A 72089-nucleotide genomic window follows, 5' to 3' on the forward strand; every position below is an offset into this window, starting at 1 on the left:
GGACAAATGCTCGAATCTGGCGATTGTCAGCCTCAGTGCCTGAAGTACAACATTGAGAAGCCTTGATCTCTTGCAATGGAAGTTTTTTGCAATAGCTTAAGTATGCATAGAAGGGGCTAGAGAGGATGGGGACATAGTCCCGTTAGGGAATAGGGTCATTGCATTAATATCATGAAGATGTTACGCCGTAGCATAAAGCATTACATGGGGGAAGACGAGGGATGATACCAAAGTAACTAGACAAGGCTCAACGCACCTTGGTAGTCTCGCTCTTGCACCTTCAGCACATGTACGCCCGCCTGCCTTGCCGTTACATGTGTGCCCCTTGGTCGGGTGCCACACGCCAGTGGGCTTGGAGATCACACACGTCACCCAGCCTTGGGGATTACACACGCCATCGGCACCCGCGCTGATACCTATCACGAGGTTTGCTTGGACGCCGTCATGATTGGCACCTCAAGCTGGGTGCTACGCACCCAGTGCTCCCTGTAGGGGGCCACGCGCCCGCATTGTCTCAGCGCTCTCTGTGCACCAATGCCTCAATCTCGTGGTGGGATTTCTCCTGCCCCATAGCCTGCACACGAGATGCGCGCGCGCCGCCACGCGGCTTCCCACACAACTCCGCGCGCAGCGCCGCGGCACTACATCACAGCCTGCATGTCCCGCACATGCGCGTGGCGCTTGGCGCCCGCACGCGCCCTCTCGCCGACCCATGCACCCAACACGCACAGGCCTCCCCCTGATCTGCCGTGCCTAAGTGCCGACGGGAACGTGCACCACAAGGGTGATGGCCTAAAAGATCAGGGTTGTGCATCACCACCCATAGTGCATTGCAGAATCACACAAAATAGAACTCAGTCATTAAATATTGTGAGTTCACATGCAAACATGCCCCCCCAATAAGCACGCAGGCCTCTGCGAAGGAATGATGCCTAGTTAGAGGCCTAACAATAAATGATAGGAAGTTATTTACTGAACAATTAGTGAGCTATATGAGAATAGGAGGTGACTGATATTAAGGTTTAAGTGAAATTGGGAATAAGAGTATATAGAAATAAGGGATAACTAGTTAGTTTATAGAGGTATTTAGTTTAGTAAGAGGTAGGAGGAAAAATAAAAAGAGAGAATAATTATTATAAAGATAAAAGGAAGTATTAGAAGTTGAATGATAGCTTTGAATGGATGACAAAATCTGTCAATATATGTATACGCTTGACTTTTAAGAATAGAGAAGATAGGTGGAAGTCTGGAGATTACTTACTTAGTAAGTGAACTAATTAGATAGTTCAGAAGAATATGCAAGATAGTATAGCTAATTAGATAGCTGGAGGAATTATTTTTTGGTTTAGTTTAGAAAATCTTAAGTGAAAATGATAGTAATAAGAAAATAGAGGGGAAATAAGACAAAGTAAAAATGCTAACAACAATATTACGGATAAATATTATAATTACTAAGTTAATTATAATATTAGGACATGACTTATCTAGGTTTAGTACTTACTATATAGATATATATATATATGTATATATATATTTTACATATTTTTATACCGCATAAAATTGAAGCTAGGGGTTAGTTTTGTCGAACACCTTGGAGGTGTTCAATAGAATGCCTCTATGAACCTGCAAGGCCACAATAGATTCAATATGTATGCATATTTTGTAGCTTTTTATAAGAAAAAATTGAACTGAATTATATAACTTGATGAGATATATTGGATGCGCACATGGCGCTCGATGAAAGGCTTAATAGAGATTATGGTATTGACTTTGATAAAAGCTGATTTGAGGAATGATTGAAATAACTGGAATCAAGTCGAGGATTTATTTTAATCAAATGAGACATAAATCAAACTAGAAGCTTACTAGATCCGCCCTGAATTGATGAGTAAGGGTGGCAGCGCCTGTCGCGATGCCTAACCTCTATGTGCATCTTTCCCCTCTCCTCTCTCCCTTGTTGATGCAGAGTCTTGACTTCCTCGGCCTTCCTTGACTCATCCCTCAGTTTTCTGCACTCGCCGAAGCTATCATGACATCATAGCTTGCTTCCAACCTCGAAAAGGGATCTCTACCAGCCTTGTTTCTTCTTGCGATGAGAGATGAACATTTGTGCTCCAAAATCACCCTTTAATGGATTGAGAGAGGTCCTCTCGACCCCTTAAGGGAGCAGGCTTGATCCAATGGCCCTCTAGGGCTGTTGGATCGGCCTGTCGTCCTCTCATGCATGGCCTCCGCTGGCTGGCCGACACAGACGACGGCTGGCGGGGCAAAGAAGACAATATTGCCCCCTAGCCGTTTGATTTCCCTTTCACATGGGTTGACGACTACAATTAAATCAGAGCCATGGACCTATTTTTAATCGGTGTACCCTTTTTACCACATCAATTGCCTTGTCACGATACCGCGTTAGCCATGGCATCAACTGCCCATTCCCTAAATCGTCTATTCGATTGCCTTGTCAAGATACCCCGTCAGCCATGGCATCAACTGCCCATTCTCTAAATCGTCTACTCAATGGTCCATTCATCCTCATCACTCACGTTAGCCTTTTAGAAGGCCTGAAAAAGAAATAAGAAAATTACTAAATATTGTGAATAGATCCAACCATTTAATGTTCCTTAAGAAAAGCAGTTGGTTCAGATCACGTCCGTCCTCTTAAAAATTGCCTAAAATTACAGAGGCTTCGGGCTGGGTCAACTTGAGGCCCAATTACAATTTCTTCTTTAATTTCTTAAGCTTTCAGCCCTTTGAGCCTCAATCACTTTTAGTATATATGGTCCTTTCCCTACACAAATCTGAATTCTACAAAACATCTATTATCCCATATCGGGGAAATACAAAATATCAAATAGCATATAAATTGAATTTTCCTCTTATTCTTGAATTTACTTGAACTCTCTCACGTGCGTTCACAGACTTCTTCTTTGTCTCTTTGGGCTTACTATTGGGCCTTTTGGAGTTTATCTTGGTGCGGGATAAGTGAGCCAGCGATTGTGCCGTCTGTGGCGGTGCTCGCCAGCTATGTTGGGTTTGGTGCCTTGGTTCGTCCATGGAAAACATGTTTCCATGGATGTGGAAGCGTGTCGATTGATTCACAATCGATCTTCAAAATAAAGAATTGAATGTACCTTTTGGGGAACTTGTTCCACCCTTAACCTTGCTGCTCTGAGATTTTTCTGAAGCTGTTCATGTGTCTGGCCTCTAGAAGTATCCACACGATCACTCGGCACTTGGATCTCCACGTCTTCTTCTTCAACTCTTATTGAAAATCTAGAAGATCTTCTGACCATGAAGGTGCTCTCCTTACATGAGTGGAGAAGAGAGTGGAGAATGGGAGGGGCTCTCAAATAAGGCTTGCATGGGTACTTAAAATCACACCCCTTTCCCTCTTTCTATTTCACTTAAGTTTTTTTCTCAAAAACCCTACAAAGTAAAATATATCCACCAATGCCCTTATGACCATGTGTGTGTGACCCTCTAGGCTCATGTATCATTCTAGTAAATAACTTTAGTGGCCAAATAACATTTATTGACCGACCTTATTAATTAATTGTATCCACATGACCTTATTATTAATTAATTAAGGATCGATTTAATCCAATCGATAGGTTAACTTTCCAGTCCATGTGGTTACCGTATATGTGTAATCCATCATCCATACAAGACTCTCGAATGACTTAGGGTATGGTTTATCGTCAAACCGTAATCCATCATTCGATTAGTACTGATGTGTAACATGGATCATTGGAGAACACCTTCTCCGATATCCTCACTACCCTGGCCAGGGATTTTCTGCATCTTCTTCCTTGAGTCAACCTCCTCTTATACCGAGGTTGGATGATCGCGTCTTGACCACTCAATCATCTGCGTAAGCTTCTATCTACATCCGACCTATAATTTATTAGAATTCCATGATTAGAGGCTCATAAGTCATACTCAAAATGTAGTCGTCTACTCACGAGTTGTCCTAGAAAGTCTCAGGTCAGCAGATCATTTATACAACCGTGACTTGAATCAACCCGATTGACATTTAGGTACAGATCAATTCGGTGAACTCTTTATCCAAAGAGCACCCACTATCTGTCATTAGTGTCACCACACTAATAGCCATAAGATCAGCTATACTTATCGTATAAGTAGGATAAGCTAGTGCTCTTCTATTCGGACAATTCAATGTCCATCTCCACTATCCATCAAATAGGAATATTTAGAATGCATGATTAAAGACTAGTGATCAGTGTATTATGAACTCATCATAATTCACTAAGTTATTACACGTATTCATGGACTTCATTATCAACCTCACATGGAATAATAGTGTATGCAAAACTTTTATTCAGTGAACTTAAATAAACATGGTAGTGTGATTGGCTTGATGACCACATAATATCCATTAGGCTGTTGGCTGGCTTGAGTGCTGAGCGCTTGTTGGCTAGCGGCTGGCTTAAATGCCGTTGGCCTCATCCCTTAGCTGGACACTGATAAAAAACCTTTTTATTCATTTATTTATTATTTATTTATTTTTTAATTGAATCCACTTAAAGTTTAAGGCCATAGTAATTTCAACATTAGATAGAATTTTAATGAGGATAAATGGTCATATTGAAGATTTTCAAGAGTTAATGCATGAAAGGAAAATTTATATTAAAATAAGTATAAAATTTGTAATATCATGCACATGCTATTTCTAAAATGTGTATATTTCCACTACTAAACATCCCTTTATCACACCCCTAACTTGAACATTACTAGCCCTTTAGTAATGATGTATAACCAAGCCAAGGTATTCCTCATGTTGCATATTGCTTTGAAATCTAGTTCTTCTTCATGTGGGTTAGGTTCTTTTGGAGACGAGGGATACGCTGGAAGACGTTCTTACCACATGTCAATCTCTCTACTCTCTTGGGCTACTCACATGTGGATTATACACCACATGTTGGTTTCTCTACGAGCTTCTTGTGCACTAATAAGAATTCCATTCCCTCTCTTTCTTTTGGTACTATCCAGAACCCATTGATCTCACCATCTAGCTGAACATGCATAGTCTTGGCTACCCTATTCAAGACAGTATGGATGTATAACTTGATGCCTCTGAGATTTTTCACTGCTTTAGAAATATCAATAAAATCAATTAAATTTTCTTTAAGAAAATTACAGATCAACTTTTTTGCGGAATTGCTCACAAGAAATATTTTATATCCAAATTTAAAAAATTTGTGTTGTAAAATTGTGTACAAAGATCTAAAATGTATAAAATATCTATAATCTCCCATAGAATTGCAACTAACAATATCTAAAATTTGATTACTTACCAGAATGCTCTTTCGTTTTAGGTCGTAGATGGCTCTAGATCCTTTCCGGGCGAGAATTCTTTCAGGTAAGTCTTTGTCTTCTCTCCTCAATTCTTAGCTTCTTGACTTCTCCTTTCAGATTGAAAAGCTGTCACCTTCCTCAACCAAAAGTTCCAAGAAGAATCCGAACAATTTGAGGAAACATTTACTCTCTTATTTGTTCCAAAACTCAATGTTAACAACGGTGCATCCCTTACTATTTCCGGCAAGCTATAGTATGTTTGATAGGTGAGGATTGGTCCAAGAACCCTCCTAATAAATATGGGACCGCTCCCCCTCCTTTTTGGCGGTGATTTGATGGAGATTCACCTTTTCGTCCCCAGATTGAAGCCTCCGACGATGGAGACACTGGTGAGAGGTTGAAGAAGGTCACATTCCTCCTCCACCATCCGGTTCATGCTTTAGAGGGATCAATGGCTACAACTATATCGTAGTCGTGGATCCTCTTAACTCCCGGTGGACCATGCACAGTTAAGCCACCACGTCAGCTCCGATCTCCAATTGTTCTTGTTTCATTGGTCCATGTCGGCGCTTGTCACTGATCTGTCACCTATAAGGGAAAGAAAGTTATTAAAAGAAATAGACATTGATCTTGACCATTCAATCTTCTTCAAGAAGATCAATGGTCAAGATCATAACATCAGCTTTAAGAAAAGACCATGCTGACACTGGCTTGGGCCTGAGTTTTGTGAAGCAGGAAATAAGGTTATTTTTCTATATGATTTTTTTCATGCGCCATCTTGCATGCCCAGTAAAGACTTGTCAAGTCTTACCTAGCCCGACCCATATTTTTCTCTGAAAATTCCAGTTCTTGTGATTCCAATACATCCCATATTTGAAGATTTAAAATCTATCATCGGTATATAAATGTGAAAAAGTATAACTTTTGAAATAAAAGAAACAGAGAAAGAACTTACCATGCATGCACACATGGGCCATGACGATACACATACCTGAGGTGCTGCTGTGGGAGGCTATGGATGCGGCTTCCCTTGCAGTTGTGGTCCTCTTGGCCTTCGGTGCTAGGGCTGCGGCTAAGGATATAGCCCCATTGGCAACTCGTTAGGGCCAAAATCTTTTTATTTTTATATATTTTTTATTTTTTTATTTTTTACTTTCTCAAATATTTGATTATTATGTCATATTCATGCTAATTCATTAAAATTAGGAAAAGTACATATATGAACAAATGTATGAAATGGAATTCACTTATCATATCTCATGAATTATGTATGTTAATTCTATTTTATAGACATCAGATACTCTTAAAAAAAGTTAAATTGCAAGCCTGAATTTAGATACATCAAATAGTACTATCTTCATGTAATTAATTTCATTAAATCATCAATAAATTCAGCCTTACATACCCAATGGTAGTAATTAGGAATTCGAAGATGCTATTAAACTCATCAAATGAAGTCAAAATCAGATAAATATTTGAACAATGTTAGAGAATATGTTTAGCTTCATGTCATATAAAATGTGAGTCCTAAATACATGACTTGACATATTCACCATAAGTTCGAACTAAGTAGTCTTTTATTATAACTAAGGATGCTATTTATCTTCACCCACAATCACTCAACTAGTTGACTAAGCACCTATTGTGCTTTTATCACAACCCCTATTGAGGCACACATTAATTTAAACATTCATAACAAATATATCTTAAAATATTTTGCTGAAATGCCTTAAAGCTTAATCTTGAAAAGTAATTTGGAACAATCACACTTGTATATGTAGTGGCCTACACACCAAAGCCTACTTATTTTGGTTGTAGGATCGTAGGCTCTCCCAGAAGAGTCAAGTGGTACCGCTGGTGGCGCACACGGCAACACACCATCAACGAACGTGGCACCACTACCGTAGGAGCTTTCCCGTGTCATGTCACATCGCAAGCACCAACTTCAGACTCGGGATCCGAGCGTCAATTAAAATTAGGTTTGATTTTTTTACAGTTAATGTACATTTCTATTTCGTCCAAGGCCTATAAATAGGCTAATGCTGTAGTGAACTCCTTGGTGATTTTCTTTTGGAATTGAAGTTTTTTCTTCTAAGAGAAATTTGCCCAAGTCTCCTCTCAGCCGCAGCTGCCGCTTGCTGCTGCTGCCACCATCGAGAGGAGATCTTCTGTCTGTAGTTATCACAAGTGCATCTGCTGCACGTCGTTGCCGCCACCGTGCGCAGCGCCCTTCCACGTGCAGCACATACTCCTGCGGCCACCGCGCGCATATCGCTTATCGGCGCGACCATTGTGCACACGACCGCCCATGCCCGCCGTGCGTAATGTTGCCCATGCTCACCTCATGCAGCGTTGCCTGTGCCCATTGTATGCAACACTGCCCGCATCCATCATGCACAGCGCTGCCCCCGTCCATTGTGCTCAGCGCTTCCCCCATCCATTGCGCACAGTGCTGCCCGCGCCCATAGTGTGCACGGCCTCCTGCGGCCACCGCACGCAACCACCGGCACCGTGGCCCGCCCGCTTGGCTGTCACCTGTAGTCGCTTGCCCCCACGGCCATTGTGCACAGCCGCCCAACCCCACGGTCGCCTGCGCAACCACCATTCATTGTGCCTATCGTTTAGGTTCACATCAGGCCTGTTGAAGCCCACGTCATCTGCCCTCACCACCATATGCATGTAAAACTTCATACATCGCCCTATTGAGCTACGCTAGGGCTAAAGGTCCACTCTTCCCTCTTTGGTGATTCGCATTATTTTATCCAGTATTTTCTCACATGTTTTTCCACCGCCGTCGGACTTAGTAGAATAGGTTAGTTGAATATGTTTGAATCTTCTCCTGATTGACTGTTTGAGATATTGGATTTGGAGATTTCTTTTCACTACGGTGGTCATAAGACAGTCCTCCTACCCTCGATCGAGGAAAGGGTGATGACTCTCAAATATGTCATCAAATAATCAAGTTCTCAAGCTTAAATTCATCACAATTATCTTGTGAATTCATGCTAAGTTCATGCATATATATATTGTTTTATGAAATTACTAACCCCACTTGATTCTTTGAATCAAGTGGAATATATTTAACATTTTATGGCTAGTGAACATTCAGAAACAGGTTAAGAAGATCAAGGAAGAGAGGAGGATCAAGAGAAGTGGGCAAAAATTCGAAGTGGCAAAAATTACGAAAATGCCCCTGGGCATGACTTAAGAGAAACCCTATAAATACTCTCTTGAGAGAGGAGGCCAGGTTGTTCAGAATTTTCTCTAAGGAAACTAGGGCTTGGAGAAGAGGATTTCTGCACCCTCCAGGAGCTGATGAGCTTTTGGAGTTGGAGAGGAAGAACAGACTGAAGATAGCTTGGATTGAAGAACCACGCCTCGCCGCAAGGACGTGACACCCGACGTGGGGAAATCTCAAGCTTCAGCCCTGTAATCCCTCTCTTCTCAGACAATTTTGGTTGGGTTGGAAGAGTCACAAGATCTTCCAATGTTTTCCAACTGAGGATTGTTTCGTTTCAGATTTGATTTCAGTTTAAACTTTGTTCCTTTTTTGTTCAAATCGTCTTCCCCAAATCTTCCAAAAGAACAGAACTCCTTCGGTTTTTTTTGCACAAGCAGCGTGCAGCAGCAGCAGCCGCACGCAGCGGACCGCCGTGTGCAGCAAAGCCGCCGCGCTCAGCAGTGCACAGCCGCACGCAGCACGCAGCCGCGTGCAACCGCGTGCAACTGTACGCAGCACAGAGCCGCGTGCAGCCGCGCACAGCCGCGCGCAGTCGCGTGCAGCCACGCGCAGCACGCAGTAGCGCACAGCTGCGCACAGCCGCACGCCGCGTGCAGCACGCAGCCGCGCGCAGCACGCAGTAGCGCATTGCTGCGCACAGCCGCACGCAGCACGCAACCGCGCGTAGCACGCAACCGCGCGCAGCACGCGGCGCGGCGCGCACGCGCGGTTGCGTGCAGGCATCTCGTGCATAGGCAGCCGCGCGCTGCATAGTCAGCGCGCAGGAGGCCGCCAAGCCGCGCAACACCTTGCGCGCAGGTTATCCCTGCACGCAAGGTGTTCGATCCCTTGCCCCAAAGGGCAAAGGATCTGTCTACAGAGAAATTCTCTGTAGACGGCTTGATTAAGTTGCACTTTAACGTAATTAAGATAAGATAAGAGAGATTTTCTTTGCTGAATTAAAAATTAAAGAACGGTTCTGTGAGTTTCCCTGAAGATTATTTAGCAGGATTAAATACTTCTGTAAAGTGGAAAAGTAACATATCTATTGACTGAAAAGGAATTTCCTGCTGTTTTCTTTTGCTCCCTGTGGATCGACCCTCACTCGCCCTAACTTGTGAGGTTTATAAATTCGTTGAATAAGCTTAATCCTCACACATGTTACTGATAAATAACCGGTAAAAAAACACAGTAAAATTGAGCTTATCAAAGGGGCTTCACCATCAACATTTTCACTAGATTTAAATGTTCGAAGTCGATCATGTTGATTTGTGGTGTGTTTTATCCATCCCTAGTTGATTCAACCTATCCTACCCACGTCACTCCTAGTCATCCTACATCAACCACAGTTTAGAGACCAATAATTAGGGACCAGGTGATAGTAGCTGAGAGATTAGAAATTTCAGGCTTTGTCTATGGCGATAGTTGATCTTCGCATTGAGGCAAGTCAATAATGGCAAGAAAATTGCAGTGATAACCAGAAAGGTTGGTGCTTGGGATACATGAAGAAGATGTTAATGGGAAGAATCATTAGCAAGAAAATATGCCATCACCCACTTATTTGAAAGAACACCTTGTAGGATACTGTTCTTTCACATAAGTAGGTGATGGCAGATGTTGAGATTAGTGGGATGCATTCTACGATACAAGTAGAATACTGTTGCAAGATTTAATGGCAGAAACCTGTAAAGCTCCATCAAATCATGATATCAGTGGTAGTAGAAGTACTCCAATGATAGTATCTGTAGTTCTTCCCCTTGTTGATCCTTGGAGAGCTGTGATACCATTTGAAGTTTCCTCCTTTGATGGCTATAATGGAGTAGAGGAAGAAGAACTAGGACAGAACAAAAGGAGCCACACATCTTTCCTTCATGGTTCAAAGTGATACACAGTGCTTAGTGGGATAATGGAACTGTGACATAATATAATAATACAAGGGTTACAATAACAGTCAGTCCCTGCATCAAAAAGGGATGGTCATGCGGTCCAGTCTGATTTTTTTGGCCACTGTGCAAATTTTTTGATTGCATGTAAGGGTAATTTGATGACCGATACAAAATTAAGCAAAAAAATACAAAAGATTGAGATTAGAGATGGAGGGGAGAGAGTGAGCTAGCAAGAGAGAGAGAAAAATGACAAAGAAAGAGAGATGAGAGAGAAATGAGAGCAAGAAAGAGAAAGAGCGGAATTGAACAATAGAGAGAGAAAGAGAGTATCCTAGAGAGGGAAGAATGAGCCTTAGAGAAAATAGCAAGAAAGATAATGGGTGGGAGGAAGCACTAGAGAGAGAAAGATAGTATCCTATATAGGGAACAACGGGCTGGAGAGAGAATAGCGAGAAAGAGAGAGAAGAGAGGGAAACAGAGAGAGAGAAGAGTGAGAGAGACAAGAGTAAGAGAGATTAGCGACAGAGAGCGAAAAAGGGAGAAGAGCATGAGCGAGATATAGAAGAGCGATAAAAAGAGAGACACAAGAGCGAGGAAAGACAGAGAGAGACGAGTGCGAGAGAGAAAGGGAACAAAAGAGCAAGGAACGAGAGAGAGAGAGAGAGAGAGAGAGAGAGAGAGGGAGAAGACAGCGAGAGAGAAAGAGGGAGAGAGAGGAACGACAGAGAGAGACTAGCGCGAGAGAAAAAGAGAGAACAAGAGAGGAAGAGGGAGAGAGAGAGTTGACCATCACATTTGAAAGCCTTAAAAAATCACATGTAATCGCACATTCGTACCGCACACGCCCATGGTCGATGTGCGGTGTGAATGACTGGTCCACAAGTAGTGCGATGTGCCAGGTTGTAAGCCCATTAACACCTAATATGGTCATTCACCATGTTTTCCTCTTCATCTTTATTGACTATGTAATCCACATTTACTTTCCTTTTGCTCTCTTATGTTTGTAATTCTACTAGCACCTTAAGCATTTTAAAATGTTTCATCTACCCTAATATCATGCTTTATCAAATATAACCGGAGAGATGTTTGAGAATAACCCACCTATGGCCTTTTTCTTTGCCACATTAATTATGGAGGAACAATGGAAACAACAATTTATTTATTCTTAGGGATGAACAACACCAGATGTTCCTTACCTTTTCAAAAAGCGCTCTTCATTGAATATCTCTAGTTATTTTCATAGGATGTAATTCGCTAAAAGAATAAAACAAACTTTTGTGGACTACTTGCAGTTATTAAGCTTTGCACAGTCTAAGTACATATGAAGTGGACTCTTGATATACCGAGTTGCCCCCATCAAAATATGCTTAACTATGGAGTTACGTTCTCAAAGTATCTAGTTTTGCAAGTGAATCAGAATAATTTGTTAATGTTAATAAAATGAATTAATGTTTCCATTATTCTTCATAGCTGAATAAAGTTTGGACGCTTATGGTTATATTCTGTTATATTCAAGAAAATTAGAAATTCATATTCTGTTATATTGGGTTCTAGAGGCCTTGATAAAGATGAATAAATCAAAATATTCTGCAGTGGAAGGCTTGAACAGAATCATAACGACATCGATAAAACCATGAAATGAAGTACCTTCCCATGAATCACATCCGTGATTTCTTGGATCTTGAAGTGAGACGAGTGGAGCTGCTTAGGTGTGCAGTCTCTAGAGGTATCCACGGGATCCTCTACACGTTGAATCTCTTCCTTCTCATTAACGAGCCCAGTTCTTTCTCCAGCGTCGTCGTTACGTCGTCCCAATAGCATCGGGAGTGGAAGGCGGGTGTGGGGAGAAGGGAGAAGAAGGGGAAAGGCCCTTGAACAATTTTTAGCCTGGGTAAATTCACTTATTTATACTAAATGGGTATTTTTTATAAAAACCCCCAAAACTTAAGTCTATCTTTCGACGTCCAAAAGACCATTTGCGTGTGACCCTCTAGGCCCATGTATCAGTCTAGTTAACGACTTCAGCGGCCCAATAACCTTTATTGGCCTTATAAATTAATTAACTATATCACCATATAGATTAATTAATGTTGGATTGATTTAACCCAATCGATTGGTCGAGTCTCCAACACATGGGGTGCCAAGCTACACCTTGTGTTTTAAAAGATACAAAGGAATGTGTTTCAAATCACTTCATGGAACCTGTTCAGCATCAGTTATCGTGTATGTATAGTCCCTCATCCACTTGACACTCCTTGGACGACTTAGGGTATGGTCAACTGTCAAACCCTAATCGGTCATCCGGGTTAGTATTAGTGTTAGCCCGTCCCGGATACTGATACCGGATGCCAGTATCGGGACGGATGCTGTATCGGATACCGGAAATGAATTTTTCGGTATCCATTGTTTTTAATATCTGGATATCGGAGATCGGTATCGGATATCGGATATCGGTTGCTACAGTGCCGATATCCGATACTGATATCCGTCCCGATGTCGGCATCCATCTCCGTCTCAAGGGGACATATGACGGTACCGGATATCAGATGTGGATATCGAAAACAGATATCCACATCGGATTTAACCTAAATTTTAATAGGTCCATCGTGTATTTCCGATTCAAACTTTTGAATCAAAAATATATGGTCAGACCTCAGAGGCTCAGACAAAGCAGGGGACGGTGGCGGATGGCTGCGGCGGAGGGCACACGATGGATGGCATCGACTACAACGGTATGTCTTCTCCATAACTTTGTTATTCTTCAATCTCCCTCTCAAATTTTCAAAATCATACTCTCTCTTCTCATCTCTTAATTCAATCTCTTTTTCTCTCTAACTCTCTTCTCCAATTCTGAATTTATCTTCTCCCAATCTCTTAAATTCTCCATATCTCAGTCTCTTAAACTATCAATCTCCTAAATTCTCCACATTTCACTCTCTCCTCTCCCATTCTCCCAAAATCTATAATTCTCACTCTCTCAGTCTCTCTTCTCCCATTTTTTTTTAATTCTCGACATTTCATTCTCTCCTCTCACATTGTTCTCCAAATCTGTTAAATTCTCCATCTCTGACTCTCTTACGTTATCGATCTCTTAAACTCTGTCACTCTCTTAATTCCTAATCTCTTAAATTCTCCATCTCTCACTCTCTTAAATTCTCCAATTCTCTATAATTCTCCACAATTCATTATCTCCTCTCCCATTCGCCCAAAATCTATAATTCTCACTAACTCTCTTCTCATCTCTGAATTCAATCTCCTTTTCTCTCTAACTCTCTTCTCCAATTCTGACTCTCTCATCACCCAATCTCTGAGTCTCTTAAATTCTCCATCTTTTAAAACTCCATATTTCATTCTCTCCTCTCACATCCTCCCAAAATCTCTAATTTTCACTAACTCTTTTCTCATCTCTTAATTCAATCTCATTTTCTCTCTAACTCTCTTCTCCAATTCTCACTCTCTCCTCTCCCATTCTCCAAAATTCTCCAACTCTCCCTATCTCTTCTTCTCTCGTCTCTCTACATCTTTTATGTCATTATCATGAATTGCTCGGTTGGTTTGTCACGTTATCTTTATTATGACCATTACTTTATTTCGACTTCTATGCGTAGATCATTATCATGCATTGACGTTATCTTCATTGTGTCCATTACTTTATCATGCTTAGATCATTATCATTACTTTATTTAGACTTCATTGTGTCCATTACTTAACAAATTATGAACCATCCCAAGACATGCGTAGATCATTATCATGTGTTGACGTTATCTTCATTGTGTCCATAACTTTATCATGTGTAGAACCATGAACCCTCCCGGAGGCAGTGCCCCATCCAAAGATAGACCTGGACCAAGAGGTATCGGTCCAGAACGTACGGAGATGGGAACTTCCTGTGCTGTACAAAGTCACCCTCGTTCAAACCGATCAGTCATAATTGACTACTTCGAACATATTGGTGACGGATATTATGCATGCTTATTATGCTGGGACATTAACCCGCACAATAAGAGAAAAGTGATAAAGCGGCAGGCGGACAAAAGCACTAACATCTTCTGGAGACATTTCAAAGCGTGCCATCCTTCACGTCACGCGGAGCTTAAGGGCGAGGTGTTGGAGGACCTTGCTCAGCCTCGTATCTCCGAGAAATTGCAAAGCAAAGAACAAGGAGAGCCAAGCCAACGAGGGCCGATGAGAGGGCATATGCCAGAGGAGACAAAGAATGTCATTGCACGGTTTATATGCATGACTGATTCACCATGGAGCATAGTCCAGCATGTCACCTTCAAGGAGATGTGGCGCTACACAACACTTCTCGACTTAGATCCGCCCAGTGCAAAGGTCATTGAGCAATGGACCATCCAAATGCATGGCTGCATGAAACAAGAAATGAAGAAGCTATGGGAGAATGTGGACCAAGTGTCCCTCACCGTAGACGCCTGGACTTTTGAGAACGGTACTGGACTATTAGGCATCACCGTCCATTGGGTGGACTATCAATGGGTTTACCGAGAGGGGGTACTCCCCATTCGAGAAATCATCGCAAGCACGATGGGGATAAAATGGTGTCCATCATTCTCCAGGCTCTAGAAGAATTCTGTCTGCGGCCGAAAGTCAGCATTCAGCATCAAGCTTCTCATATTAGTTAACCATGTGACTTTACACGTGGCCAGTTTTTATGCAGGTGTACGCCGTGACTACTGACAATGCATCGGCGAATAAAAGGGTGTTGGCTTTGATGGCGACGAAGATGAAAAGCATGAACCCAACATTTAGCGCCTGAAGGCACGTCCCATGCGTTCTCCACATCCTGAACATTGTCGTACAAGCGACAATGAAAATCTTCGGCATTCCTTCGGCCCAAGCTGTGGAGCCCGAAGAAGGCGACGTGACAAGAACAACAGACCAGTACGACAGTGACGAGGAGAACGAACTTAGGGATGTATTCTCAGTGTTCGATGAGAATGACGAAGCACGCCGAGCGTTATGTTTGGGGGATGCAGTTGCGAAGGTGCGGACACTAGTTTGCAGTATTCGAAGCTCTACGCAGCGGAGAGAACATTACGCAAAGGTGTGTGAAGATGACCTCGAAGTCGAGGTCTTTAACATGGTCATCTTAGACTGTCCGACGCGATGGAGCAGCACTTACAATATGTTGGCCGACACAGTGAAGAAGCATGATGTTATTGATGAAGTGTCGAAGGCTTTTGACCGAAAGGGGAAGGTGACAAAGATGTCCAAGGACGAGTGGGAGTTGGTAAAATAAAGAGTTAGACTCTTGGCTGCAGAACATTATGCGGAAAGTCCAACCCGCACGGTGTGGGACAAGTTCAACCAGTACCTTGCCGTGGTCGTGCCTAATGAGGGAGTGTTCACTCGACTATCTTGATGGGCCAACACAGGGGCAAAGCGTTTCCCCTTACTTGCAGCCATTACAAGGGAGTTGTCTGTATGCGCGACAAGCGCTCCTACCGAGCGCATGTTCTTGGTGGGCAACGCTATTGTCACGTACAGGAGATCACGTCTTTCATCGATAAGCATCGAAACACTCATCATTGTAAAGTGTTGGCTCCGTGCGGACAACAAACGATGGTACGCCGATGTTGAGCTGGAATTGGACGGTGAGGATGGACAAGATGGGGTACTCTCATGTGCTCGAGGTACAGATCATTTACATTGAGTATATTTTTTGCAATTTTACCCAAACATGGATATTTATTCCTTATCTATCACTATGCAGGTGATGACCAAGTAAGCACAAACCTCTGACTTGCTCGAGGTACACATCACAAGAGACGAAGGATCACAATTTCTGCCCTCTTTCATCTCCTCCGCTCCCCTCTCAAAGAGATGTAATATTTGGCTCCTTCAGGACTACACTAAACGTACTCTATATATTTGGAAAAAAATTACTGATAGGTAAATCCAAACCAGAAAACTATTTAATAATAATTAATAAAACTGTTTAAGAACCAAAAAATTAGGGTCAATTATTTAACAATTTTGAAATGTTTAATCAAGATATAAATATTAGTTATATAACGTTATTGAAACCAAATAGATGGGCATAAATCATTTAAATATTTATCAACATTGTGCTGTGGAAAATGCTGCATTTTCCATAACTCATAATGCACACTTAACCAAACAAGTGATTCATTAACTTCAAATTTTCACCGTATTTAATGGTATAAATTTTTCAGAAATAAACTAGTAGAAGCACAAAAAAGTGGTAGATAAATTATTTAAAACTTTCACAACTTTCCCTTCTAAATATTTCAAAAACCCTTGCTTTATTAAGTCAAAATGTACCAAACCAGTGTACTACTATAGTCCTATTTGCACTTCTTTAATTCATATAAATATTAATTCATATTTATATGTTGAAGCACCTTACGGTGGAGTAAAATTAATTTCCAAAACGTGCAACAATCTACTAATAAAAAAGTTAATTGGCCAAAAAAAAAACTTAAACTTAACCAGCCAAGTATATTACTTTTTCAAAATTTTAACTTCATTCATAAACTAATTTATTGCTAAAAAAAATCGGTTCAAGCACCTAGAAGTGGGGGAGAATTTATTTACTTTATTTTCAACCTGAAGAATTAAATTTGTTCACTCTTGACAATATTTATTGTTCACTCTCTGAAAATAGGTGAATTAGGCAAAAAAACAAGCTTAGACTAAACCAGACAACTAAATTACCTTTTTATATCTTTTACTTTATCTAAAAAATTATTTATTGGTTAAATAAACTGGTTAAAGCTCCTAGAAGTGGGGGAGAATTTATATAATTTATTTTCAAACAAAATAAGAAAATTTGTTCACTCTCTGAAAAAAAGTGAATTATGCAAAAAAACAAACTTAGACTAAACCAGACAAGTACATTACTTTTTTATATTTTTTAATTTATTTAAACAATTATTTATTGGTTAAATAAACTAGTTAAAGCATCTAGAAGTGGGGGAGAATTTATTTATTTTATTCTCAACCAGAATAAAAAAATTTGTTCGCTGTCTCAAAAAAAGTGAATTAGGCAAAAAAACAAACTTAGACTAAACCAGACAAGTAAATAACTTTTTTATATTTTTTACTTTATTTAAAAAATTATTTATTGATTAAATAAACTGGTTAAAGCAACTACAACTGGGGGAGAATTTTTATAATTTATTTTCAACCAAAATAAGAAAATTTGTTCACTCTCTGAAAAAAGGTGAATTAGGCAAGAAAACAAACTTAGACTAAACCAGACAAGTAAATTACTTTTTTATATTTTTTACTTTATTTAAAAAATTATTTATTGCTTAAGTAAAATGGTTAAAGTACCTAGAACTGGGGGAGAATTTTTATAATTTATTTTCAACCAAAATAAGAAAAATTTTTCACTCTCTGAAAAAAGGTGAATTAGGCAAAAAAACAAACTTAGACTAAACCAGACAAGTAAATTAATTTTTTATATTTTTTACTGTATTTAAAAAATTATGTATTGGTTAAATAAACTTGTTCAAGCACCTAGAAGTGGGGGAGCATTTATTTATTTTATTTTCAACCAAAATAAAAATTTTTTTTTACTTTATGAAATATTTATTTTCGTTCATATGAACATATACCGGCCTGTGACCTATCACAGATAATTTCGTATCAATTTTTCCCTTATAAATCCTTCAAACATGTTTCAACTTTACAAGAGAGAGACATTGTGGACGCGTGACTTAAGTTTTATATATATATTGCGGCAGCCAAGTTTATACCCTACAAGGTTTTAGAAATCTCCGTTATGGGATTGTGTTAGAATCAAAAAATAAATCTGGATATTGGTTTTCGATATCCGGATATCGAAAACCATTATCCTGATATCGAAAACTGATATCCAGCATCTGGTATCCGTCTCGTCCCTACACATTCGGTATCCGATACTGATATCCGTCTAACTGCTTATCGACGGATATCGACGGATATCCGATATCCGATATCCGACACCATCCCATTTTTTCCCAGATATCGGATATCGGTTGTCCGATACCGGATGATGGATGGATATCGGTTGGGCGAGTACTAAGTTAGTACTGATGCATTCGGAAATAATCAGATAACTCTTCTCTAATATTTCATCGCCTTGGCCAAGGACTCCATCACATCATCTTCCTTGAGCTGTCACCTGTTATAATGAGGGTGGACAATCCCATCTTGACCAATCAATCGTCTTCGTGAACTTCTTGATGTACCCAAACTAAGACCGTTTAAAATCTCATGATTAGAGACTCGTTGGCCATGCCCAAAGTACAACCGTCTGTCCACAAGACGTCTTTGGTGTCCCAGGTCTAAGAACCACTTACACAATCTTGAGGTGAATCAACCTGATTGACAATTTGATATAATACCATTCAAGGATTCGTACGGATCAATTCAGTGAACTCTTTCCACTAAAGAGCACTCATAACACCCTAAATTTGGTCTTTATTTCAAGAAATTAGCTCATTTTTATGTATTTAAAGATTTTAAATAGGGTTTTTATCATATACTACATGTTAATTAATTTTTCCAAGTGAATTCTACTTTTTCCCTAATTTTATGTAATTTTATGGATTTTATGAAAAAATTGTTTAAGCATGGAATAATTTTATTTTACCAAGATGGCAGGGTTAAAAATTAATTTTAATGTTAATTAATGGTAGGACAAATTAATGATTTTTCTAGATTTTTCCAGGATTTTATTGGATTTTTGGGAATTTATTCGAAGAAGAAATGTAATTTTAAATGAGAAAAAAATATATTTATAAGGAAGACGTGAGTTTTTAAGTAATTTCTAAAGTCAATGGGGTTTTTCTTAATTTTTTTCTGCAATTATGCGCTTAAAACAGCTCTCGGTTGTGGAAAATAGTTACGGGGTTTTATTGCAATTAATCAGCATTTTTTTTTAATGTTTTCAGTAAAAAATGCACGAGAGAGAGCAAAATGGATACATACATAAATATTTTTTGGGCGTCCTCGGTTTGCATGTGATGGACTCTTTTGTAAAATTCTAGGCCACTCTCTCTTAGTGACGTAAGTTCACCTCCTGTGATGTGCATACAAAGTGCGCGCACAGAAGGTGATGTGGCAATCTCTGGTTAGGTTAAACTATGAAGGCGCACAGTTAAGTGCAAATTGCTTTATATTATTGCTATTTTTTGTTATTTTTTCTTTATTTTTGATTTCACGACGCGGGTACGTGGCACTACGAGAATGAACCTGATTTTTAAAGTTCAAATGCTTCACCCAATCAGGGGACGAATACGACATTGTGAGTAGAAAATTAATTAAAGTAAGTAAATAGAAATCGATCCATCTGCTTAGATTGGTCGATTTTCATTTATTGATAACTTCTGATCCTGAAGTCTGATTGAGATGATTTTTTATGGAATTTCTCGTCTTGACCTCCTCTTTCTATCTGTATGTTTGTATCATTCAGATCAGCCTGCATTGATGGATATAAATTAATTACTGTCTAGGGGTAAATGATAATGTTTACCATTTAACCTAAGTATGAAAGCCGAATTTCAAGAGGAGGGGGTCATTCTAGAGGTGGCTCTATCACAACTACAAGATAGAGAGGAGTTTCATCCTGGACCAACTCTATTTGGTGCTTTCTATTTCATTGTTTTTGAATTTTACGGTAATTTAGATTATGTTTTAGTGAAGTTTGTGATTTTTCCCCTTGAACTTGGTTTGAACTTCTAAATCGCTTGGCTTGAGTAATATGTACAAGCCCTTCCAGGATTTAGAAGATAGATTATGAGATTTACTTAACTATTCTAAGTGCACAATAAAAAATCTAAAAAGAAGGTTTAATTTTTAGGAGATTAAATTGTCCCTTTTATTATCGAATAGTTTATTTTTGAATTAACAAGCCTCCAAAACCAACCAATACCAATCAAACTTTTTTCTTAATCCCTCTAATTGACTCCTTTGATCCTTTAAATTGGATCAAAGAATTCAATTTAGAGCTTCCTATTTCTTCTATTATTCTCATCTCTTCTACCCCCATTTCTAAATTCATTATCTAATAAGGGTGGCTGGATGTTCATTGAAGATCAAATTAACTCTAATTAGGATAAAATTATATACGCAGATCACAATTGCAATTCCTTACTAGCTTCCCTTGGACTATACCTATACTTATCATTATACATCTTAAGTGAAGATTTTATAAATTTTATTGTATAAACTAAAATTAACAACGACAAGGGATTATAAAATTACAAAATTCACCCCTATTTTCGGCTTATCAAGCACCCACTATCTATCCATAGTGTCTCCACACTAATTGCTATGAGAACGACCATACTCATCATATGAGTGAGGCTAGATAGTGTTATTTAATCCGGATACTTCAATGTCCTTCTCGCGTAACCTTCGAATAGGAATCTTTAGAACAATGTTGAAGGATATGCGAGAAGGACATCGAAGTACTTGGATAGAATAACACTATCTAGCCTCACTCATATGATAAGTATGGCCGTTCTTATATTATGAATATGTTGTATTAATGAACATGGAACGAGATGGGGAATGTATGATTGGCTTGCCGGCCACAAATATTTCCATCAGACTCTTCATGCTGCCAATATGAAAACTTTATCCTCCCACCTCTGTTCTAAAACTCCATTTGTGCAGTCTCAGTCTAAAGCTTATTATATTAAAGCAAATTAGAAATTCATACTTATTATTTCTTCGGCTAAATTGATAAGTTATTATGCATATTATCATTTTATGATATAATTTTCTTATAAAATAAAAATAATTATTTTGAACTAATTTGAATATAATTTGAGCTTTCATGCTATTCTAATGGAAAACAGAATTTTTAACGATAAAACTTGGTGAAAATTTCGTGTTAAAAGGATGAATAAATCAAAAGGTATTTAATTTTGAATTTTGAAATTTATATGGAACTTATTGAATATTTTTCAAGTTTTTTTAGGTTAACTTCGTAAAAAGGAGGCCCATTAATCATCTGGAATATGAATAGATATGAATGTGAATATGAATAGATATGAATATGAATTTTATTAGAATGTGAATATGAATAGATATGAACGTGAATAGAGCATCACTTGCATAGAGGTGAAATCAAGGTTAGATTAGGCTTATATTTTGTTTTAATAATTTAATTAGAACAAAATTAAGTTTAGATAAAACCCCTAACTAAATATACGACTTAGGTCTTTATGTTTTGATCTTCAGATGGAGATAAACACAAAAATCATTCCATCATCCTTCTCATCTTTCCATACTCTTAAAGAAACATTAATTAAAATCTAGATACCTATCCTGCTTGAGGATCGACCTTTGTTCGCTCTATATTGGGATATTTAGTGATTAAGGAATTTTAAAGTTATTGTATGAGTTGATTTGCCTAAAGCGATACATTATAAACACCTAAAGTTCTACTTATCAGTGTTTATGAAGGAGAAAGAGGAAGGGGGGGGAGAACGAGAGATAGATAGAGAGAGATATAAATAGAGTGATGGATGAGTGAGAGAGATGGTGTGATGTACAGAGAGGAAATATAGGTCAGAATAGAGGGGCCGATACAGAGAGAGTGCGCGAGAAGAAGAAAGGGTTGAAGAGAGAGAGACAGACAGACAGACAGAAAGAGAGAGTGAGTGAGATAGAGGAAGAGAGGGTTGAAGAGAGAGAGAGAAGAGAGGGAGAGAGAGAGAGAGAGAGAGAGAGAGAGAAACATACAGAAACAGAGAGAGAGTGAGTGAGAGAGAGGAAGAGAGGGTTGAAGAGAGAGAGAGAAACATACAGAAACAGAGAGAGAGTGAGTGAGAGAGAGGAAGAGAGGGTTGAAGAGAGAGAGAGAGAGAGAAACAGACAGAAACAGAGAGAGAGTGAGAGAGAGAGAGAGATAGTGAGAGGGCAGAAGAGAGGGTTGAAGAGAGAGAGAGAGACCGACATACAGAGAGAGAGAGGGAGACCGAAAAACAGAGAGAGAGAGAGAGAGAGACCGACAAACAGATAGAGAGAGAAAGAGCGACCGACAAACAGAGAGAGAGAGAGAGAGACAGACAGACAGACAGAGAGAAGTGAGAGATGGTGGGAGGCATAGAGAGGAAGAGAGGGTTGAAGAGTGAGAGAGACAGACAGACAAAAGCAGAGAGAAAGAGAGAGAGAGAGTGAGTGAGAGGGTGGGAGGCAGAGAGAGGAAGAGAGGAGAAGAGAGGGATGAAGAGAGAGAGAGAAAGAGAGAGAGAGAGATCAGAAGAGAGGTTTGAAGAGAGACCGACCGACACAGAGAGAGAGAGAGAGAGAGAGAGAGAGAGAGAGAGACAGACAGACAGACAGACAGACAGACACAGAGAGAGAGTGAGAGAGGGTGGGAGGCATAGAGAGGAAGAGAGGGTTGAAGAGTGAGAGAGACAGACAGAAAGAAACAGAGAGAGAGTGAGAGAGTGAGTGAGAGGGTGGGAGGCAGAGAGAGGAAGAGAGGGTTGAAGAGAGCAGAAGAGAGGGCTGAAGAGAGAGAGATAGGCAGACAGAAACAGAGAAAGAGATAGAAAAGTAAAAAGAGGGTGGAAGAGAAAGAGGACTCAGCAAAATGCCATACACAAAACTAAAGCTCATTCACGATAAGCTTAATAACGAGAAGCATTGAACGTTAAACAGAATAAATATACCAAGGTGCAGAAAAACAAAACATCTGCCGCAATTACCCAAAATACTGACAAGACACAAGTGAATCAGTACCTGTGAATGAGATCCTTTGATGCAGCTTCATTCTTTGCATAGAATTCGATTTCCCCCTGCAAAGCTCAGCCACAATAATTAAGCACAAAGGATAGGGAGGAAGGGAAAAGGGGATGTAAATGTAAACTGAGAGGGAGGGATGGAGAGAGGTAGAAAGAAAGAGAGAGGGGTGGAGGAACAGAGAGAGAGGATGAGAGGCAGAGATAGAGCGGAAGAGAGAGTCTGGGAGGCTAATGTAGAGAGAGAGTCTGAGAGAGAGAAGGGATGGGTAGCAGAGAGAGAAATATAGAGAGAGTCTGGGAAGCAGCGAGAGAGAGAGTCTGAGAGAAGAGGCTGGAAAGCAGAGATAGAGAGAGTTGAGCGAAAGAGAGAGTCCTAGAAGCAGAGAGCAGCAGAGAGAGAGCCTGGGAAGCAGAGAGAGGAAGAGAGAGAGCTCGGGAAGCAGAGAGCAGGAGAGAGAGAGCCTGGGAAGCAGAGAGAGGAGAAGAGAGCCTGGGAAGCAGAGAGCAGGAGAGAAAGAGTCTGGGAAGCAGAGACAGGAAGAGAGAGAGCCTGGGAAATAGAGAGCAGGAGAGAAAGAGTCTGGGAAGCAGAGAGCAGGAGAGAAAGAGTCTGGGAAGCAGAGACAGGAAGAGAGAGAGCCTGGGAAATAGAGAGCAGGAGAGAAAGAGTCTGGGAAGCAGAGAGAGGAAGAGAGAGAGAGCCTAGGAAGCAGAGAGCAGGAGAGAGAGAGAGTCTGGGAAGCAGAGAGAGGAAGAGAGAGAGAGAGAGCCTGGGAAGCAGAAAGAGGGAGCGAGAGGGAGATTCTGGGAAACAGAAAGAGGAAAAGAGAGAGAGAGAGCCTGGGAAGCAGAGAGAGAAAAAGAGAGAGCCTGGGAAGCAGAGAGCAGGAGAGAGAGAGAGTCTAGGAAGCAGAGAGAGGAAAAGAGAGAGCCTGGGAAGCAGAGAGCACGAGAGAGAGAGAGTCTGGGAAGCAGAGAGAGGGAGAGAGAGAGCCTGGGAAGCAGAGAGCAGGAGGGAGAGAGAGTCTGGGAAGCAGAGGGAGAGAGAGAGCCTGGGAAGCAGAGAGAAGGAGAGAGAGAGAGTCTGGGAAGCAGAGAGAGGGAGAGAGAGAGAGAGAGAGAGCCTGGGAAGCAGAAAGAGGAAGCGAGAGGGAGAGTCTGGGAAACAGAAAGAGGAAAAGAGAGAGAGAGAACCTGGGAAGCAGAAAGAGGAAGAAAGGATGGGAAAGAGATAGATAGAGAGTGGGAAACAAAAGAGAAAAAGAGAGAGAGAAAGCGAGAGTCTCAGAAGCAAAGGAGAAAGAGAGTGAGATAGAGAGAGAGAAAGCGAGAGTCTGGGGAGCAAAAGAGCAAAAGAGAGAGAGAGAGAGAGAGATAGTGAGAGTCCAGGAAGCAAAAGAGAAAGAGAACGAGAGAGGTAGGGAGAGTCTGGGAAGCAAAAGAGAAAGAGAGAGAGAGAGAGAGATAGCGAAAGTATGGGGAGCAAAAGAGAAAGAGAGAGAGATAGGGAGAGTCTGAAAAGCAAAAGAGAAAGAGAGAGAGAGCGAGAGATAGCAAGAGTCTGGGGAGCAAAAGAGAAGAGAGAGAGAGAGAGTCCGGGAAGCAAAAGAGAAATAGAGAGAGAGATAGCGAGACTCTGGGAAGCAAAAGGGAAAGAGAGAGAGATAGGGAGAGTCTGGGAAGCAAAAGAGAAAGAGAGAGAGAGAGAGAGATATCGAGAGTCTGGGAAGCAAAAGAGAAAGAGAGAAAGAGATAGCGAGTGTCTGGGAAGCAAGAGAGAGAGAGAGAGATAGGGAGAGTCTGGGAAGCAAAAGAGAAAGAGAGAGAGAAATAGAGAGAGAGATAGCGAGACTCTGGGAAGCAAAAGAGAAAGAGAGAGAGATAGGGAGAGTCTGGGAAGCAAAAGAGAAAGAGAGAGAGAGAGAGAGATATCGAGAGTCTGGGAAGCAAAAGAGAAAGAGAGAAAGAGATAGCGAGTGTCTGGGAAGCAAAAGAGAAAGAGAGAGAGAGAGAGAGAGAGAGAGAGAGAGAGATAGCAAGAGTCTGGGAAGCAAAAGAGAAAGAGAGAGAGTGAGAGAGATATAGCAAGAGTCTGGGAAGCAAGAGAGAGAGAGACAGAGATAGCAAGAGTCTGGGAAGCAAGAGAGAGAGAGACAGAGATAGCAAGAGTCTGGGAAGCAAGCGAGAGAGAGACAGAGATAGCAAGAGTCTGGGAAGCAAGAGAGAGAGAGACAGAGATAGCAAGAATCTGGGAAGCAAGAGAGAGAGAGAGAGAGAGAGAGAGAGATAGCAAGAGTCTGGGAAGCAAAAGAGAAAGAGAGAGAGAGAGAGAGAGATAGCAAGAGTCTGGGAAGCAAAAGAGAAAGAGAGAGAGAGATAGCAAGAGTCTGGGAAGGAAAAGAGAAAGAGAGAGAGAGAGAGAGAGAGATGGAAAAAGTCTGGGAAGCAAAAGAAAAAGAGAGAGAGATTCTGGAAAGCAGAAGCAAAGGGAGAGAACGAGAGAAAGAAAGGATGAGAGATAATGGAAGGTACCTTGCAAACAGCAAGAATGGCAGTAAATAGCTTATCCCCAAGCATTTCCCTAATGGCGTTGTCATTCTCGAGGGCCTGGACAGATTCGGCAAGCTTGGTAGGTAGCCTCGGAGGTGTTGGGATGAGATCGCCAGGATCAACGTCTGGGGAAAAATAGTTTCCAAACATAACTCATTTCAAATATCATCGATAACTTATGTTAGAAAAAAATTTATTCACTATTAGTATTAATTTACGATAAGTGCGCACCAATGGGCAATGGCAACGAGAGATCTCTGCGGAGACCATCGATACCGGCAGCCATAATTGCCGCCAGACCGAGATGTGGATTTGCGCACCCATCAAAAGATTTGAGCTCAAAGTTGCTGACGAGGCCATCAGCCGTGCCAGGCGGGCATGCAGTTCTTAAAGGCCCCTCTCTGTTCTCTCTTCCCCAGCACTGATACGCTCCACTCCACGTGTGTGGTTGTATGCGGTCATAACTGTATTTTTTAACAGATATAAGAAAAAATGGCATTTTGGTCAGTCACTGTTTACGGAGTCTGCAATTTATTCTGTTTCCATCCAAAGGGGCTGGCCAGAATGGATGACGGAACAGACAGCAGGTGGATGCAAACATAGAGTAAATCACTGGGATCCAATGAGACAGAGTGGCACAGGATAGAAGGCAAGAAGGTTTATATTCTGCTCCCATTCCGAGATCAGGACGGATGACTGATGACACTAGAGATGGAACGGACGAGAGACTTTCATCCATCCACGAGACTTATTTTCGTCTAACTCACTAGTCAAATATGACAAGAGACATAAAATAAATATAAGAGTTCTAACCTGTTTGGCAGGGGAGCAACAATAGCCAAGATTGAAGGAAGATGCTGCAAAACTCCCGCCATGAATTTTTCTCCGATGCTTGACATCCCATACCTTGCTTCTGATTCATTAGATCCCATGAAAACATTCTTCCCGTTCTCCCATAAGCTCAAATGTACATGAGATCCTGACCCAACGTCAAGGGCAGAGAATCTACAACATAACAAATTTATTTTTAAATGATCATAGGTTTATTACAAAGAACGACTACGATAACCTACTTTGGCACAAAAGTTGCAAGGAATCCATGCTTGCGGGAGACAGATCGAATAGCCTCACGAGCATAAATCAAATTGTCGGCAGAATTTGTGCAAATAGAGTACCCCATTGCAATCTCAAATTGGCCGTTTGCAGCCTCCGCGTGAAGCTGAAAAGAATTTTTTGTGAGCTGGAAATTATTGGATTCAAAATGTCATTGGTATGGCCACCTGTTCAACTTTAATGTTTAAGGATTCCAGCGAACTGTAAAATTCTTGAAGAAGTTGTGATTTAGCATCATAGGCAGAAGATGAGCAGTAAGGAAATTTATCCACTGGGACCCACTCTTCCTCTCCTTCTCTGCATTAATCAACACAGGGTAGAACGTAGCACTTACACTGGGAGAAACTTAATAAAAACAGGAAAAAGTACCTTAATATGTTCTTCAACAGTATAAACTCACACTCAAATCCTGCATTCATCACCTGTATATCAAGAACTCGTGAGCTTGATCAGTTTTCAGCTTGATAAAAGATTAATTCCATATTTACCAGGTTGAATTCCTCTTTCAAGATCTTGGAGGCCCTCCTCAAGGCTTCTCTTGGACAATATTCCCAAGCTAAGCCAGGTTTTATTTGCATGTCTGACAGAACCATTTCCTCTTTATCACTCCTGTGGAGAAACAGTTTCACTAATAGGTCAGCGCCATGGTAACCGTAGAATTAGTAGGATATCTAATGAAATTTCGCTGAAATTAAGACCAAATTACAACCTCACCGTCGCATTCATTAAACTGAAAAGTAGAAAATCAGAAAAGCTCAAAACGCAAAAAAAAGGGCATGTAATTTTTAAAATCATTTAATGACAATGATGTAGAATAAAATAAAACCTACCATGGAATTTTGAACTTTGTACTTAGATCAGGTATTAATCTGATCTCTCCAACGCCTGTAAGACCGGACCCAGCGGCTGGTCCATCACAGTATGAGGTCATTCCCATTGACGCAAAGGTCAAACCCACGCCGTTATCCTTGACAATTTCATAAAACCGTTTTGCAGGAATCACCTTTAGGAGAAAAATGCAATGTTCATCACATTAGTTAAGATATCAACGTGATAGCATTACGTGAGGTCATACTGTGCACAAAGAGAAGCACCAACAGTTGCCTTCATAAATTATTCAAGAATACAACTTTCGCTTTCTCACTCTGATTAGGGACCATGCTTGTTGAAGGTTATCTTAACTTTGAGAATTTTGGTTCATGAATGGGCCGCACTGTAAGATTGAAAAATCAAGTACTGATATTTAAGTTCCGTAATTGAGATCCTAAATTTGATGAAGCCCATGAGAAAAGCAGTCGCAAGAGCACCAAGAGACTGACACCATTTTAATATTATGAATATCGTCATGAAAAGTGGTAGTCTATCAGACTTTACTAAATAGTTCAAGTTAGTTGCATGCATAGCGCGGAATTCTCTCATACAGAATCACTGAATTCATAGTATAGTCTTACTTGTACAAACATAAAACAGGTTATTACAGGTAGAATAAATTTCATTTGTTCCATATTCATCATCAACCCTCACGAGTTCAACCACAAATCCACGGCAAATGGAGAAATAAAAATGATTGAAATCCAATAAAACTGAGAATATGTATGAATTCACATGAGGAAAGATACATCAGGATATAAGAAAGGAATAAAATCAGCTTCAAAGAGGCAAACAGAACGTGTCCGGGGTAACTCACTCGACATCGTTGCTGACCAGAATTATCAACCCAAATAATCCTCACAAACGTGGTCTGATCTGATGGTTGGTCATAGTTGGTGATTGCCGTAGATGATGAGAAATCTACTGGCGCAATTTTCTCCTTTAAATTATAAAACTGAAAAGCATTGTCCTTAAAGATGCCCTTTATTGCTTTGAGAGCTTCAGGAATGGTGATATCGCCACTCTCACATGCATCGCAAAGGACAGAGTAGACAACCTTGCGTGCCTGCTTCGAACCTGAATAAAAGAAAGCCCTTAAGAAATACCACATAACCCAAACCAAAAAAATATCCATCAGTAATCATAAAATATTAAATATGCCATCAAATTGAGTGACATATCAAATCCTAGGAATGGCCTATGCAACCATAGATTCATGGTTAAGTCATAACCTACTATGCACCATGAGAACTACTGTGGTCTCAAACTTTGACCTACCAAAATGCCAAGATAGAATGTGAAGCTCAGTTTTTCCGAGACTCTTCTTGGTTTCAAAATCCATATGATGGCTGTTGAAAGATTATTAATATCCCAAAGGGTCTTTAGGGCTTCAACAATCATGGCTCAACAATGGAAATTTTGTAGGGCTACTTCTTCAAAGTAAATGGTTTACTTAAAGTTGACTTGAAAATTGGAAAATGTTAAGAGCTGCTTGTTCACAGTAACTATATTATTTCATCTATAGACTTGAAGAATGGAAAATTTTTAGGGCTTCTTGTTAATGTTAACTGGTTCATTGTATATTGGCTTGAACCATGGAAAATATGTAGAGCTTCTTGTTCACTGTAACTATCACAACTATTAAGCTGATTCCTGCTTCAATTTTCAAGGTTCTAGAACATTTTGGAATTGGTTCAAAGTAGTTAATTGAAAGTCTGTATTAACTGTTGACGTGAAATATACAACTTAAAGATGTAAAGTAGTACAATTGTTACCAGCTATAGCTTTGAGCACAGTTGGTAAGCGCTTGAATCTAACATGGTATCAGAATGTCTCTATTGATTTTCAAGGGTTCATTTCCTTGCTCCCAGGCCAGCGGGATTCCTGCTGCCCTGCCTCTCATACTCTAATCTGATCAGCCAAGAGCTGGCATGGGTATAAGAGCGGATTATTGGAAGAAGAAGAAGAGAAGAAGAGAAGAAAATCAGCCAGGAGCTAACATGGTACAGAGCCAGGTGGCAGGTTCAAATCCCAGAAACAACAATCAGCCCTCTTGGGCCATAAATAGGCCAGCGGCCGGTGTTGCGAGGGAGTGTTGACGTAAAACATACTGCTTAAAGATGAAAAGTAGCAGAATTGCAATCAGCTATAGCTTTTAGCACAGTTGGTAAGCACTTGAATCTAACATTAACTAATGGCAAAGAAAGGGCCTAAGATCAACCACTCGAAAAATAATAATCCAAAAACCTATCCTTGACGTACCTAAATAGTAAGTCTCCGGGAATGCATATCCATCTGTGCTGAACATGACCTTGATAATAGAGATGTAGAAATAACGGTGTCAACAAGAGGGATAGTTGAACTCATGACAATAAGTAATCAGACACTAATGGATTTCACAACTCAAAACAATAATAAACTAAGTATAACGTTAATTATTCCTTGAATAAAACAAGTGCGGAGAAATAAGTAATTCATTGCAACTACTCCCAAAAGTTCCATCAAATTTTATTTTCAGGACAAGCTAAAAGAGTAAAAGCTTGAGAATCCCTGTAAGGAGCTTGTCATAGGCCTGCATCTGGCCCTTATTCTTCTGAAACCAAAAAAAATGATGGCAGGAGTCCGTGGCAATAGCATTTGTCACACTCTCTATTTAGATGGCAGATCAATGCCGGAAACCCAAACACAAAGAATACCACTGAGAAGTTGTTCAAAAGCCAAAAAGAAAAGAGATCCTAACGTTCAGTGTTTAGATTATTCAGTACCTTGGTGAAAGGTGCCAAATCAAGAAGCCCTCTCACAGAAGAAATCATGCCATGAAAACTAAGCTTAGGCACCGCAAGACCAAAGTCAAGGTAAACCTAAGTCACGGTAAAGTGAGGGGATCAGTAAACAGAGGATGGAGGGAAGACTGCAGACTTCGATAAAGCAATAACATACCTGCGCATAAACTGAAGCAAGATATGATGCTTCTTTGTAGAAAGGATAAGATGCATGCAATAATAAAATTCGACAACTTGAGAATCGCTTGTCTTCTAGAACATTCCGCAGCAAAAGAGGATTGGAATTCCTCAAATCCAAATCCTTGTCCCCAAATCTAAAATTATAAAAAAGTGGACACAGCAAAAAATAGTGTAAGTTGTCGACGAAAGAAGGTGGATATCATACTAGGATCCCATAAGATAATAAATGGAAGGATAGGTCAACATGCGTTGTCTTGGATCATAATCAAAACATAAAATAATTCGTAACTTGGAAGAACCATTATCCACTTCTGGAATGGATTTCAGAAATTATAATATGTGCTGAATGAGCAATAAAACATAAGAAGTCCAAGGCCATTAAACAGGTGTCTCAGATGGCCCAGAAATTGCTTTCCAATTCAAATAAAAAGGAAATAATGTTTCAATACCCCGTGTGAATCTGCACAGGCAGGTCAAATGAAACTGCAATTTCCATGCTGCATGTAAATATATAATCTATCAAGTTCTTGTTCTTGATCCGAACAGAATCGCTCCCTGAATAATGGAGATATCAAAGACAAAAAATGCCAGGGTTACATGATGAACAAAATTGACATGTTTGACATTCATAGAAATAGACGCCACATAAATTCAATTAATCATACCAAAGAAATCCTCAGCGAGGCCTCCTTCAGCGTCCTCTTTACTGACTTGTGGATCAATATCTAGTCCACTCCTATAAGCTGCAATGCTTTTAAATGCAACAACTCCTTCAGCAGATGTAGGTGCTGCGCTAAGGAAAATCATCGCCGGGCAATTTTTATTTAGTAGTCAAACGCTCGCCAACAGCATAAGATTTTAAGTTGAAAGGATATGACTTCAAGCTCGCCGCAAACTTGTTTATAAACGAATCCAATGTAATATGAGAGTGTGCTCTCTTTTCCTGCGACACAACACAAATTATGAATCAAGCTCGCAAATGAAGAGTAGTGGAGGGGAATTTTCCTAACTTCGTTCAAAATCGTCTCGGCCAAGTGTTCGATCCTCAACACCCGACCGACTGAAGGACCAAGTTTACGGTGCCACTCCAACTCGTGCATTTTGTCAAGATAAAGGCCATCGTCAATCAGGAGCGCGCAGAGATTGGCACTTGCAAAACACTTTGAACTGATTGACGGCAGCCCTGACATCCTCCGATGATCCTCTACCTCGGCCAGAGACGCGCCACATCCGTACAACCCGGCGATTTCTCTCAAACTCCTCTGCAGCGAATTAAATCATCAGAAGAGAACGCAACGACCACAAAGTTGGAGGCAAAGAAAAACTTAAAACACTAAATACTCCAGATAAATTATAATTTTATCTAACCGACAGTTTCGTCCCCTCGGCTTCCGCTGATCGTCAGACGTTTCCCCGCAAATCAAATCATTAAACGCATTACCTCTCGAATTCAGCATGATCGTTTCAGAACTTCTCGTCTTCCCTTCGCCGTCTATAAATTCAATGGAAGCAGCAGTCCTCTCATCAGTCTCAACCAACTCGCAAGATCAGCAATGGCAGCTTCAAACCTCGCGTTCATCGTCTTCGCCGTGCTTACCATCACCGCAGCGGCTGCGAGGAAGGAGCCGTCAATGGCAATAAGGTCTTCGCTGGAGGCCAGGCTAAGGATGACCAGCTTTCAGCTGGATTCTGAAGATGGCGGGGGCATGGTGGACTGCTGGGGAGCGTTGTACGAGCTGCGATCATGCACTAACGAGGTGGTGCTCTTCTTCCTAAACGGGGAATCCTACATTGGCCATGACTGCTGCCGCGCCATCCGCATCATTACTCATCAGTGTTGGCCGAACATGCTCTCTTCCATTGGCTTCACCGCTGAAGAAGGCGACGTTCTCCGCGACTACTGCGACGTTGAAGCCACCGGGCCGCCCGCTCCTGTTTCCCTTCCCCCCACGCCGGCGCCCGGGCATTAGAACGCCTCGGTCTCGCCGTTTTTTGTTCTACGTTCATGAATAAGATGTGCTGACTGACAGCAGAAGATGTTAACGCTAAATTTCATCTTTCGGCCTCACAAAATGACGGAGACGATACAAAATCACCAACGAAATCTGCTATTGTCGTCTTGGAAGTTAACCGCCACGCTAGTTGTCATCGTAATCAAATTTTCGGTATCTGTTTTTTCTGATATCCGGATATCGGTGGCTACAATGCTGATTTCCGATATCGGTATCTGTCTCGATGTCGTCATTCGCCTGCGTCTTACGGGGAGGATGACGATATAGGATATCGGATATCGGTGTTGAATACCGGATTTCGATATCCAACTTAGAAGGGTTGTATAAAAATATAATTCAATAGTTATTAAGCAGCAGTTATACGAATCATCGTGGGTAAGAGGGTAGTAGGGAGTTTTTTATTTATTAAGTGGCACGTTTAATATATAGATTTCAAACTTTTTTTCTCCCATATGGAATAACAGCAGGATTCCGAGTTTAACATCAAACTCCGAATCCTTTATCCCATATGGAAGAAAATAGAAATTTCGGGCTCTATCTATTACACATATAACCGGCTTAAAATATAATGAATTTTTATTAATATGTTAATATATTGTTTAATAAATATTATACCTTGTTTAATATATACAGCGCACGGCTACTTTGTTCCATATGGGATAACAGGAATCGAAGTTTAATGTAAACTCCGAATCCTGTTATCCCATATGGAAGAAAATAAAAATGTTGCATTGTATATATAAACCAAAAAACTAGGACAGTGTCTGATATCGGATATTGGACGATATTCATCCTTCAGGTATAGATGGATGTCGAAGGCGGATATCGGAGGGATAAGGACGATCCGTATATCGAGGACCAGATATCTAATACCGGCTATCGGATTTCGGTTGTCTGATGCCGGATTTCGGTTGTCTGATACTGGATATCGGTTGGACAAACACTAGTATCAGCTGAACTGTGCTTAACAGTATACCCTCTCCCTGTATCCTAAATAAGGTCTGATGAAGGGGGATGAACGGATAAGGATGATCCGGATATCCGAGGGATAAGGACAATCCGAATATCAGAGGGATGAGGACGATCCGGATATCAGAGACCAGATATCTGATATTGGCTATCGGATTTCGGTTGTCCGATACTGGATATGGGTTGGACAATCACTAGTATCAGCTGAACTGTGCTTAAGAGTATACCCTCTCCCTGCATCCTAAATAAGGTCGGATGAAGGGGGACGAACGGAGCAGGCTGGAATCCATTTCGTTATCCGTCATCCTTCATCCGTACTGATTTCGGATCGGGAACGAAAGGAAACGAACACTACAGTCCCTGAAACTTTTTCAAGGTGTAAATAGATCATAAATGCAGGAAGACTAAATAAACAGTAAGGTCTCATCGGCATTTATCCTCGTTCCCTTTTTGGGAAAGGAACAAATCGTCAGTCTTTCTGTGAGGCAGAAACGGAGATCAAACAGATCTTGAGAACACTATTTTGGAGATCTAAAGAGCCTGAAGTGAAGAGATGGCTTCCTGCGAAATTCATGCCGTTGCAGACCGTACACATTAGTAGATCCGGAAGAATCGCGACGATCTAGCTGAACTAGTTTTTTCTGTGATGATGACAAGCTGATTGATTAATCCGATCTTGAGAACACTCTCTCCGATACCTAAAACTCCTGACCTGAAGAGGTCACTCGCTTACAAACAACCACTACAAAGTTCATGCAGACTGCCTACTCTATTAAATCAGGAAAGCTTGCGCGGATCTAGATGATTAGCCTTTACGTCATGGAGAAAAGCTGATCAAAACGATCTCGACAACACTATCGCCGAGATTTAAAAACTCCTGACCTGAAGAGATCACTCCGTTAAGAACACCCACCGTAAAATTCAAGCAATTCCCGGAAATTTGCAGACACTATACTCTGAACGAACTCTTCCAATTTAACAATCTCAGATGAAAATCGAAGATAGAAAGAGAGGTAATCTCCGCTGAACTGCCTCCTACCTTGAAGGAGAGACTGTCCGGAGCAAAGGCCAGGGCCTCGCCTTCAGCTTCGGAGAAACACCTCGAGAACGGAAACTGAGACTCGATCTCCACGAGATTGTGGCAATGGCCGTCCACTGCCTGCACACTCTCCACAGCCTCTCTCAACTCCCTGTACTTCTCCATCTCTCGATTAACCCATCTATCGTCAACGCCACTCCTGCATATATAATATCGAAGCTGAACAGTCCGCGAACTCTTATCCCCACCGTCCATCAATTCTGTTACGCCGTTCTGGGCCTCCGTGACCGTCCGATCAGATCCATCAGTTTGAATCCATCGCAAACTTTCGTCAACGCAACTCGTGTTTCTCCTATCCTAGCCGTCCATTCTGATAGTTACGATGTTTTGCGCGTCCTTGACCGTCCGATCAGGCCTATCTGTTCCACTATCCACGTGTCAAGAGCCCATCGATACTACCGACAATACTTTTGGACTTTATCTTCACGTGATCCATACACCGTGGACTTCCTATTTTCTGATGTGCGGGTATAGCGAAGGGACGCGGACGGGACCCTTTTTTCGGCCCAGGACGAAAAAGCGTCCCGTCCGCAAGGTTGGATGAAAAACGGGACGGAAAGTCATCCCAATTCAAAGGAACGGGACGGGTTTCGTCCACTCGAACGAAAAATCGTCCCGTCTGTGTTGTGTCCCTGGACTGATTCCGGATGTCGGATGGGATAATCTTCGTCACATTCTGTCCATCATCCATGTCCCGGACGATCCAGATCTATACTAGTACAGGGACGCGGACAGGATGGTTTTTCATCCCAGGATGAAAAAATCGTCCTGCCCGAGACGATCAGAAGGGACGGTTTTAGTCCACTGGGACAAAAAAAATTGTCCCATCCCAAGGTCTGGGATGAAAAAACCATCCTGTCCGCATCCCTAGACTGATTCCGGACGTCGGACGGGACAATCTTTGTTCTGTTTAGTCCATCAGCGTCCGAGATGATCTGGAACTATACTAGTAGAGGGATGCAGATGTGACAGTTTTTTCGTCCCAGGATGGAAGATTGTCCTGTCCAGGAGGTTGGACGAAAACATGCATGGAAATTTGTCCCTAGAAAAACAGACGAGACGGTTTTAGTCCACTTGGACAAAACAATTGTCCCGTCCATGTCCTTGGACTGGTTCCGGACGTCGGACGGGATGATCTTTGTCCCGTCCCGTTCATCATCCACGTCCCGGACGATCCGGAACTATATCTATGGGAACGATTTTCCACGTGCCTACTGTCACAAGTGGTGCACTGAAAGTACTTGTGACTGACTTTTGTTTAAAAATTAAGGCCATAATTCTAAGAAAGTGGACGGTTTACTAAGGTATGGTTATTTTCTTAACATAGGTCAACCTATAGTTGTAGGGTTTTTCTTCACTTCCTTCACTCTCTTCTCCTTCATTGTTGACGATGCGGGTCGGTAAGAATAAAGATGCAGGGATCTTGTTCTCGCTCGTCTAATCTATATTCCTACACAGAAATTGCAGTCTCAAGTGTAATTTGCTCAATTGGAATCATAAACTCTATTTAGAATTTTCTATAATCTGCGGACATGAGGGTATTTTCTTCGATTGAATTCAATTGAATTCTACTCTCTTGCGAGTTTACACTTGCTGTTTGGCTAACAGAGCCATTCGATTGTAGACTTATTGAAAAACAATGGAGTATAATTTGTTAACCGGAATGATTATGGTCCTCTAATCTCACCATATTTATGACATCACTGAAGTTGAACGACTTATATTGTCATACATTGGCCAGTACAATAAAAGTGTTTTTTGTTCATTCCAGATATCAAACTAAATTGACTACATCATTGGAGAATCAATCGAGCAATTAAATCCCCAAATTAGTATCTCCAGTTAATTGTAACATTAAGAGATAATAAATGGAGTTTATGCATTACCTAATGGGAATTTTATACATTTAGCATTACATCTACATATATTATTTGTAGAAGTCATACTATTTTTAGCTAGAATACTCTACAATATTCAGATACACAATTATGAGTATATATTTATCACAATTCCTTGATTTAAATTTTACTTGTATTGAATATGTATAGGTTACTATCTTTCTTTACATCTTTTGAATTGATGTACTTATATATTTTTGACGTAGGACGACTACGGGGTAGGCGAGGAAGGGCGAGACAACAGGATGTACGGGCTAAGGGTAGGATGGGTGTGTGAGGGATAAAACAATCCACAGAAATTCACGGCCGGATTCGGATTTAAAATCGATGAAAATCTGGTGGTGCAGCTCCGACCCTTTCGAGGGCGGGAGTACTGTCTTTCCCCACCGCGACGATGCCTAAGCACCGAAATCAATACCCAAATTCGCGTCGCGAGGAAACATCGAGAAAGAGGAAGAAGAGGTAGAAAATTCAAACCAAATCTAATTCTGACGGCGGTGGAAACTTCTCGAGAAAACACTGAACGAGGAGCACTTCGACACCAAAGAGTTCAGGCATACCTCGGCACCGTAGTGCGTGAAGAGGTTGCGGGAAGTTCTGATTGTGACGAAGCTGGGCGAATCTGGGCATTGAGCGGCCCACTGGACGAGGGCGATGCTGGGCGTTTTGGGCGTTGAACGGCCCTGGTTGAATGCAGATGTCGTGGTCGCAGAGTCAAGAGTGGGCGAACACCCGCGCGCGCGAAGCGCGCGAAGGGTGCGCGGAGTGCGCGAAGTGCGGCGGAGCGCACCCGGAGCGTGCGGAGCGCACGCGGCCCGAAACGTCGGACGGCGTCGACGACGACCGTCGGCCTGGGACGCTCTGGGGGCGGCCTGGGGCGACCTTGGCGGGGCGGCCCTGGGCGGACCTGGCGGTCTGGCTGGGCGGCCCCTAGGCGGCCCGTGAGAGCGGCCAAGGGGGCGGCCTAGGGCGCCCTTGGGTGGCCTGAGAGGGCAGCCCTTGGGCGACCTGGATGGGCGGCCCCTGGTTGGCCTTGGAGTGCGGCCAAGGGGTAGTCACGGGGGCGGCCTTGAGCGGCCAAGGATGGCGGCCTGGTAGGGCGACCACAGGGGAGGTCTGGGGCGACCCTTGAGGGTGAGAACGAGAGAGAGAGGGAAATGGAAGAGAGGGAAGAGGGAGAACGAAATGGAAGAGGGGGAAGAGGCGGTGACCGGCGACACGACGGTGGCGACGGCGGCGGCGGTGGCGGCGACGACGGCGGAGGATAGGGTTTGAAGGTAGAGGATAAGGGAGGCTGGGCAATCCTCCAAGAAGAGTTAAACAAAAACTCGATTCTTGAATTATGATTGCCTCAAAGGTTCTTGAAAACAATGGCCTTTATATAGGCCTTGGAGGAAAGAGAAATTGACGAGAAAATAAAGACGTGCACTGTGTCACGCCAAAGGGCAGTTGTGGATCTGCCTTTGGTGTCGTGTCATGATGTGCGTAGAGGCGTGTGTGGGTGGAGACGTGCAAGTTGGCAGTTGACCGTGGCGGGTTGACTTCTGTTGACTCCGGTTGATCGTGGTCCAAAGCATGCGTGTTGACTCCGGTTGACCGTGGTGACGTGTTCGTCGATGAGATGTTGGCATCCTCGCCATCAATTTTAGCTGTGTTTTTCATCACTATTAGAGTTATTTATGTCTGTATGATAAATATTCATTCATGCATCAGGACAAAGGTAAACATATGAATGTATATGAACATCATAAATACTTTTAAACATTTATATTTACATATTTTACAAATTACAATATTGTATACTCATTTCTTTAGTTATCTTTGAATTTTAAAACATTATCTCTATATGGTATGGTGTTAAGAATTCGCTTAAATATAACATTTTTGTAAAATGAAAGTAGTAGAAAAAATGACCTCGAGCTTTCGTACCACCAGTTTTCTCTCTATCATTTCCTCTTTCCAAATAACTCAATGTGAATATTCGTGACAAGGCTAAAATTTATGTTTTAATGTGAATTAATTGTGTAGTCATAGTTTTGCCTCATGAAATGATATTTATAAATTTCCCTTTTCCAAAAATCTGGAAAGTATAGAATTAGAAAGGTGTTGATCTGGAGGGAAAAAACTATCTATGAAATTTGAATTTATATCTTGATTAAAACTATTGAATAAAATAAAATAATAAATTATTTATATATTTCACTTTATTTTCAGACTATTGATATAATTTTATGGATCTTATTTTTCCATCATAGAGCTTCCAGAAATGCAGTTTAAACAAAGCTTTACGTGAAAAAAATTTGAAATTTAGATCAGTATGATAGTAGCTTAAATTTTAAATGAATATGGTTAGTGAATCATTTATGCAATTTTGAAGTGGCATACGATATAAAGGGGTTTGAGTTCTATAACAATTTAATTTGAAATCTAGATGGAGAAACTATGGAGAATGATCAAGAGACAAATTAGAGAAAATTATGGAAAATGATGTTTTCAATATAATATGAAGTAGATATATGAATATACGATATAGAGTGGGATTAAAGGCTTCAAAATGTTTTGTTGATGATTTATATTTTGTTCATGAATAAAAACAAGTGCTTTCAATCCTCCAAGGCCATGCATATGTCATCCATGCTTTACTATTTTCAAGACTTTCAAGAAGAAAGTCAAGAGATCAAGGACAACTTACACTTTTCAATCCAAGAATCATAAACTTTTTTACTCAAAAAAGCAGTTGCTATCTCCTTCCTGACCAACTAGGTGTGGTAAAGCTTCCTAAATCATTTTCCTCCTCTTCCTGAAGTTATTTAAGTAATACAGCAGTACGGATGCATAGACATCAAAAGACAAGACTAACCTTAGGGCTCGATCTGACAATTGGATATCAAGATATCACTGTTAGAAGTTTCCTTAATCGCATCCATTGGACTGACTTTAATCTCTCCTCCACGTGTTGCTCATGACATGACATGATCATGATCATGAAACTGATTGGTCATTGTTTTCTGCTTTTTATTCCGCCTAGAAATGGTTGCTCATGACATGGCTTGTGAATTAAATAAAAGAGACAGAGAGAGAGAAATACATAAATAGAAAACATTGCTCTTCTTGCACTAATTTGACTGCTTTATTTTGGCTATTTGGTCCACTAACATGGTGCTACGTAGGCAGGGAGTTTACTTAAACATATTTTGAATTTGAAATTTTGAGTTGTCCTAGCGACATTAGTCGCATCTATTGCAAAGAAAGAGCATAAATTTTTGATAGGTTGACATGCCGTGGTATCCAAAAGTAAAACTGTGACTGTGTGTCATAAAAATGCGATACCATCGGTGAAATAACAAATAAACCAATGGTTGAATCATTATGGCATCACAAATCGTGATACCATTATCAATTAGTTTCCAATGATTGGGCAGCTAATCATTGGCTGAAAACACTTTCTTAACATGTTATTGGTTACACAATTCTGTAAAATACAAATAAGTCCACAAAATTAACTAATGGATATACTGACTTAAAATAAATATTTTCCAACAAATACTTTTTATACGAAATAGATATTGTAAAAATATCTTAAAACACTAACAAACCAGAAAAAATCGTAAAATGATTCTCAAGTCTTTTAAATAAATTTAAACATTATATAATGCAAATAAAGATAGGATGATGTAGGTATTCATGAAAATGTATGACTTTTTATGTTAGCTTGCATGTTATCAATGTGCTTATAACCTCCAATTTCTGCTCTTTCTCTCGAAATACTAACAATATATTAGCGCCATAAGATAAGATATCTCCAACTTTGTTTTAGGGACTTCTGATGAAGACAAATAACATGCAATTGGGACTGCGCAATGATGACAACATAGGGTGAATAGAGCTCATCAAAATGAAGGAGATTTGACGTGCCATGGAGCACATCGATACATCTAGAGGCTACACACATGAGCAACTTGATTCGTCTCATTCGAGGATCTAATAAATAATAGATGTGGTTTGTGCAAATGTGCTTCCTTTCTTGATTTTGTTGATGTCGTTGCGATTTTTTCATAAGTATCCTGCTACTTGGAATCATTATGTTCATCCAGATCAAAACATCTCGAACCCAACACACACGACAATAAATAATCATACACAAAAAATAATAAGCCAAACACAATGTTGTATATTCCTCGCAAAAATATAAGCGTAGAAAAGTAATAACTCTTCACAACTGCTCTGAATTTTTCATAAAATAAACCCTTTATCACTAACCCATTGTGCCGCGGTCTCAACCACATCACCATGGAGCAGTCTACTACATTGACCACCCCATCAATTACGACTATCAGTGGAGGAGTGAGTTCATTGGATAGCACAAGGCTTATGCTTCTAGTGCAATGAAACTTTTTCCATTGGACCCATGATTGATAACACTCTAAATTTGGTGATTAATTCAAGTAATTATCAAAATTTTATCCATTTAAAGAGTTAAAAAGGGATGTTATCATTTTATTTGCATGTTAATTAATATTGCCAGTGAATTCTGATTTTTACCCTAATTTCTGTTAAGTTATGAATTTTATGGAGTTTATTTAAGTTTGGAATAACTCCATTAATATGTAAATAAAAGGGTTAAAATTTAACTTTAATGCTAATTAATGTGGGGATGAATTATTGAATTTTCTATATTTGTCTAGAATTTTATTGAACTTTTTGGGAATTTATTTGAAGAATAAATGAATTCTTAAATAGAAAAATGATACAATTATAAAAAATAGTAGTTGAAATCAATTTTTAAAGGCAGAGGGACTTTATGACAGTTTGGTTGCAAATACGCCCTTCAACATTTTCCGGTCGCGAATTGCAGGCATAAAATCCAATGAAAATATTTTCAATGTTTTTAGTGAATTATTCGACATATTTACAATTACTTTTGGCCAGCATCAATTTGCGGGTGTGAATTAAAGAAGATATTTTTTCACAAAATGTCAAGAACTGGTTTTTGTGATGTTAGGTGGCACAATCTTGGCTGTTGGAAGAGAATGCGCCAACTTAAATTCGACTTACAGTAATATCTTTCCTGGGTGGTAAAGTGCATCACCTGTGCTGCGCATACAAAGCTCATGCACGGGAGGTGATGTGGCAGCTTCTGATTAGGCAGCACTAATAAAGACGCAAGGTATATGCATTTAAAATGTTTTGTGTGATTTTTTTAATTTTCTCTCATTTACATAGGGGTATGTGCCGACCAGAAAGAACCTGCCAAATTCGCTCTAATTTAGCAAGCCAATCAGCAATCGACACGCAATTGTGTGTATTGGAAAATTTAATTGATAAATGAATATTGGTCCAACGACTCTCATTGGTCAAGATTTTATTAATAACTTTTGAGCAGGAAGACATGATAATGGGTACGTAAGGAAGTGAAACTGTAGTAAAAAGATAAAATATAAAGATGATAACAAATTATAATTATGGTAATAATGATGTTGGGAGAGAAATAATGTAAGGTGAGGGCACTTACCTTAGATCCTTACGTTCCGCCAGGATCACAACAATTTGTGAGTGCTGAAAAGATCCCCCTCTTCTCTAATGCTTCTTCCTACACAACCAAGACACTAAGAACACACTTAATGGATCTCAAAACTCATTATCCTTCAATCAGCCCACACAAGTAGGAAGAAAGTTCAAGATGAATTTCAAAATGATCTTGACGTCTATTTATAGATCAGAGGGTATAGATAGAAAGAGGAGGGGAAGAAGACGCATTGCTGAAAATTTTAGCTCAATTGGAATTATAGATCAAAACGTTATACCTGTTTGAAGTTGAGCCAATCCTAGCCCTTGATTTCCTTCTCTCTCCTCGTCAGTGTCCTCATTTTCAATTTCTGTTAAAACGTCACCCACATAATATTACGCGTATCCTTACTTTCTACGCATGCACTTTTCGTAGTCCACATGTACCTGTAAAAGGAGAAAAAGAAAAAACAAAGAAAAAAAATAAAGGACTCTTTCTTGAGGCCGATGTGGCGGCGTGTTCGCGTGCGCCACATCACCCGCTTTTTTTTGTTTTAAATCAGTGGACACGAGTGTGCCACATGACCCTGTGCCGAAAAAACCAAAAATTTGTGTCAGTCATAAACACAATTGCTTGGCTAATGATTGGTTGACACCAATCATTAGCTTAGCTAATGATGGGCTATCGCCAATCATCAGGGATCGCTACGATTCATCGCCCTTTGAGGAATCGAATGACGACACGTGGTGGCACGAATAAAAGGACTAAAAATATAACTAAAAATTCTTATTAATTAAAATAAAAGCCAAAAAATACATATAAATATATTTTTTGACTTAGACAAAACATGTATTTCCAAATGTAATGTCAAATAATTCCAGAAAAATCAGATACTGTTTTAAAATTTTTATTCTTTTAGAATCTATTGTCAAAAAGTTCCCAAACATACACAAAAATTTTAAAAATTCAGAATATCATTGTAAAAATAGATTTAATCATTTAAAGCTTGATAACATGCAAATATGAGTGATTTAATGCAGTAGACATGTAAATATGCTCATATTAAATTACTAAATATCCATGTTATCTTGAACTCTTTCACAGTTTCACGACAGAAAGGAGAACCAGCTAGGATCATCTGAATTTTGTAGTTTTACTTCGTTGTATTTGTATTTGAATTTAAATTTGAACTTTGGTGTAATCTAGGTTTTGTGTTAGTGAATTTCTTGGTTTTTCTTCTTAATCTTATTCTAAAATTCTAAATTACTTGGCTTGAGTGGCATGTACAAGATCCTTACTAGGATTAAGAGGAGTGATTTTGAATTGATCTGACCATACCACATGCAAATTTAGAACTAGAAAATAGAAAAAAGAGATTAATTTTTATCTAAGAATAGATAAGTTAGGAAAAATTAGTGAGTTAAGTTGGATGCCCAAGTCTCTTTAAAAGTGCTAGTTAACAATAAATCTCCTATTCAACCCATCTACTTGACTCCGTTGATCCTTTATTCAATTAAATAAGTCAAATTAGAGATCCCTAATTCTTCGATTCTTCCCATCTCGTCTACCCTCCTTTCTAAATTCTTCATCTAATTAGGGTCAAATTAATTAGCTCTAATTAGATATAATTAATTTACCTCTAATTAGGGTCAAATTATTCAAGTAGATCACTAATTAGACAATAACCAAAATTATCAGTAGATATATTAAGTTAGGGTTTTATAAATTTTATTATATAAGCTAAATCCAACAACGATAAGGGATTTCAATTGTATAATTCACCCGTATTTTTTGCTTATTAATGACTTCATGGGAATACATGCAGATGATGATTATGACTCTACGGATGAGTCACATCAACCTGAAGAATCCCTATGGATCTTCGTCAACTCAATTTTTGAGCCTTAACCAACATGTCATTATTGCACTCCCTTTAACTTAAGGGAACCATTTGGGAACATGACGATGCCATTCTCATTGATGCAAAACAATATTAAAATTTCATCAACAACACCTTATTGCGCAAGCTTGAATTGATTAAGGGAGTAATTTCACATCAATGGATTTTTTTATTATGAGAAAAGATGAAAGCAGGGCATTAACACCTACCCCAACTCTCAGCTCCGAATCTACGACTACTTCCCTACCATCAAGTTTTACCCTGTGCTAGGTCTTTGCCATTACATTATCATAGGTTCTTTATGTTGGGTTCTATGCCTTGGTTCAATCATGGAAATCATGATTTCCATGATGCAAAAGCGTGAACCGATTCTCAATCAATCTATCAAATCAATACATCATATGTACCTTATGAGGAACTTGTTTCACCCTTCATTTTCCTACTCTCAGATTCCTATGAAGCCGTTCATGTGCCTGGCCTCCAGAAGTAATCACACGATCACGTGTCGCTTGGATATCCACCTCTTCTGCTTCAACTTTCCTTGAAAATCTTGAATATCTTCTCACTATGAATGCACTATCCTTTGTTGAGTGGAGAAGAGATAGAGTGGAGAAAGGGGGGCTCTCAATTCTGGGTTGGCCTGGCTGTTTGAAATGAGTACCCCTTCCCTATTTATATTTTTGTTATGTTTTTATCATAAACTCTATAAGGTAAAATGTATTCACCAATGCCACTATGATCTTATGTGTGTGACCCTACAGACCCATGTATAATTTTAGTTAATAACTATAATGGTCTTATAACAACTATTTTCCAGCCTTATTAATTAACTATATCAACATATAGATCAAATAATAGACCGATTTAACTAAATCGATGGGTTAAGCTTCTAGCCCGTGGGGTGCCAAGTTGCACTTCATGCTCTAGAAGACACCCAATAGTTTTTGAACTCTCTCATGGAACCTTTACCATCATTGATCACCTTAGATGTATAGCCCATCATCCATGCGAGACTCTCGAACGACTTAGGGTATAGTTTATCTTCAAACCCTAATCTGTCATTCGATTAGTACTAATGCGTAAAATGGATCATTAGAAAGCCTTCTCCATTAACCTCACTACCCTAGCCACGTATTTGCTGCCTCGTCTTCCTTTAATAAGTCTCGTCTTAAACCACGGTAGATGATCCCATCTTGACCCTCAATCATCTCTGGGAGAGCATCTCATTAGATCTAAGCTATGACTTATTTGAATCCCATTATTAAAGGCTCGTAAGTCGTACTAACATATAGTTGTCCATTCATCACATTTCCTTGGTGTCTCATGTCAGTGGGTCACTTATACAACCATAAAAGGAATCAACTTGATTGACGTTTATGTATAATACCATTCATATATTAATCCAAATCGATTCAATGAACTCTTTCTCTATAGAGCACCAACTATCTATCCTTGGTGTCACCATACTAATAGCTACAAGATCAGCCATATTTATTATATGAGTAGGATCAGTAAGTGTTAGTCTATCCGGATAATTTAATGTCGATCTCGACTATCCATTGAATAGTAATATTTACAATAAATATTTAGAGACTAGTGATTACTATATTCATGGACTTCATTATAAACCGCACACTAGAATAATAATGAACGTAATATGTTATTAAGTGAACTTAAATAAATATGGTGGTGTGATTTGGCTTGACGACCATATTATATCTATGACTTTGACCACAAACCTGAGGATGTACATTGACTTAGCAGGACTTGGTGTTGATGGATTTCCCAAAAAATGGTATCAATCACACTCAATGTAGTCACCAAAGCATGAATTGGTTTGCAGGCAACCTGACAAGGCTCTATCACAAGATGGATCCATCCGTTAGACCAATTATATCCTTGGTTGTTGTCTCTTGTGCACGAAGTGTGCAGGGCTAAAGTGACATCTCATTAGGACTGTTTCCAATTGGTCTTCCAACCAACCATGTCATTGCCAGCCCACCCCTCATGTTACCATGCTTGACATCAGCCTACTACCACTTGTACATATATTCTAACGGGAAAAAGGATGAACAATTGAAACTTGTGCATGAACAACTCACCACTAACAACATTAGGTGATTGTGTAGTCTGTACTTGACTCTTGCACTATTCATAAAAGATGACAGTGGCTGGCATTTTTATGTTTATTAAATGGCACTTAACAATGTCATTTGGTCACAAAGACACCTGATTTTGGTTGTTGACAAATTACACAGATATCTGCATGGAATGATGATCTTATGTAGTCTTGGATATCACCAAAACTTGGCGTCTGGTTCGCACATCACCAGATCTTGATGAGACGCAAGACATCTGAAAATGGCCTTGAATATACACTTTAGTCAATTATGACTAAATTGTAATGCCATTTGGCCTACACATTGCCCTATCAGCTTCAAAGCACTTACTATCTCCAACTTTCACTTGTATATAATCAAATTCATCTTGGTTTTCTTCAATGATATTCACATTTACAAGAGTAGTAACACCGAGCATCAGAAGCATTTAATAAAAGTTTTAGAGGTGCTCTCCAAACACTAGTGATAAGTCAAAATTTAGGTGGTTAACCTAGTCAATGTTGAATTTCTGGAGTTATGATTGATTTTTAAAGCAAACTAATAGTTGACAAAGTGGATTAGGTGCAAAGATTGTGAAAGAAGAGATATATAATTTTATATGATCGTTTAATTTAAATATTTTATGGTTATAAAATTTTAACTCTTACAAATAAGAATTATGAACTTATAATAAAGATTAGGATGGTATTAAAATCATGGAATGAGGATAGGATGAGAGGAATGAAGTGATGTGATGAAGAAACCTAATTAGGGATTTTCTAGGAAAACCCTAATTAGGAATGGGTAGTATAAGCTATTAATCCCTACTCATAGGGTTTAGTAACTTCTAGCAGAGAGTGAAGTGATATGAGAATGTGGAATGGATAGACAAGTGGGGAGATGGAATAAAAATATTAATCAAGTGTTTAGGACTTACGCCTTCCTCTGGCGATGCTCACAAGCATTAATCTCCCTTCATGGACCTGGATATTTCACCTCGTGCCTTTGGCATGTTGCAATGGTCACAAAGATAGATCAAGATACAAAAGTAACTCACTTTAGAAATAAGAAAAAGCCTAAATTAGTACTCCAAAATCTTTGTTTCACAAGGTACCCTAAATGTAGAAAGACAAAATGAAGTACAAGAAGAGCCTAAGTTTGGGATCTATACATAGGTTAAGCCGTAGGTCATGGAAAGAGAAATAATAGGTGGGTATCCCCATGATATTTTAGCCAAAACTACCCATGGGATCAGAAGTTACGCCCATTTGAATTATGAGAATTTTTAGTTATTCATTTGTTTTAGAAGTTGCACCAGAATAGGGAGCCACCAGAGCATGCTACATCATCCATCCTGATATGACATGAATTTGACTTGTTCCAGAAGAATAGAGAGCCACCAATTGTTCCACATAATCCCTCTTTGTAGGTGACGAATATGACTTGTTCCACAAGAATAGAGAGCCACCAATTGTTCCACATAATCCCTCTTTGTAGGTGACGAATATGACTTGTTCCACAAGAATAGAGAGCCACCAATTGTTCCACATAATCCTTCTTTGTAGGTGACGAATATGACTTGTTCCACAAGAAAAGAGAGCCAGCAGTTATTCCACATCATTCCTTCTTAATGAGCTTTTATTTTGCCATTTTAACCTAAAGAAATACTTAGGAAAGTATCAAATATAATCCAAAAAATTATCTAAAGTTCAAAATTAAATATCTCTCTATCTACAACTCCTTTTTGGATAAACTTTTCACTAACTTATTTCTTTTTAGATATACTATCCATTTAAATCATTATAAACAGAAAATATACTAACTTTAATGTTAGAATAACATGCATAAAATTAGCTTAATTAAACTCTAATATGCATGAAATAACCATGAACTCTCAAGGTTATTTGCATGTTATCAAGTAGCTACATATCCAATAAAACATGTGCATACTTTTGACAACTAAAGATAGAATACTTGGCCACTTGTTCTCTATCAAGGGAGTCTCCACCAACCTAGGGAAGCTTGAAACAGTCTAGGCATGACCATCGCCACATAATTGCAAGGATTTCTAGGCCTAGTGGGTATTTGATGGAGCGCGTCCAGACAACGACAATGAATCGTCAGCGGAGCCATCATCATCAACAACACCATCACCGCCGGTTCGTGTCCAGCCCGAGCGGCACGCCAAAGCATCTGTGAAGATGCCTGAGTTTAACTACCTCGGGTAGAGCATGCGTTCACATTTTTTGTTATCTGTTTTCTTTGGTTTAACCTCTGTTTTGTGTTCGTCACGACGAGTGCACCCTACTCCCTGTGATGCATCCGTATCCTCGTGTTTTCGTATCTGTCTGCATCATTTTATTTTCATTTAGCTTAATCCCTTAATTTCCTTATTTATGTTGTAAATTGGGGGGGGGTTTCTTATTGGACTTCCGTTGTTGGACTCATTGTAACGGGCCCATCATGGCCCTATATAAGGCCATGATGGGACCATGTACATTTCAGATCTGGATTTGTATTGTTGGCGTCCAGGTCTCACCTTGAGAGAACATAAGGGAGAAGAGGGAAGAGGAAGATGATGAAGAAGGGAAAGGTGGACCGTGGAGAAGAAAGGCATCGCCCAAGATCAGTCGTTGCCATTCTATGGGTTTTCGTCGCACCATTGCCTTCTTCCCCTCCGACTGTCTTGTGCCGTCAGGTCCGTGCGATCCCTCTCCACATCGTGTGAAGATCCTGAATTCAGTTGGCTGCCCAGGCGTGACCTTCGTCCCAGTGGTGGAACCTAGTGGGGTTGCCAATCCACCACGGGAAGGCAATCTCGTTGTTCCGTTCTCCTACGCGGTCACAGACCGGACTCCCGCACGCGTGATTCCCTGGCGGAGGGGTCAACGCGACTTGTTGCCTTGTTGCTAGTACCAGTCGGAAGAATATAAGGGAGAGTTTTAGCGAACCTCTTCTCTCAATCGATGTCGACCGTCCAGTGACAGTCGATCGGCGTTCGCTATAATTGTGATGCCATCGTCACCCATCGCACCTCTTTGTTCTCCGTCTGCATACCGGTGCTCAGCACTCGGCGTTGACGAGGCCGAGATATCAACACGCGATCACCAGTCCAACTATTGGGATTCCCGTTGTCGATTATCCGACTTGACCAATGGGTCGATCGTACGGATCCTACGTTGACTGTATCCGGCCGCACAAGCGCGTCCAGTAAAACCTCGTGCAATCTATGGACGAACCAACCCAGGACTTGGCCTACTCAATCACGCAAGTGCCTCCAACGTTGACTGTCGGACCATCCTCGCCCAATTCCGACGTCTGCGGGCCGGGAGCTGACGGCCATCGTGCTGATATTTGTGTTCGATTGCCTTGAGTCCAAGCCGCTGCCACAAGCTGATTGAGCTGACTGACCAATCACGATGCTTCTTAAGCTCCTGCTGGTTTCTTACAACGCATCTTCAGTTGCCCGATCCTCTATCAAGCCGACGCCTAGTGTTGAGCCTTTGGTTATTGGCCCTATTTGCCCTGCCCTTTGCGTCATCACACCCATGCTACGTAGTCGCCTATCAGGCTCAACCAGACACCAGTACTGCTTCACTCTCGTACACTTCTTGTGATCACTCCTCAATTTTGTCCCGCGATATCACTTTCCGGCGCCACATTCTCACTACTTGTCAAGCCACGCCGACTCTGCCATCAACCTGTCCCGGCCCGTTTGCCTTGCTCGTTAGTTTAATTACGTCTTTCAGTATATTTTTGACTGCACGCCATCGTGCTCAGGTTAGTTTAGGTGAGAGACTTACTTCGAGAAAAGTACGAGTTGAGCGTCTCCTAGGTACAGACTGAGCTTGTCCGTTACGTGCGAGCCCCTATAGAATTATTCCATTTGGCGCTGTAGTCACCATCATCGCTCTGAGAAGGTCAGAAGGTCACCGTCACTGTCATTGGTCACCTGCTCGGAGTTTGGAACTCGGCAAACCTCTCAAGTCGGGGCCTGCACGTACTTCCTCCTAGGATTCACATCATCACGTAGTTACATTCACTAAGTGAATTACCTGTCGGATGACGCCAATGATGACGTTTGACATCAGTATTCCTTGTGACTCTACTCACGCTTGGTCCTTAACATAGATGCTAAAAAAGAAATGAACCAAGAAAATGGAGCGCATGGCGTTTAAGGCAAAACTCCGCCATAATACCTCCTACGACACTTTATTAGAATGCATTCATTACAAGCAATGTATGGGCGGGAACTACCTATATTTATGCATTAAATCATGCATGCCATTCCAATTTCCCTCTAATGTAACACATCATGCCGGGATTGATGGCTAGTGTTACACCACAGGGAACAAACGAGAACATGGGGATGCAACAGAATTAACAAGGTGTGGTAGTATAAATCCAACAAGAAATACCAGGACACCGACAGATCCAGGGCATTGGGACAGATAGAGAACACAAGGAGTCATGAAACGGACGAGCTCCCAATGACCTGGGTGGTTGGTTTGAAGGCCGATGGAGTGGGGGACGACCACCGTCTATGTGCGTCCACATCCGTCGCCACGTACGATGCTCGCCCAACTCCGTCCACATGGCGCACGATGGGTTGCGATGGACGCTAGTGGTCACGAGGCACGGATGGTGGCGTGCGCAGGCGACGGCGGTGGCGAGGATCAAGATTCCTTTAAGATTCAACCAGATAGTCGGTTCTTGATGATTCTTGGGCAAGAACTGTCAAGAATTTAGATTTCTTGAATCGAGGTTCTTCTAAGAAAGCTGGGGCGTGGAGGAGACTGATCGGCGGTGAGGCAATCCACAGAGGGATCTAGACATGGGGTGAAGATGACGACAAAGGCTCATGTTCTCCACTAAACAACAAGAAGGAAACTTTCAACCTTTCAAATTTCAAAATCCTACCTCACTTGGGCATAACATTCCCTTATATAGGGAGGATGAATGCCATGCGAACAATCCTAGGGGGAGGAACCGTCGTGAGGTGAAGTCCCCCTAGACAAGCATTACAACGAGAAAACAAAGATTAACGGACAAGACTCAACACATAATGGCCCAGTCCGTTTGTCCAATGAAGTGAAAAATACAACCAAAACAATATAGAAAAATTAGGAGCAATTTTAACCCGAATACTTGAAGTTGGGGTTGCGAGCATCGGCACGAGCGGCTCGGTGTGGTTGGACCCGTTCCATCCCGCTGTTGACGGGTTGGTCCCCCATCACAGCAGTTAGTTTTGTGTGTTGCGATGAAGTCTGTGTTGATGTTAATACTGCATGGGAGACCCGCAAAGGTGATCAGGTGGGCCCACAGAGGTTTGGAGAATTGACAGTCTGGAAGGTTGCGATGATAGTAGTTGGGCAGCCCAAAGACCATTGCAGGTTGCTCCGCGATCTGGAAAGTTTGGGGTTGATTGTCTGCAATGCAACCGATCCACAGAAACACAAAGTCGAAGAGGAGGAAAAGGAGAGGGGTGGCTTTCCATGCCCGGGGTTGGTGGCAATCGTCTCCTTTTTCTCTAGTTGGTACAGCTTACAAGCAACATGGGCACTCCCCCAAGAATGAGAAGATGGAAGAGTTAAACCCTATGGCGGTAAGAAGACGATGACTCTCTTTCCTTCCGAGAAAAAAGAACACGATCTTCTTCAATTGAAAAAAACAGGTCCAAGAGTATGCCGAGGGCCTCTCCACTATTTTATAGTGAAAGAGAAAGGAGGGGGGGGGGATTAGGAGAACCCTAGTGGGCTCCTTTAAGGGGAGAAGCTTAGTGTCCCCAAAAGTTCCTTCAAGGGGAAGAAGCCATGCATGGGCTTTCCCCTCTCAAAGGTTGAACCCAAGAGCATTGAGAAGAAAAACTCACATGGGGGAGGCCATACACACGCAGGAGGGGGTCTCCCTATAGTCAAGGGGTGATGAAATAAAAACAAAATGATGTATGTGAAGTGGAGGACCATACACGTGAAGGACCTCTGTAAAACTGTAAAACAACCCGAACACAAAAAAATGACACGAATCCAATTTTCAAACCTAGTAGCGAAAACTCAGGCTCTTCACGTCGACTCGAGCTCCTTGATGTGGCTAGAGACGAGTCTGAGTGTGCTTAGTGGGATGGTCCTCCATCACCCTCAACAAACTATTGTAAGAATATGACGAAATGCTGAAGTTGCTTTGCCAACATCTGGCTTGCACTTAATCCACCATGAAAATGAAAGTAATCGCCATCACCAACGCATGAAGGTAAAGGGGGGTGACACTTTATACCAAAAAGTGAAACTCTACTATACAAAGTTATTCACTTGCACCCCAAACATGAAATTAGTAGCCGAAAATAATTTTGACTCTAAAATATCACCCAACGCCTTTGGCAAGTGACCTACCATCCTGATTTACATGTCAAAGTGAAAGTTCACCCAATGTTGCAGGTGTCATTCCTGATGCACACAATAGGATCCAGCGATGGTATTCAGCTCCTTCTATTTGGCCCCTAGTAAAAAATAAATGGCACATGAGCTTAGTGTGCATTTCAGCATTCTTGCCTTCTATATATAGGCTGAAAAACCTCATGCAGTGGGAAGGAATGGTGAATGTTGAGGCCACATAAGAAATAAAAATTTTTTTGTGGCTTTTATAAATGAGGCCACAAAAGATCCACATCAGGAGAACTTGACAAAAAACTCGACAATGCATTCTATGCGTTGGTCCCCGCGCATATCTAGGGTAAAGAGTGTAAGCAACATTAGTCTCAGTCTAGTTATCTAAGTCAAGTGATTGGACTTTGACCAGATCAATCCAGTCGATTTAAGGGAGTCGCCCCTGGTCGACTTGGCCTAAACTGACTCAGACCACTTGACCTAGTCAGACATGGTTGGATTGGCATAGTCTGACCGGGTTGACCTGGTCAGCTCAGCCAATTTTGACACGATCACCTTGGTCGAGTTCGCTCGTGTCACCCGGATTGACTCAGCATAGTCAAACTTCATTGGCCCTTGCCATGTAGCACCGATTGGCCTCGACTACGTCACTCTGAATTTGGCCGAATCTAGACGCATGGACTCGGTAGCTCCCAACAACCTTGACTTGGACAAGTTTGACTTCGCTGAGTTTGGTCGAGTTGACTCAGCAGTGCCACCATGGCCTGCACAGTTAAACCCTACACGAGGGTCTTCACAAGAGGGACAGACTATCGTATAGAGGACATGGGTGTCTATAGTTGCTGGCCCCTCATAGGCACCTCACATACCACAACTTCCGAATACTACACTCCCACCACTCTATGATGACAAGATACCCACACGTGGCTATACAGAATTGAAGGGAATGTGACTAGTTGAATTCTCCAAAGAAGAGGTCTCCCAAATGGCTAAGCCATTCGCATACACTCTTGTAATGTAATTTTCTACTAAGGGTCCCCTTATAGATGATATTCAGCGCACGTACCTCAATCTTCGGAGTTTTCTTTGCCCCATCTTCATTGGAGCCCGCAACCACATGAGTGTCTTCATACGCTTCTAATTGGAAGCCGATTTCAGGAAGGCTTGGAGCTGAACCGTATGGATGATTAATTGCTCCTCTAGGCACACCTATCACTTGATGGCTGAGCAGACTACAAACACATGAGATCATTTCCCTCACTCGGTTCCAGTATGAGTTGGACTCCCAATACTCCTACCCATCTCTTCACACCCAATGTCTTCGAGTCCTTAGCCAGTATGATTGGAACATTTATACATCTAGACAAAGTGATGGAGCATGCCAGTCCTTTTCGTCAGAGACGTCTTCATAGCCGCCATCATCGTCGTTGACAGCTCGACGGTTCACGTCCAACCCGATCGGTATGCCAAGGTGAATGTGAAGACGCCCCGGTTCAATACTCGGTTGAAGGCATGTACGTATATTTAGAATTTTAATGTGTTGGTATGTGCTCATTTATTCGTCGTATACTTGTCAAAAATTACAAGCTGAAATTCCTGAGATCATTTATTTGTCATTTAGTGTCATTTAGTGTGACCGGCCAACGAATCTAGAGGCCGTCGAAGGGAAGAATTTGGCAGGGTGGGTGTTGACTATGTCTTCCTTACCCACCGGGGGGGCTCGCATGCATGTTACGACACTACAAGACCGTAGCGAGCATAACGGTCATGTCCCGCATCGTGGGACGCACAAATGGAGAGTGCCTCAAGTGACCGGGTTGACTGGCTTGTGTGTTCACGAGGTGTGCTCTCATCCACATTACAAGGCTACATGCATGTAGTGCAGATGGCCTTTGTTTATCATATAGTGAGTCCCACGGATGGGATTGCCTCCGATGACTCAGTTGACCAGACTTTGACATCTACAAGGAGTGTGCTAGCCTGCACATTGTGAGGCCATAGCGGGTGTAGCACACGTCTGCCGTACGTGGGAATCGCACGAGTGAAGAGTGCAGCGAGCGCATGGGCTGGGCCACTGTGACGGCGAACGGCGCGCGAACCCAATGTTGGCAGGCTGTGGCGGGCTAGTCAGAGAGAGAGGTGTCGACGTAACCTCTTTATATTTTTCCCTTCTTCCTTTCCTTTTCTCTCCCCTTATATAGGGGCGCAATGGCCCTTACTAAAAATCCAATGGCTCTCATTTGCTCTCTCTCCCTATATAAACCCCTTCACCCTATTGTAATATTCATCTTGTGATTCAATCCAAAGTAATGTTTGGTGGCCTAAGTGCAATTGAGTCATAGATCCATTCACATTAGAGAGTGGCAGATTGAGCAGGAAGCATCCAGGGCTGAAGAAGCTGTTGGAAAGGAGGTCCCTTGGGCCTTGGAGGGTGTGACAAAAAGGTTACATTCTTATTTCTACTTTTTCACTCTTACCTGTTTGTCTTTTGGTTAGTCTTGGAGATAGCCAACATCCAGACGAATCCAACGCAACCAACCACACTTAAAAATTCATTCTAGAACTCGTTTTAGAGTGAAGTTAGTGCAGGCTATTTTTCTCTCTCCTCCACGAAGCCACTTTCCACATTTAGCATCCGGACTTAGCCAAATTTTGACTTAGTCCACAGCGCCAGCCTGTTTCATTTTCTATTTTACTTTGGCTTTAAAATATTCACTAAAAATCCCAAAAATTTATTTTCTGCTTACTAATCTTTTTATAAATATTTTAACTATATTTTAAATCTCTTTGTTTATGTTTTTATTAGTTATTTATCTTCATAGGTAGTGAACCCACTTCTAAAATTCATAAAAAATATAACTAAAGCACAAATTCATTAGAAAAAACCCTTGCCCCCTGTGGATCGACCCTTACTCTCCCTACGCTAGAAGGGTTATCATAATTTTTTGTTGTTTTAATTCAGATAAACCAACGACACTAATTAGTGAAGTTAAATCATCACTAATTACCTCTATAATCTGAATTATCAGTATTCCGCTGGTGCGGGGAACCGCCAGGCCATCCAACAGCCTAGGAGGACCCCTAGGGCCCTCCCCCTCCATCGGGCGGCTCAGGAGGTCCCTCCCAAGCCATTAAATGGGAAAAGAAGGCCCCAATTTCATCAATCTTTTGACCATTAGCCTTGACGACGACAGGGATCCCTTCAGACAGCGGTGAGAGTAGGAGGGGGGTGACACCCAGCTGAGCATCCTTGGAGCTCCGGACGACACTAAAGAAGAGTTTGAGTTCCATCAATTCATCCCAAGCTTGACAGAGTAGGACATACCACTCCATCATTGTCCCTGTCAAAGCCCATGCCGTCGCCGGCGACAGCCGCGGGCTCAAGCCCAACCAGATCGGCACACTAAGGTGAGGGCGAAGGTACTTTCATGATTTTGATAATCAGGCCATATCTCGGCACACGACCCTTCCTTTTTCCTAGTCAGATCACTGTTTTATGTGTGTTTTATTTGTGTTGATTTAAGAAGGGCCCCTATGCTAATGGGCCCCCTCTTATGGACCCTTTGTTAGGGCCCATCGCCATCTCTATATAAGGGATAGAGAGGTTGCATAATTTTAAAGTCGAGTTGAATTTTTTGGAAAGAATACCGATGGGGTAGAAGAAGAGGAAGAAGAAGAGGAAGAAGAAGAGAAGAGAGGAGGGAGAAGAGGAAGAGAGGAGAAGGGAGAGAGGAGGGTGCTCACCGTCGCCAGCATGATGCTACCGCCGCTATGGCTCGTTGCCACCACCGTCGCCACCACTGCCACCACCGTCGCTCGACGTCGCTGCTGCCCGCAACGCCACTGCCCTGCTGCTGTCACATTTTGATTCTAGTCGCATCGAGTCACCTACATGCTTACGTGCTTGTCACCTTCGTGGTTATCGCCTGCCTGCCTGCCACATTTTGACCGTGCTAAGCCGCCATACTCTGCTCGCCGCTGCGGGGCTGCCTACCCTGTCGAGTCGCCCACGCACCACACGCTGTGTTTGGTCTCCCGCACACTGCCCGCTGCTACCGGTCGCTCGCATCGCCCGCATGCTCTCGTTGCACAGAGATGCCTGTGCGCCGCCTCACTATTACCCGCCAAGCCGAGTCATGGGTCCCCCCTCCCTGCCTTGCCTTCTCTCCTCAACGTCACATCTCCTGCACTGAATCTTTGTCGCCAGTCGTGGCATCGCGGGATTTACTCCGCCAAACCTGCCTGCACCGGCTACTACATTGACAAATATTTTGAACGGGACGACACGACCAAATATGTACCTCGTCCCCCTTAGCTCGTCGAGTTATTTTATCTTTTGTCGTATATCTTTTGATTGCACTCCATCTCATAGGGGTGTCATGCTCCTACTCTCATCGTCGCTGGGAGGATCCCATTGCCGTCAAGGCTAATGGTTGAAAGATAGATGAAAGTGGGGCCTTCTTGCCTCTTTTAAGGGCTTTCGAGGGACTTCCTGGACCATCCGATGGAGGGGGAGGGATCTAGGGGCCCTCCTAGGGTGTTGGATGGCCTCGTGGTCCCTGATGTCGGCCACAGCCGTGGCCTAGCCATTGGCGTCGATGGCCTAGGGCAGAGTTGGACTGAATCACAGCCGTGGACCTTGTTACATTTGATGCAGCCGCCCCATCCACGTCAATGCCTCATCCTCCGTGCCCTTTGAGCTCGTCCTCTCTTCAGATTCATGCACAACTGGGTTTTTCGTCTGCATCATCCTCGCTAGCCAATAGGAGGGCCTGAAATAGATATAAACCATTTGAATAAAGTCTGATAGATCTCATTGTCCCATCTTTGTTAAGAAGATTGGACGCTCGAGATCCTGTCCATCTTTTTAATAATAGCCCAAAAAGAGACAGCTTTCAGGCTGTACCGCCTGAAGGTCAGTCATAATTTTCCTTTAAAATTGTGGCCCAATGGGCAGCGCAATTGGTTGATTGCTCAATGGCGTGGCCCACTGGGAAAGCAAAATATAGTGGGATTCAAAATCCCATATCAACAAATTCTAAAAAAGAGACGCTATATAAATTTCAGCATCTCTTTATTATTGAATTCAAATGCCATACCTTTCCTTTGTATCATGACTTGTCACCTCTCTATGGGCTTGTATGGGCTTGTATTCATTGTTGTCCCTTATCTCATTCGTTGGACACTTGATTTCTGCAGGTAGAATATTTCATGACATCACATGGCATCCTCAAACTGTTCACTAATCCCAAGCTTACGCTCCCCCGCTTTGTCAGCTCGGGCATCTTGTAGTTTTCGCTCGATAGAGGCTCACTCCATCTTGAGCGCTTTGACAAATGCGTTGACATCACCAAATACATGTCAATTCCACAATTTCAGGTGGAACTTGAGATTCCTCAATCTGTAACTGATGTTCTCCATAGGTGATGTAGATATCACACCATGTCCGTGACATACAAAGCTATGAAAAGCTTCATGTTTCAACCACATAGCCTCGAATAGACCTCCCTGTTGTTCACTAACAGTTCTTATGCAGTTGAAATCCCTGATTATAAACCAGGGGATATTGACAAGCCTGGGGAGGGCCTGGATAAGCTGAATATGGTCCTCCCATAGGGTTTCACGCACTAGGTGTCTATGCGAGGTGTAGACTACAATGAGCATGTAGGGCTTTGTCGAGTACTATATGGCAAAGGTGACATATTTAGTTCCAGAAATTTCACTTCCAAAACAAGCCAGAACTTATTCGAGGGATGACATTAGATGCGGTCCATTCTGAGCTTTCACGTAATAGAACGGGTGTAATCTGATGTAGTCATTGGCTCGATAAGCCCAACTATCCGTAGGTTGTGCTTATATAGGATGGAGAGGAGATGAGACTGGATAAGAGGGTTCTCAATCAATTGACAATTCCAAAAGTGACATGGAATCATAAAAGTATAGGCTCGTATGATGCACCTTCAATCGGGTGTTATATGTGCGACGTGGATGAGGGGCATCCAAAGGATGTCTAGGAAGGGGGGTGTGTCTATATCTGATTCCTTGGATATGGAGGTGTCGCCCCCCTCCTCCTTTCTGGAAACTAATCCCCTAGTATCCTTCCAGGTGTCATCATGCGGGAGAGAAGTTTAACCTTTAGTCAAGCAGTCCTCCCTAGCAAATGGTATATGTGATGGGTGGAGGTCTAGTGGGAAAGTGGATGAGTTGGGTGGGTGGGGGAGGGGCACAGAGGGTAAGTCGGGTGGGTGGGGCTCAATGGCGAGGGGCGAGGGAGGGATAAGGAGAAGGCATCAGGCGTCAAGCAGGGGGTGATGGAAAATGCGAGAGGGGAGGTGTAGCAGCAGAGAGGGGTGAGGGACTGCTAACTTGCAAATTATAATGTTAAATTGATGAATATTACATTAGATATGTGTGTTTTACTAGCCACATTTGCATGTTATCCTATTTAAATGGACATAAATGGCTTGCTGTATAGTTTTATGATATTTTAGTATTTTTTACATGATATTTAACCTCAGTTCATTGAAAATTTTGTTTTTTGCATGGAATAAATACTTGGCTAGAGGTTGTTAATGCTTTTACTTGTTTTTTGGAACTTTTCCATATTATTTATATTTTATGATAATTATAGAGTTAAAAAATACTTTTTTGAATAAAAGAATATATTTGACATTTTAAAAATATTGTTTTTAGAAAAATTATGAAACATCCATGTCATTGGCCCAAAATTTGGGCAAATGATTGGATGCATTAAGTGAGTATTATATAGGGTCATTATGGAATCACAATGTGCGATGCCATAATGAGCAAATCATTACAGTAAAAAAAGAAATGGCGCGAGCAACGAGAAAAAGGTATACTTTGTTTTTCTTTATTGATTTTTTTGTGCAATAAATGCACGCGGAGAATCGGTCTCCACATTATTTTTAAAATGAGAATATTCCATGTAATAAAAACACGTTTAATCGATTAGTCACGTGCATTGATTGCACACGTTAATTGATTCCGTGGTAATTTATTTTAATAAAACAAAAAGTGCTTCTCTTTATTTAATTTTTTATTAGGAAGTGGAATAGGTGATGTGGTGCCATCCTTGCCACTCAAGAAGATTTAGGATCAACAAATCATTTTTCTCATTGGATCGCGCTTAAGCGTGTCAGCTTGCAATGCTTGGGCAGAGGAAACAAGGCAACAAATCAGAAAAAGGGGCATTTTCTATTTGCGTAGAGGAGAGATAAAAAATCCAACGGTTAGGATTAGTTGCTAGTAGAATGGCAATATCTTGAGATCTAGCTGTCCGATCGCGCTGAAATTTTGAGGGTATGTTTGTCTTATCACCCTCTATTTCAAGATCAAATGTACACAGGGTTATTATCATATATTTACATAAAATTAATTAGTCCGTTCTTCTTCCCACATTAATTAACATCAAAACTAAAATTTGATTTTGATGTCAATAGAGAAGAAGAAACTTACAACTTTGGTGCTTGAACCAATATATGTCGCTTAAGTACTAACACAGGTGTCCTCCTGGCCAAATTCTTAAGGTAGAGCTTCCTCGGTGATTTTCCCTTTCTTCTCGCCCTCTATTTCAAGATCCAAAGTTGTAAATTCTGAATTTTTATGATTTTTAAAACATATATTGGTTGAAATACTTGTGTTAGTACTTAAGGGGAATACGAGGGTTTCTATTAAATTTTTGTTGGAATTCGGCCCTTAAAAAGAGATCTTGGTCGTGATAGCAGGTGTAAAGATACAATTAAAATAAGTACAGGATTTGATTGCAATTCATGAGGACTTTTTGTAATTGTTTCAAAAGAAATGGAGGAGAGAAAACGCAAAAGGGCATATAGGCAAATACTTTTGGGGGTGTCAAGTGACCAACAAACAATATAGAAAGGACTTAACTTCAAAATGCCAAATATGATTTTCGGTTTACCCATGTGGCCAACTCTCGACTGTCGAATGAGAATCTGACGGCGCTCGAGGAATATTCCTTTAGGCTGTAAGTTCACTGCCAGTGCGACGCATTCAAAGCACACACACAGGCGGTGACGTGGCTCTTTCTGATTGAGTAGCGTTATGAAAAACACATAGAAAAGTATATTTTCAATGTACAACCATTGGGTATTTTATCTTTTCTAAATCCGCCAGGGGATACATGGCGTTCAAGAAAGCAACCCAAAATTTAAATATCAAATTCCTCCAGCCAATTGGACATCGACACATCATTGCGTGTAAAGAAAAAAGTAATTAAATAAATGAATGTTAATCCAATGGATGCGATTAGTTGAAACTTTTAATTCTGAAGTCCGATTGAGATGATTTTTCATGGACTCGCTCATCACAAACTTTTCTTTCTATCTGTATGATTTGATCATTTAGATCAAGCCTACATTGATGGATAAAAATCAATTACTGAATGATGATAAAACGGTAATTTTACCATTCAACCTAAGTATAAAAGCCAAATTTTGACAGGAGGATGTCATTCTGGAGGTGCTTGCTTCACAACTGCTAGATGGAGAGGAGTGTCATCCTGGATCAAACCTGTTTGCGACTTTTTTCTTCATTGTATTTGAAGTTTTAGTGTAATTTGGATGATTTGTTAGTAATTTCATCGTTGTTCTTGTCAATCTTGGTTTGAACTTCTAAATTGCTAGGCTTGATCAGAAGAGAGATTGTGAGATTTATCCTGCTATTCCAATTGCACCATAAAAAATCTAAAAAAAAGTTTAATTTTTAGTGGATTAAATTGACCTTTACGATCTATAGTTTAATTTTCATCATTTCTTCCCATCTCTTCTACTTCCCTTTCTAAATTCTTCCTCCAATTAGGGTGCTTTGATCTTCACTGAAGATCAAATAAACTCTAGTTAGGGTCAAATTACTCACGCAGATCACAATTGAATTACCTTACTTGGTTCCCTTGGACGATACCTCTACTTATCACTATACATCTTAAGTTTGGGTTTTATAAATTTTACTGTATAAGCTAAAATCTATAGTGACAAGGGACAATAAAATTGCATAAATCACCCCTATTTTTGGCCTATCATGGTGATTATGAGAGATGTGGGGATTGTAAGAGACGGGGGAAGGGTGAAGGACATGGGGATGTCAAGTTATGTGGGAATAGTGGGGAATGAGGGGATGGGGGGGTACGTAGGGGGCGAGAGGAGCTAGTGGGAGAGCTACTCGTTGGATGGGTGACGAAGGGGAAAACGGGTGTTAAATTTTATCGTTGTATTGTTTTTGCTTCAATCAAATAATATTTTTATGTATAATATTAATCAGATATATATAGGGTAGAGTAAGGTCATCTCCACAAGGACTGACCTTTAGTGATGATTTGATAATTGAGTTGTTAGTTATTTCAATATAAGAAGAGATATAAGAATAAGATATAATTATACTATTAAAGATAGTAAGTATAAGAAGATATATGTAATTAGTAAGTAGAGGACAGAAGAAGGGAAGTAATTGTAATATTGTGAGGAGTAAAGGATAGTTATATTAATATAATATCACCTATGCTTATAGAATACTACTTACATCGATGAAATACTTATTATATAAGTACTATGTGTACTTTAATATATTTTTTGTATATGTTTTAATATTGTATATGTATGTTATAGATTTTTAATAGTCGATTTATGGAGTTATAGGGGTAATTTTGTTGAACACCTTTGAGGTGTTTGACCAAATTCCTAAGAGAATGTTGAAAATAAGGGGGTTATTTAGTTAACATATTTATTTTATAGTGAAAAAAACTAAGTAATATGTTTTTATAATTTTATATATAGATATTTATATTGCATTTTCAGAGTTAAGGGGTCGATTTGGTTGAACACCTTGAAGATGTTTAGTCAAATGCCCGAAAGTGAGTTGAATACTCAAGAGAGAAAATTTATTTATTTTATACGATTTTTATGTTGTTTTATATAGGTTTTAGGAAATGAAATCAAGGAAAAGCGGGAATTTCTCTCGAACGCCCGTAAGGTGTTCAACAGAATGCCCGATCGAACTTGATAGTGTGTTTTTAGAAATTTTGAAGTGGAAAACAAAGATAGAAGGGTTTTTTTGCCGAACGCCCGTGAGGTGCTCGACAGAATGCTCGAAAGAAATCGAAAGGAATATTTTTTGAAATATTATCATGAAGATATGATGGAACTTGGGCGAATAAAAAATAATGATTGAACACAGTAGGTGTTTGATAAAATGCTAAAACAAGTATGCGGTGGAAAATTCTCAGAAAACTTAAAATCTACCAAGGTTGTTCAACAAAATGTGTATGAAATTAACTGATATAAGGAACTTACTAGATGTATGCAGCAGATGGGAATCTTTGACGGCTCCTGATTCCCCTTCGGCGGCGTCGTCCTTTAGGTAAGTCTTCGTTCTTCTTCTTCTTCCTATTTCTTCTCTCAGGTTGCGGCGCTTTCACCGCCGTCAATCGAGATAATCAAAAGAAAAAATGAAAGAACGAAAGAGGATCTCCCACTCTAATTTTTATTTAAGAAACGTGATTCAGCATTCGGTGGAAAGATGTTCAAATTGGGGGCCCTCGGAGCCTCTTTAGCGGCTTGGGGGGGACCTCCCAGGCCGTCCGATGGAGGGGAGCGGCCTAGGGGGTTCTCCGAGAACACCCCTATCATAGATGATCAGCCTGTTCGACGAGGAAGAATATAGAGTGAATAGTTACGTCGAGGATGAATTCCTACACGAAGAAGATTTGGTGGGTTTCATTGGTATCACTGATTGCCCACCATCCCTTCTTCGTCGGGATCCTTCCACATCTATTAGGGAAGTAGTTCGATGTACTCTCACCCAACCTTCTACCGATAATGCTGCATTGAGGACATCCATATTTTACACATATTTTAAGATTGGTGATAAGATGTGTAAGATGATCGTAGACAGCGGTAATTGTATCAATGTCGTTTCTGATGTCATGACTTCACGTTTGGGATTACCTTTGATTGATCATCCTCACCCGTATTTTGTATCTTGGATTGATGCTACTTCGATTCACGTGAAAAATCAATGTCGTCTTCCTTTGAAGGTTCAGTCATACGGAGATGAGATATTGTATGATGTTTTACCCATGAAGGTGGGCATCATTATCCTTGGCCGCCCTTGGTTGTATGATAATGATGTACATCTTTATGGTCGGAGCAACACCTGCTTGTTCATCTATTAGGACAAGAAGATTACATGGCATCCTTATACTCAAACCCCTCAAAGATCTTCACCAAAATCTCCTTCCTTAGGTCTATGTATTCTTAGCGGTCGTCAATTTCAGAAGGAGATAGATAGTGAAATGTCTATTTGTTTAGCCATGATTCCCGATCAATCCTCTGAGGATTCCCCATCACCACCACCGGAGGTTTCCAAATTACTAGCTGAATTCGAGAGTGTCTTCCCCGAGGACTTACCCAGTGAATTACCTCCCATGCGACAAATCCAGCATGCCATTGATTTCGTTCCCGGATCCTCTTTGCCGAATCTTCCCCATTATCGAATGGATCCCACACAGTACAAGGAGCTTCGGCGCCAAGTCCAAGAACTCTTGGACAAGGGATTCATTCAGGAGAGCCTCAACTCATGCGCCGTCCTCACACTACTGGCTCCCAAAAAGGACGGGAGTTGGCGCATGTGCATTGATAGTAGAGCCATCAATAAGATTACCGTGAAATATAGGTTTCCTATTCCTTGCATTGATGATATGTTTGATATGATGGCTGGTTCGAGGATTTTCTCCAAAATCAATCTTAAGAGTGGTTATCACCAAGTCCGTATCCGTCCAGGAGATGAGTGGAAAACTGCCTTTAAAATCAAAGATGGATTATATGAATGGAAAGTCATGCCCTTTGGTTTATCGGACGCACCCAGCACTTTCCAACAATTGATGAACCACATTCTTAGGCCACTCATAGGAAACTTTGTCGTAGTTTATTTTGATGACATTCTTATTTACAGCAAATCCAAGCCCGATCATATTCATCACCTACGTCTAGTTTGCAAAGTACTAAAAACCGAGCAATTATATGCTCATCCAAAAAAATGCTCCTTTCTTGTTGATCATGTCTCGTTCCTAGGTTTCATCTTGTCTGCCCAAGGTGTATCTGTTGACCCGACCAAAATTGACACCATAACCCAATGGCCGACTCCCAAGAATGCCCATGATGTTCATAGCTTTCACGGATTAGCCACCTTCTATAGGCAATTTATTTCCAACTTTAGTACCATCATGGCACCCCTAGCTGAATGCCTTAAAGGAAATCATTTTGAATGGACGATAGCAATGCAAAACTCCATTGATGAGATCAAACTTAGAATGACTCAGGCCCCAATTCTCTGTTTACCCGATTTCCATAAAGTGTTTGAGGTCGCTTGTGATGCATCGGGTTTAGGAATTGGCGAAGTCTTGAGTCAAGAGAATCATCCCATAGCTTTCTTTAGTAAGAAGTTGAATGACACTAAACTCAAATATTCCACCTATGACAAAGAGTTTACGCAATTGTTCAATCTTTACGTCATTGGCGTCACTACTTGCTCTCTAGGGAATTCGTTCCCTACTTCGATCATGAAGCCTTGAAGTATCTCCATTCTCAGAAGAAATTAAATTCTAGACATGTTAAGTGGGTTGAATTCATCCAGTCATATACCTTTGTCCTTAAACAAAAGAGGGGAGTTAAAAACCGAGTGGCCGATGCCCTTAGTAGACGTGTCCACCTCTTGAACATTATGAAGGTAGAAGTTGTCGGATTTGAACAGATGAAGGACCAATACCCCGATTGCCCAGACTTTGCTCCCGTTCTCCAGACCATAGGCAACTACCCGAATCCTGAAAACCAAGATTATATCTTAGAGAATGGATTTTTATTTTATGACCGCCGCCTATGTATTCCACAGTCTTCCCTTAGGGATTTCCATGTGTGGGAAACGCATGCCGGAGGTATTAGTGGTCATTTTGGGAGAGACAAAACCATCGCGATGGTAGAGCATAGGTTCTTTTGGCCATCCTTCAAGCGAGACGTAGCTAATATTGTTTCCCAATGTCATGTGTGTGCTCTCGCCAAGTAGGTTAAACAGAACACTGGCCTATATACCCCTCTACCGGTCCCTCAGAAACCATGGGATGATGTGAGCATCAAATTTGTGTTAGGGCTTCCGAGAACGAACAAGTGTTATGATTCTATCATGATGGTTGTAGATTGTTTTTCAAAGATGGCCCATTTTATTCCATGTTTTAAAACTTCCGATGCCTCTCATGTCGCTCAACTTTATTTCAATGAAGTTGTCCGTCTCCATGGGCTTCCAAAAAGCATAGTGTCGGATAGAGATGTCAGGTTCACTAGCTATTTTTGGAAAACCCTATGGCATCTACTGGGAACGAAGCTTAAATTCTCCACGGTTTTTCATCCCCAGACTGATGGACAGATTGAGGTCGTTAATAGAAGCCTTGGCAATCTATTACGATCGTTGGTTGGGGACAACCTTAAGTCTTGGAATTCTGTCATTCCGCCTGTCGAGTTTGCCTACAACGCGTTAGTCAATCGTACAAATAGCATGAGTCCATTTGAGATAGTACATGGTCATCCACCTCGTAAACCCACCGACCTTATACCCATGTTACTGCATACTAGAGTCTCAGATGATGGTCATGAGTTCGCCAGTCATATTAGACGTCTGCATGAGGAAATTCATACACGTATCATAAATAGCAACGCCTCATATAAACAGACCGCAGATTTATACCATCATTTTCGCGAATTTAAAGAAGGTGACATGGTGATGGTGTGGGTTAGGCCAGAGATATTCTCTTCCAAGCGGCTACTAAGCTTCATGCTCGTAGTGCCGGGCCGTTCCCAACCCTCAAACAAGTAGGGGAAAATGCCTATGCCGTCAACATACCCTCCACATGGGGGATAAGCACCACTTTCAATATTTTGGATTTAGTCGCGTTTAAAGCCCCACCTCTTTCATCTAATGGCCCTCCTCTACCCTCGGACTTCTCAGTGAGTGAGTTTGACTTGTCCACCCCCCTTCACTACCTTCTGATTGGCAAGAGAACATCAAGGCTATACTGGACGAAGTAATCACCTTCACCAAAGGTGGGACGGTGCAAAAGTTTCTTGTTCATTGGCAGGGCAAAGCATTGACGAATGACACGTGGATCACGGAAGAGGACCTGGCTCGCCTGCGCCCCGACTTGGTGTTCCCGCTGGAGTCTTCCGACGCTTACTCGATAGAGTCGACTTCTTTGCACCCTGGGATAATTGATGGCGAGGATGCCAACGCATCTACATTGGACGCGTCACCATCATCAACCGAAGTCAACGCCACCGCTACGGACATTCCGCCACCGTCAACCGAAGTCAATGCCACCGCTACGGACACGCCACCACCATCATCGGATGAAGTCAACACATCGGCCTCACGCACGTCTCCCCGCACGCACGCTCCTTCACACATTATGACACGTCGCCAACGGCAGCTCAACAACTACCCCTTGACGTGACACGAAGCACGTCTCCCGTCTTTAATTTCTCGTCTTTAGTTTCTCGTTGTTAAGTTGTATTTTCTCTTTCCTTCAAGGCCTATATGTATAGGCCATTGCTTCAAGAAACAGTTAGGCAAGTTTATTTCAAGAATTGAGTTATCTTTCTCTTCTTGGAGTACTTGCCCCAACCCTAGCCTCCCGTTCTCCTCAGATCGCCGCCGTCGTCGCCTCCCCCGGTTACCACCCACCCTCCTTTCTCTCTCCCTTACCTTCTCTCTTTCTTCCACTCCCTCTCTCTCCCGCTAGCCCTTGCGGCGCATGTGGCTGCCCGTGCACGATGCGCGTCGGCCGACAGCCCTCGCCGCACACGCCATGCGCTAGGCACCAGCTGCACCGCGTACGCGATCGCACGTGCACGCCGCGTGCTGGCCAGCGCTCGCCGCGCTCGCGGCCACCTGCGCACAATGCACGCCGGCCCCAGAGCTCGCCGCGCTCACGGCTGCCCACGCACGCTGCGCGCTTAGCCCCAGCGCTCTCCGTGCTCGCAACCTCCCGAGTACGCTGCGCGCCGTCCCCCACTGCTCGTCGCGCACGTGGTCGCCCATGCACGCCGTGCTTGTGTCATCGTCGACGCCATCCAATGCTTCATCGTCGACACCGTCCAACGCTTCAAGCCGCGCGCGCCCTGCGCGCTCCGGGTGCGCTGCACCCACTCCGCGCTCTCCGCACGCGCGTTGGCGCTCCGCTCGCTCCGCGTGCTCAGCGCCCACACACGCTGCTTCGCGCACCCTATGGGTGCTTCATCGCGCGGGTATTTGCCTACGCCTGAATCTGCGACAACGACACTACTCAATACCAGGGCCATTCAACGCCCGGAATGCCCAGATATTTTCATCCAGCGGGCCATACAACGCCCGGATTGCCCAGTCTCATCACGACCAGAATTCTCCACGGCCTCTTCACGCACTCCGGTGCCGAGGTACGCCTGAAATCTTTGGTGTCAACGTGTTCTTCGTCCAGTATTTCGTGAGAATCCTCCACCGCCGACAGATTTGATTTGATTTGGAATTCCCTAAAATTCTCTCAATCGTGAGATTTCCTCATGACGTGAATTCGTGTATGGGATTTGGTGCTTCGTCATTGTCGCGGTGGTTGAAGACAGTACTCCCGCCCTCGACGAGGAACGGGACTGCACCACCTGTATTTCATCGGTTTTAAATTCCAAATTCGATCATGTGGAGTTTTGTGGGCTGGTTTATCCTTCCATCCCAAACCCGTCTAGCACCCTCCACCCGTCATCCATCTCTTCAGTTGCCCTTCTCCCTAGCTGTCCTGCATCACAAACATTTCATGTTATTGGATGCAAGAGGATTATTGGAAATCCAAAATTTCATGTTAATGGATCAAAGTGGGTTTACAAAAATCCAAAATTTCATGGTATTGGATAGACCAGAGATAGTGTTTGACATGAAATAATGTATGACAAAAAATTCACTCACCAAAAAACATTGATTGGAAAGCTTCGAAACATCTGCTTTGTTGCCTCAAAGGAAGCATCACATGCAGGTTACTTTTCACCGAAATACATTTTTAGCTCGAAGGGCATTTAGTGATCCATATTGGGCAGGAGATAAAATTGATAGATGATAGATGGAGACCATCCTAACATATAATAGTAAAATCATTATCACTTAGAGCTCTAAAAAACAACCAATTTTTTACGATGAAGCAGGGATGCAGAATTTAAAGCATTGGTCTATTGTGGTGTCAAAATCATCTAGGTACTATGTCTTTTGATTCAATGGTGCAAAAAAGCCAACGTAATATTTTGACATCGTCAAAGAACAAGTGACATCTAAAAATCTTCAAGTCTGATTCGTACAAACTGAAGACCAACTTGCAAATGCTCTCATGAAGCATTTTCCTAAAATTAGATTCACTGAGAAGAAGTGCAAGCTAAACGTATTCAAGCCTTTGCTATTCTCAACGAGGAATGAAGATGAGTCAGCAACTCCCTAAAACTGAATCATCAAATCAATGGGCCAATATGATCTTTAATAAAGCATAACTAGTGAAAACTGGACACATACCTATAGTTATTATGCGATTAGCATTCAGGAGTCAATATAGCATTAAATATAGATGTATAGGATTAAATTATATAGGAAATAAACTCTAGGGTTGCATTTAGTCTTGATATAGCCGTTGAATTCATTTACAAACTGCTAGGATCGTTAGGTTGTCCCATTCATAACTATAAGGGCTACTATAGGTCATATAAAGACAAACCGATGTTATAAAGAATTTATGGAAATACAACAAGCTCCAACTCCGTAATCTGTCTTGTTCTTCCTCTCTCTCTTTCTCTCCTCTTATCATCTCTTCTTCTTACGCCAAATCGGTTATCTTTAGAATTTCCTGACTTGGTTCAAAAAAGCCTTGCCCATTTGTCCTACCATTAACACCCAACCGACAGGGCTGAGTTTACGGTGCCACTCAAACTTATGCATTTTTCTAAGCTGAATACCATCATCAATGTGGATTGTGTAGACATAGGCAATTGCAAATATGGAATTTCCATCCGATATCCCGCATCAGACAACGGATATCCGGTATCTGAAAAAAATCGGGACGTTTTCTGATACCAACAATCATGTGTAAAACGGATATGGGGATGGATATTGAACAGTTAAGGACGAGGCGGATGTTGGACACTGGAATCTGACATCTGGATATTGAAACCGATATCCAGATATAGATATCCGGTATCAAGAGAAAAAATCTATGTTGAACATGATTTTATTTGATTAATGTTAACAATGCCGAAATGTTTTATATATATTACTACTTCGTTGAATATTAAACTCTGAATCCTATTATCCCATATAGAAAATTTTGAAGCATATAATACTCTAAATATGTTATATTAATCAAGTATAAATTAAGTACATTATTAACTTGTTTAATATATATGCCATAAAAGTTTAGTTTTCTTCCATATGGGAGTTGAAACTCCAAATTCTATTATTCCATATGGAAGGAAACTAAATTTTTGAGGGTATATATTAAACGAGGTAATAATAAACATAAAAAACTCTCTACTTGCCTACTGGACGACGATTTTTCACACCAAACGATTGCACGACAAACAGATTCAATGTATCTTCACAAACAGTGCATGTTCAATATCGAAATCTGATATCCAATATCGTCATGACGGAGGCAGATGACGATATCGAAGCAGATACCAATATTGGAAATTGGTACTGTAGCAACCAATATCCAACATCGTCATCAGATATTCGAATATCAATAAAAAAAAGATATCTGAATAGTTATTTCCAATATGCGATTCAGCACTCGTCCTAATACTGTAATCCGATGTCAGTATCGGGACGGGCGAACACTACTAGTTGCAAAACACTTGCAGCTGATTGAATGCAACCCTAATATTATCCAATGATCATGTACCTCAGCTTGAGGCATATCACATCCGCAAAACCATGCGATTTCTCTCAAAATTCTCTGCAGATTAACGGAATCATTAGAAGAGAACGCAACGACCACAAAGTTGGAAGCAAAGAAGAACTTTAAACACCAAATGCTCCAGATAAATGATGATTTTATCTAACCGACAGTCTTGTCCCCTCGGCTTCCGAAGACCGTTATACGTTTCCGGGAGAATCAAATCATTGAACGCCTTGCCTCTCGAATTCAGCATGATCGTTTCAGAACTTGTCGTCTTCCCTTCACCGTCTATAAATTTCAACGAAAGCAGCAATCCTCTCATCAGACACAATCAGGTCGCAAGATCAGCAATGGCAGCTTCAAACCTCGCGTTCATCGTCTTCGCCGTGCTTACTATCACCGCAGCGGCTGTGAGGAAGGAGCCGGCAATGACAGTAAGGTCCTCGCTCGAGGCCAGGTTAAGGACGACCAGCTTTCAGCTGGATTCCGAAGACGGCGGGGGCGTGGTGGACTGCTGGGGAGCGTTGTTTGAGCTGCGGTCATGCACCAACGAGGTAGTACTCTTCTTCCTCAACGGGGAATCCTACATTGGCCGTGACTGCTGCCGCTCCATACGCATCATTACTCATCAGTGCTGGCCGAACATGCTCTCTTCCATTGGTTTCACCGCTGAAGAAGGCGACGTTCTCCGCGACTACTGCGACGTTGAAGCTGTGATCTCTTCTCCGCTTCCCTCCACGCCGGCGCCGGCCCCCGGGCATTAGAACGCCACGGTCTCGCCGTTTTTTTGCTCTTCGTTGATGAATAAAGTGTCCTGACTGACAGCAGAACATGTTTTACTAATCTCTATAGTAGTCTTTGCGGACGATTGCGCTAAATTTCGTCTTTTGGCCTCACAAAATGACGATGACCGGACAAAATCGCGGTAATCTCACTGTTATCGCGAACCTTGTTATTAGTTGGATAACGTAATTCGTCGGTGAATTTCGTAACTGACATCTGGGAGGTTTACAACCTTCCTTATTGCCAGGGGTATTCACGTCCCTAAGCGTTAAACCTGCTGTTATCATCTAAACCTAACTTCGACCAAAATCTGATGAATCTCGTATCTGATCAAAGTAAATTTAGATAAAGTATTTAAATAAAATTTTGAGTTTCAGATTTTGTATCCGACATAAATTCGTGAATTCCAGATTCTGGGTATTTCAGTGCTTTGTAAATTACCAAAAACAGAAACAACTCATAATTTTTATTTTTTATAAATTTAGCCACAAATTGCTAATATTTATGGTAAATAAAGTAGTTTTTACCTAAAACTTCTTATTAGATATTATAGAAATAATTGAAATATATATTAATTATTTAATATAAAAAATTGGTAATTGAAGAGTTAGCTTATCATTTTTAATAGGTTACTGGTTGACTTAGTAGAGTTATGGAGAATTAGAATATAGTATGTTAAAGAGAACAGTTTACGATAGAGCTATTGACTGGACATTATTTATAATATCATAATTTTTAATTCATAAAAGATTATACATATTTTCAACTTTTACAAAAATTGTTTCATGCAGCAATGGTTTAATATTCAACTCAA

General features: G+C 41.2%; 2 protein-coding genes across 2 annotated transcripts; one reads left to right on the forward strand and one right to left on the reverse strand.

Annotated features, from left to right (window-relative positions):
• Positions 1-23005: 23005 nt before the first annotated feature.
• On the reverse strand, positions 23006-34852 carry NODGS (nodulin/glutamine synthase-like protein). Its single transcript, XM_078571519.1, has 18 exons — positions 34667-34852; positions 31657-31908; positions 31520-31589; positions 31312-31425; positions 31096-31201; positions 30624-30780; positions 30449-30544; positions 29946-29994; positions 28501-28760; positions 27644-27816; positions 27302-27422; positions 27183-27235; positions 26981-27110; positions 26774-26919; positions 26514-26705; positions 25932-26164; positions 25683-25825; positions 23006-23204 (listed from the first exon to the last, which is right to left on the reverse strand). Exons 1-18 carry the CDS (start codon positions 34829-34831, stop codon positions 23142-23144), a joined length of 2523 nt encoding a protein of 840 aa, XP_078427645.1. The 5' UTR covers positions 34832-34852; the 3' UTR covers positions 23006-23141.
• Positions 32198-32805, forward strand: LOC144700118 (egg cell-secreted protein 1.2-like). Its single transcript, XM_078571520.1, has one exon. The coding sequence runs from the start codon at positions 32200-32202 to the stop codon at positions 32614-32616; it is 417 nt and encodes a 138-aa protein (XP_078427646.1). The 5' UTR covers positions 32198-32199; the 3' UTR covers positions 32617-32805.
• Positions 34853-72089: the final 37237 nt, after the last annotated feature.

The sequence above is a fragment of the Wolffia australiana genome, chromosome 2, assembly GCF_029677425.1.
Source record: "Wolffia australiana isolate 7733 chromosome 2, ASM2967742v1".
NCBI classification, from domain to species: domain Eukaryota; kingdom Viridiplantae; phylum Streptophyta; class Magnoliopsida; order Alismatales; family Araceae; genus Wolffia; species Wolffia australiana.

Excerpts from the sequence above, each read along its gene's own strand:
- LOC144700118 (XM_078571520.1), top strand. The coding sequence starts at position 32,200 with ATGGCAGCTTCAAACCTCGCGTTCATCGTCTTCGCCGTGCTTACCATC.
- NODGS (XM_078571519.1), bottom strand. The coding sequence starts at position 34,831 with ATGGAGAAGTACAGGGAGTTGAGAGAGGCTGTGGAGAGTGTGCAGGCA. Across the intron at positions 27,423-27,643 it reads ACAAAGTTCAAAATTCCATG|GAGTGATAAAGAGGAAATGG; the intron begins GTAGGTTTTATT and ends GTTTCTCCACAG. Across the intron at positions 27,111-27,182 it reads CTGTTGAAGAACATATTAAG|AGAAGGAGAGGAAGAGTGGG; the intron begins GTACTTTTTCCT and ends TGATTAATGCAG.